This window comes from Podarcis muralis, chromosome 2 (assembly GCF_964188315.1).
Source record: "Podarcis muralis chromosome 2, rPodMur119.hap1.1, whole genome shotgun sequence".
Taxonomy (NCBI): Eukaryota; Metazoa; Chordata; class Lepidosauria; order Squamata; family Lacertidae; genus Podarcis; species Podarcis muralis.
The window spans coordinates 64643611-64710738 of record NC_135656.1 but is presented as its reverse complement, the minus strand read 5'-3'; the positions used below and the strand labels follow the sequence as shown (position 1 = coordinate 64710738).

Here is a 67128-nt window from a genome sequence, read left to right as displayed (position 1 = left end):
ACGGATAGCCTTATCATTCCTGAATTTCTTTCCTCCTCTTTTGAAACCACCTCGTGTAGTGTCCACAACTACATTTGGGCTTTCTACATCAGTACACAATTTACATTAGGGATGGGGAACCTGCGGCCCTCCAGGTGCTCTCAGACTACAATTCCCACAATCCCTATCACAGGGCATGGCAGCTGGGGCTGATGGGATCAAAACATTTCTAGCCTTAGGATTTAAGGTATCAACCTAAGAAGAGAGAAACGGGTAGAGGAAATAATAATAATGGGAAATACTTGAAAGGAGAAATGTGTGTGTGTGTTAGTTCTGTACTCTAAACCCAGTTGCTGGGTGTATGCCAGCATTCCACTGGAATTTCCCCCAGTGTGGATGGCACTCCTAGACCACACCTTCATGGATCTATGTGCATATAAATAATGAATAGTCACAACTGAACCAGAGAAGAAGAAAGAAAGAAAAAGTTGCACAGTTTGCACAAACATTACAGTCAGTTTATTTAAACTGTGGAAGACACCTTGGGCTGCTTTCTGGTACTGTACAAAATACTGAGCTGCGCCAGAAGCCCACCCCCCACCCTATGGCTAGGAAGAGGTGCTATTTCCTGACATTTCCCAGCTGTTTTTTCTCTGTGGTGGCAAGAGCTGGTGTGGCGTAAGTGACTGAGCTACAAAACAAAAAAGACCCCCGTGTCCTTAGTTAGCCCCAGCCCCCGCTCTGTAATACAGGAAAAAATAATACCGACATTCTGGGGCAGGGGAAGGTTGTAAAGATCCCCAAAAGATAATAACAGATTTGAAGTGCTTTGAACACTAGAAAGTGCTCTGCAAACGTTACGGATGATGATGAGAATGCATTGTTGGCAAATCTCTCTCCAGTCATGGTGGCAAAAAGTATCCAAACAGGAGCCAATGCTTCTTTCCAAACATGGTAAACGTACATAAGCGGCATAAGCTACAGATGCATCCTATAAGCCGAGTTCTTGTGAATGATTTCTGTTCCTTTGCTATTTGTCATTCAAAATGTGCCTGAATAGAAAGCATAAGCGCTGTGTGATCTGATAGAATATAAATGGTAACCCAGAACCACTGCTGGATTGGGAACACCCCTGAACTTTCTGCTTTAATTGAATGCAATGTTGGATTGAAGGTTTCAGATGTGCTGTTTAAAGTCCCAGTTAAAGTTTTTGCTGGACAGGAAAGAAAAATGACCTCCCTGTCTCCATTACGCAAGCCAGGAAAGGGGCATAGGAGTATTAGGTGTGCCTCTTTGATCCTAGAGGCTAACCCTTGCCTTATATCATGTCTACACTTATCCCTGTACAGCATTAGCTCTTGTCAAGGCATTTTTCAAAATCTTAGCTACCCTCTCCACCCCCTTGTTGCTTAATTATCCGTTGAGAAATCTGAGAGGGCTCCCCCTCCCCCCTCCATCCACCCAATCTCCTCTCTCTGTGGACTTGCCCCCCCCCCTTTTCTTGGTTTAGGTATTCCTTGCCAATTCAAAGATGGCAGGAGGGCAAAACGAATGAGCAAACAAAAGCAACGAAAAACATTGTCACACTACACCATATTCTGGATTTTTGTATCTCCCTGGACCGCATGCCACATCCTCCCCTTTCACTCTGCATGCACAGAGGCACAAAGAGAGCTTGAATAGTGTGATCACTAAAGGAAAACTGCTGGCCAGAAATCTTCCCCTTGGATAGAGGGCATTGATGCACATGCATGCAGCGTTTTATTATTCTACAACACGTTCCTGACCTAACAACAGTGTCTTGGTGGAAACATTTATCCACAATGTGAGTGTTGCTGCTATCCTGTGATACATATTATTTATATTTATGAGCTTCCCCATAAAATAAATTGTCTAGGTGGCAGTAGCAAAATAAAACTAAATAAAAGCACAAGAATAAGACATTACACCCCACCCCTTTTTTCTGGGGGGACACAGGGGTATGCGTACCCCTAACATTTTGTGAATCTTCGTACTTTTGTCCATTTACTGTATTTATTTTTCCCAATTTGAACAATAAAATGGTATTTTCTTGAGTCAAAATGAGAGTACCCATTTTTAAAGAAAAAAGCTCTCTCTCTCCATCCCACAATATGTTTAAGAGACAAAGCGTCATAAAAACCAAAGCAGCACAACAAAATACCATACACAGCACAAAACCAGAACAGAACCAAATTTATACACTAAAACCACCCACCAGCAACTTAAAAATAAAAATGTTAAAAGGAGAACAAAAAGGTCTTGACCTGATGCCAAAAATGCAGCAATGTGGGTGCCAGGCAAGTGTCCCAAGAAAAGCACCCCATGGCTTGACCACATGTAGGATCAATAGCTTTGTGCTCATTGATTCTTTTTCACATGCCTTCTGATTTTTAAGGTTTCAGAACATCCAATGCTGCTACCTTGTGTTTATACAGTGGTACCTTGGGTTACATACGCTTCAGGTTACATACGCTTCAGGTTACAGACTCCGCTAACCCAGAAATAGTGCTTCAGGTTAAGAACTTTGCTTCAGGATGAGAACAGAAATCGCGCTCCGGCGGTGCGGCAGCAGCAGGAGGCCCCATTAGCTAAAGTGGTGCTTCAGGTCAAGAACAGTTTCAGGTTAAGTACGGACCTCCGGAACGAATTAAGTACTTAACCCGAGGTACCACTGTATAGTTATCCCCATAATCCCTGAAATACTAGACATACATTGCCAGCAGTTCTGACCACCTAGCAAGGTAGGCCAGGACAATTACCCTCCTATTATAGATGGGTGAGCTGAACTGCAACATCTTCCTTAAGACCAGGCGGCTGAACCAAAATTTGACTTAGGAACTTCCAGTGCATTGACCCTGTGATGAAGGAACATCATCTTATTCCCTAAGATGGTGCACTACACCTGCCTCGGATGCGGGTGGCGCTGTGGTCTAAACCACTGAGCCTCTTGGGCTTGCCGATCAGAAGGTCGGTGGTTCGAATCCACATGACGGGGTGAGCTCCCGTTGCTCTGTCCCAGCTTCTGCCAACCTAGCAGTTTGAAAGCATGCCAGTGCAAGTAGATGAATAGGTACCACTGTGGTGGGAAGGTAAATGGTGTTTTCGTGCGCTCTGGCTTCAGTCATGGTGTTTCGTTGCACCAGAAGCGGTTTCGTCATGCTAGCCACATGACCCAGAAAGCTGTCTGTGGACAAACGCCAGCTCCCTCAGTCTGAAGGGAGATGAGCGCAGCACCCCATAGTCACCTTTGACTGGACTTAACTGTCCAAGGGTCCTTTACCTTTTTTACCACTACAACCGCCTATTGTCAAGCTTTTCTTTTCAACCCTGAAGGCTAGAAACTTCATCATTATTTTTGAACAGAAGCTGGGAATCTCCCATCTAGTGTGCCCAAAGCACGGCTAATCACTCACGGGTGCCGTACTGACAGCATGTACGGTGACAAGGTAAGCAGCTAGCCCTGCAGGGAATCGCCCACTCAATGACTCATCTCCGCACTTACGTGTTCGGCCTTTTGGCAAATTATCTCGTCTCTCCCCCCCCCCCTGCCCCCACCATCCCAAGCACACACAGTTTCCTTCAGAAAGCTGCAGTGTTGTTTCTTTCTTGGTATTTATGAGACTGTTTATCTGATTTCAAAGGAGCCAATTCTTATCTCGGAAGCGGCAAGGAAGGGGTTAAACGGGACAGCCCCGTAGACAGCATGGAGCCAAATAAAATACCAATCTGACAAAAGGGGGGTCGGCGGGCTGGGAAACTAGAAAGAAAAACAGGAGTGGGAAAGGCACATGGAAGCAAAACTGAAATGGAATGGGGAATGGCTTTTTGGGTGCCTGAGAAAGCGTATGCCCCTCTGTTGGGTGGCCAGGCCCTGGCTGAAGATGGTCGACTCTACACAGAGAGCCAGCCTTTGCTTCTTGCTGCTTTTTCTTCCCTGGCTTGGTTTGGAAGGATAGAGCGGCCATTGTCTCACCCAGACCAGAGGAAGAAAAATAAAACACGGTGCTGGGAGATTCAGCGCCGCCTGGCCTAGTCCAAGGGCTTTCCGCACAGAGGAGTCCACAACACAAGAGGCCTTCAGGAGACGTGTGAGGGCACCATTAACACTGAGACCCCTCGCTTGCGTCCTGCGGATCGCAGGCCCCGTTAAAGTTAATGAGAGGTACCTACAAACATTTCCACAAGCCGAGAAGCGGGAGTTCGGTGAAAGTCCAGGGGAAGTGCTTCAAAGGCAGCAAAGTATTATTGCTTCATTTCCCCCCTGGGTAAGTTTGTATGCATAGCTGTACAAAAATTGGAGGGGGGGTAGAAGAGGGAGGAGAAGAAAAGTTATAGCTGCTACTGTGCCTAACTTCGCTATATGGCCAGAAAGCGGGTAGCAAGGTCATGCCCACTGCAGTGCCATGGGGAAAAAGTTGCAGCCACCTATCTCTTGCATGAAGCTTTTGGGCATTGATTGGATGTCAGTATTCAGCTGCCTCATGGGAATCTACAGATCAGAACCAAAGGCTGACAGGTGGGTCTCCTGTGAAAGGTGGAAAGTGTGTAGAACTGTGTGGAGACCATCTGGGCTGTGAGTCCTGGAAGACTTGCTCCCTGCCTTGCAGGCCTTTCCCACCTGGCCTGGGAGGGCAGGACTGACTCCAGCTACAAAAGGCTGTTGAGGTGGCCAGAGACCATCTTGACTGTCTCTTAATGCAGACTCAGGTCATGGAGCCTGAGCTTCCACAACCACCACCCACCATGAACAACCATTGGCAGCAACAGCAGCAGATACGTTCTATGCTTATATTTTCTTTTCTTACTACTTGTGCTCTTTTAAATGTGCATTTAATATTAGACTTCCATTATTAATGTTTTCTCTTGAAATAAAAAAAAAATTCCTTCCAGTAGCACCTTAAAGACCAACTAAGTTAGTTCTTGGTATGAGCTTTCGTGTGCATGCACACTTCTTCAGAACTTCTTCATCTGAAGAAGTGTGCATGCACACAAAAGCTCATACCAAGAACTAACTTAGTTGGTCTTTAAGGTGCTACTGGAAGGAATTTTTTTTGTTTTGACTATGGCAGACCAACACGGCTACCCATCTGAAACTTCTCTTGAAATGTTTAAGACACTTTTTCGTTAATTTTGCTGCATTAAATGTGCATTCTGTAGTTGACCTTCTTTGTAATGTTTTATTTTTAAATCTTCTAAGGTAATATTTTAGTTTCTGGTTAATTATGCTCCTTTGAATATATACTTAATATTTGACTTCCTTCTGTAATGGCTTAGTCTGAATTGTTTTATTTGATGCTTTACTGTCGGTTGGCTTGTAATTTTTTTCTTTAAAATATGAAGCGGTACAGATATGAAATGGGAAAAAAACCCTGCATATTTATTTTTTTAAATGAAAAAAACTCTTTAAAAAAGACTCCAAGGAGATAGTAAAAGAGAGGAAAATTATCAGAAGACCACCCTTTTCATCAAATAAAGAGATCTATTGGCCTTGTTAAAAAAATACAGGAGAACCAGAACATGCTGTGGGGAACCTGAGGCTCTTCAGATGTTGGGCTCCCAATTCCCATCAGTCCCAGCCAACATGGCAAATGGACACGGGTGATGGCAGTTGGAGTCCAGGAAAATCTGGAGAGCCAAAGGACCCCCTTGCCCTGGCCTGGAGAATTGCACATCCAATCTCTAGCATGAATCTGAAAGTTGTGATCAGTAAACAATATTCCTTGATCTTGAAAATGAAAGTTACTCATTTTAATTGGGAAAAGGATACATAGGAGAACATAACGTAAGATTTCATCTTGGGTAACTGAAAATGTTGCAAGGATTGCTGCCCTGGACTCCTATGGAAGGAAGTGGGGAATAGATGATAATAACAACAGCAACTGTCCCCCTCAAGAAAAGCTTTTATTTAAGGTTCACTTTTATTGGTGCATGACTTCCAACCGTCAGAAACAAAATTATAATCTCAGGGATGGCAAATGCTGAGATGTCAGGCTCTAGGAACATGTATACATTTTTTTAAAACACACACACACACTGGAAATATTTTTTAAAACACATGTTATTCTCTTAGCTCCATGAGTACAACATACAGGTAATAACAGCTTGGATGGAGATCTTTAGATCAGAGAAACGGTGCATGTAACAAGATGGTAGTACTGATTCTCAGGTCTAGGAAACCGACCTTTCTGTTCTTCAAAGAGCCGGTGCCCATTCTGGGGATACTCCTTGATCCAGCTCTGTCACTGGAGCTATAGCCATAACCAACAATTGCTATGTTCTACCTCTGTAGCCAGAGGCATCATGCCTCTGAATACCAATGATTGCTGTTGTGCTTATGTTCAATTCGCAGGCTTCCCACAGGCATCTGGTTGGCTACTGTGGGAACAGGATGTTGGACTAGATGGGCCATTGGCCTGATCCAGCAGCTGCTTCTTATGTTCTTTAGGAGGCTGAAGTGGACTTGGCGGCATGGAATACCTTTTGCCCGTTTTATGCTTGCCCATCATCTGAATAAGGATAGCTTAGCAACATTGATCCATTCTCCGGTAACATTCCAGCTGGAGTACTATCATGCATTAGACATAGGTTTGCCTTTGAGGATCAAGACCTTGAGATGAGGCCCTTTCCCTAATATCATCAGTTCCTGAAGTATGCTATGCTCACACAAAGCTGAGGGCCTTTTCTGAGGTGGCACATCTTGACTTTGGGACATTCTCCCTATGCAGAAGATTGACTGGTGTCAACATCACAGGACTTCTCCACATCATCGTTTAGTGTGGATTAGAATCTGACTGTGCCTCCATTTATGTGGTGTTGTCCACACATCACTTTCTCAACTGCAATCTCGCTGTCCCCTCTCTCACACACACCCTGCCAAGACACTGATGTCTTGCTAACCTTGTGCACACTGCAGTATCACATGCATTAGAATCTGCCCATGTCCCCCTTTGTGTAGCTTTGTGTATACTTCCTGAAATGGAGCAGCTGTGGATACGTGTGTTTACTGTTAAACACTCAGATTTGTACATAAGCACACATTTGAGGCAAAACAGCAACACATATTCAATAAATTATCCTGGTAGTTTTTTGTTTTTGTTTTAAAGGGTGTGTGTGTGTGCCAATACCAGATTACATTAAGTGACTACTCCACTGCTTATTGAAACCTTAATTGATTTTGCTATCAACTTGTAAAAATATGCATTTGTTTTGTTTATTTGTTCCATTCACATTTATTTACTTACTTACTTACTTACTTAATTACTTACACACACACACACACACACACACACACACATTGTTATTTGCACTTTTTTGGTCTCTCTTTTAAATTCTTGTGTTTCTTTGCCACTGCCATTGGTGGCTGTGAACCTGTGATCCTCCAGCTGTTGGACTCAAACTCCCATTACCCCCAGTCAAATATGATGGTCCAGGAATATTTGGAAGCTGGCCACCTGTGGGCTACATTCCACATGCCTAATATCCACTTTTCTTTTATCAGATACAAAAGAAAGTTTAACACGAAGCATCACTATTATGACTTAACCATAAAGCAACCTTTCAGAATGCTGTTTTCAGGACACACTGCACTGCTCACTTTAATATCTAAGAATAGGCTTTTGAACTTTTGCTAGAAATATGGCTCTAAAATAATCTTTCCCCTCCCCTTCACAATAACATCCCTGCCTAAGGATATTTATTTGCACATTCATTTCTGTATATATATAAAACTCAGAAATGTGTGGATTACAACCAGTGGCAGACCTTGGCGTCTCAGATTTCAGTGGTGCCCTGTGCCATGCCAAAACCCATCACAGCCCCCTGCCTCTCACCTTCTGTTAGATGTCAGAGTTGCAGTGCCTGCTGTGGTTCTCAGGAAGTTCTGTGCCTGGTGTGATCGAAGCAGTCATGCTCCCCTGGATAAGTCTTTGCTTACAACATACTACAGTCTTTGTAACTGCTAGCACATAAACTGCTAGCACTGACACTTAATGACAGGAAGGATACTTCAGAGTAACAAAATCTTCCTTTATTCCTCTGCTACAGGAGATGGAAAATAAGACAGGAGGACACAGTAGTAATTACTCCCAAAGTCTCTATGAACATATTCCCAGAGACTAAGGGACTTCATGTTCAGTATCATGACATGGGAATAAGGCTTTGAGCTGGTTTATACATGTGTTCATCACTTGCTTACTATAGCATCAAGAGAAATTAGCCACCACGTGTTTATCATCACAGAAGAGAATTTTTCGCTCACACAGCATTTTTTTAAAAAAGTGATATTCTTTCACACATAGGAAGCTTACACTGAGCTCAACTATAGCTCAGCATTGTTACCTCCTCCCTACAACAAAAGGCAGCTCTCCTTGGTCTGCGGCAGAAGCCTTTTACATCACCTGCTACCTGAGCCTTTTAAATGAAAATGCCAGGGATCAGGAATTTTTGCATGCAAGGCATGTGCTCTGTCACGAAGGTCCTGTACAAACCCTCATTGAAACCAGTGAAGTGCATGCATGGGGAAAGCTGCCTTTAGGGTGACCACTTTGGGAAGGGTCCCCAGGCTCATTTTCTTTAGCCCACGGGGGATTGGCAGACAATGGGTTTCTCTATCAAGAAAGGGAAAGGTTTCAACCAATCATCATGCTTGAACTTCTAGATCAGTGGAATGAAGGCACTGGCCTTCTGGATTAGAGACATTAAGCCTGTGAGGCAGACAGCTTACCAAAAGGGAGATTTTGTACACGTAGATGGGCAATTGTGTGCCAAGGTGGTTTGAAGCTGTGGCATATTTTCCTCCCTGTAACTTTGCTTACATTTTCTTAAGGAAGCGCCTGACAGTTCTTGTCATTTAAGGTCCCCCCCCCCAAGCCCTTTAGATGGCTCCTTCAGGGAGGGTAATTGGGCCATAATTTGTTTTTTATGTCAAGATGGCGTCAAAGATAAGGTGGATGTTTCAGAGTTTGGGGACTAAAGAGACAGGAGAAATCCTGACCTGGGCCCGACCTCGAAATAATGGCCAAAAGCCCCAGTAAGTAACAGTTGCAGGTGAAAGATTTACAGCCAGTGAGGCCTTTGATCCTCACCCATCCTTCCAGTCTCTCAGGACCTTGGTCAGCTTTCAAATAAAATAACTGCAATGTCTTCTTAGCCTTGTCTGCCCCTAGCCTTTCCCACATATGAGTCTACTGGAATCTCCAACCTAGACAGCCCAATCAGATCAAGTCTTCTGTGCTAGAGAGTCTTGTAACTCCTCTCTCAGCAGCCAAAAATGCTGTGAATTGATGAACTGATGGGAAAACACCCAGTAGGGCAAATCCTTCCTAGATAAAACACAAGTGAGACACCACATTGTTCTTTATAAAGGCATTATTAAGTCAAACGTAAGTACTTTCCCAGGCAGCATAGATTGGTTGATTGCAAATGGTTTAGAAAATGGTTTAGGGTGTACCAGTGCTGTTTGCTGGGTTTTGATGCTACTGATGGAAGGATTTAATTGATGGATTTCCTATGCATACTCCTAAGGCTCTTCGTGCAAGTCAAGTGCTCTCGATTGAGCCCATGCTGACCAGTGCACCAATACATTTTTAGTTTCACTAAGGTCCATCTAACTCTGCTTAATGCTAACACAAACATGTCCCACAATACTGTAGGTAACCACAACAAATTGGCATTGAGCTTGGCTGAGCTCACAAATGGCAACAAGGAGCACAGAAAGCCGTATCACAAGTGGTCCATTCAAAATGTGTCATCACTGTGGAACCTTGGTTATTCTTCACAAAGTAATCAGTATTTGACAAAGCAGCTATATCAGAAATGATGGAAATCATTTAATGTTATCATTAAAACAGTAGCAGAAGGAATAGTTTGGGTTTAAACAGTGCTGCTTCTGTACAATATATAGGAGGCATCCAGCTCAAATCTATGGCTCTATGATTTTTGAAAGATTAAGGTTAAAAACTATTTTGTCCTTTGAAATAAGCTTCTTTCTGCCTCATTTGCAAGGCATTTTATAATTTCTTTATCCTTTTAGTGAGTACATGGTTGAGATCACCATATCCTTGCAGTAGGATGTGTTTCTTTTTCCATTAAAAAGATGTCTGCGGTGCTCTGTGGCCGTCCGTGCTGTTGCCCTGGTTTTTGACTAAGCTGCAGGCAACTGGGGATGTTGGCTACACAGCGCCCGAGATTGATGCCTTGCTGATTTTCTTGTTAATGGAAACTCAACCTTAGAGAAATCACACACAGACCTTTTTCTGCACTAATCTCACCTTTTTTTTTTTAAAAAAAATCAACTAATAAACAGCTGTTGGGAGTAGGGTAGGCAGCCTTCCTATCTTCCTGTGCTTATAGGAAAGCCTAGCTGGGGACATCTGTCTTGAGAGACAATGGCATGTGCCTCTTCTCTGGGGTGTACCTATATGGGTGATAATATTCCTCAAAGTTTAATCCATTTTCTATGTTCATTCCTCCTGTTCCTTTTAGTGCACCCTCATTTGTGCTGCTATAGAAACCGAATCTGTAGGAACATAATTAAAATACATGCTAGAAAGCAGCTTTAAAAACAAGTTTAAGAAAAGCTGGGAGGGGGAAGGGTGGTGGAAGACTTTCTAATAGCCTGGGAAGATCTAAACCTGTCTCCAAAAGCAATGGAGACGTAAACTCAACTCCAGCTCTTGAATTAGAAAAACTAATTAGTCATCCCTTCTTATGTACACTGGGTAAATATAAAATATAAGCCTCAGCTATTAGTATAAACTCAAGCCTGTTTGATAACAGATTGCCTATAAAATAAACCCTCAACCATTAAATCTCCATTCATGTTCTCCACTATCCTCCAATCTGCCCTTTATAACAGGGATGCTGAGAAAAATCAAAGCCTGGCTTTTATCAAACGTTATGGAAAGGGTGGAGAAACAACTCCTTCAGGGATCCAATCCAATGCGCATAGTGCCTCTCATTCTCAACCAGGCCATTTAAAAAAAGCCAGATTTTTTATGATATTCATATCCCTTAATACTGCATAATCCTACTTCCGGTATCTGACAAGCACTTCTATGGAAAGAGTCCTGTTTGTGACAGGAAAATGGCTGCAGTCCCTGTTAACAGCTGTGGAAAATGTTCCTTACCCAATCAGCAAAACACAGACCTGCGGCTGAGAGGGAAGGGGAGGGGCACAAACACTGCCCAAGGTTATAAGGCTGCAATACCAGCTGTGCTTGCTTAGATGATACTGCCCTCATATGGTCAAAAAGCATACAGGAGGGAAGTACACAGAATGATCACAGTCCAGTACTCAGATTATAATGCGCTAATCTAGAGCAATGATGCAGAAGTCACCCAGTTCAGAGATCGGTGGTTTGAAAGCTACATGCCTTTGCCCCAAGAATCCCAAGAACCAAGCTATGAGCATTATAATGTAAAGCTCTCAGAAAACAATCCATTTATATAGTGGAAGCACAACAGCACACACTTGAACTATCCTTGGTGTGCTTTGTCCTTGGCGCCCCTTCTGCCAGCTTTAAGTGGATTCTTGAAGGCTCTTCTTGGTAACAGTTTCCCAAAGGGTAGTTAAAATGGCTGATTACTAACATAACAACAGCAATAGCCCAAAGAGAATAGAAGTAGTTTGGAACACCAGTATAAATTTAAAAATGTGACAAGTTTACAAGGACAGGCATTTCACTTTACTTTATTTATCTATTTATTTTAAAAACAGAGCTCTGTGTTCTCTATAATGTTCAACTAATTCCTGCAACTGAAATGTGACCTATTCTGACTATATAGTTGTGACAAGATTTTCAAGCAGTGCTTCCTGTTCAAACTTGTCAACATAAACAAATTGCTATTTTGCCTATCATAAGACTAAACTCAAATTTCAACATAGATTTCAGATGATGCAGTGAAAATCTATAATATGTACTAAGACAGCTTTATCCTGGAATATATTAGTAGTCTATGCACAAACACAATTATGCTATTTAATTTATGTTTGCATACATCCTGCACTGCCTAAAAGCTGCTCGGGGCAGCTAAAATGGGCAGCTCTTGTTCTACGCCATACCTTTACCCATAGAACCATATAGGCTGAACCATATAGCGACTTATCCATATTCACAAAGTGAGCTTCTTGGCTGGCTGGGCCTTCAACACTGATCTCCTCAGTCTTAGTCACAACACTCTATCCACTACACCATTTGCTATTTGTCATTGAGGGAAGCCACCTTTCTTCCTTTGCACCACCAGACAACTGCTCTTCAGCCTGTCCAAGGTATTTGCTTGCACTCAAAATTGTAAGTCAGTTGGCAGACATCATGAGGTACATAATATGATTTGCTTCCAAGCTTTCAGTTTTCAAAATATGGAATACTGGTAAGCAACTGGGTATGACCAGGTCAAGTACAAAATGTCTGAAGTTGAGAAAAGGTTTTTTTGCTTTTTCTTCCCGCATGGGTGATGAAAGTGTCTTTGTATGCCCATCATTTGAGGATTTCAGCAAACATAGTATTAACACCTATAAATGAGTACATTTACAAGGAAAACTGCAACCAGCAAAACTGATCATTTATTAAAAATGCACCTCAGGCATTGACATCTTTGTCCAACAGCACAGAGTTTTAACTTACAGTGGAAGGAAGGATACACTATACATCTTAGAGAAAAGAACTCTACAGTTTCACTGTAAGTCACAAGGTTGCTTTAAGAGTACACAGTTATTATTTCACAATGAAAGCTTGCCTAAAACATTTGGCATAAAGATCAGAACAAGACATTGAAGGCCCACCAGAATGAATGAAGGGGAAGGGATGTTGTTTTCCTCCAGTAAGCCTGTTATATATCAAAGGGGTGTAAAACACAGATAAGCAGGTAAGTTGTCATGTTTTTCTAGTGTGTATCAGGACAAGAAAGGAGGGATGAAGGCAACGTAATAAAAGGCAAACTCCATAAGCTCATGTTTGAAAATTGTAAAAAAAACCCAAAACTACACCTCAAAAACAACCAGCAGGAAAAAACTATTGCTAAGCATTTCATTGAAATTCTGAGTTTAAGGCATGAGCCCCTTCCCCTCCAGAAACATTTGAAATTCAACATCTAAGGTATTAATAAATGAGAATAGGTAAATTCTACAGAAGAGCAAGAATTATCCTGCACCACTATCACACTTTTAAGAAACAAACAAATCCAAGCACACCCTTAGATTCACAACTGAGCATGTGGGATATTACAAGTGAGGGAACACTGATGTTCTGCTTCATTATAGCAGGGCCCTTTAATCAATTGTTCCAGTACAGAGATACTTCTTTTAGGATAGCTGTCCTGAAGATTCATCAGTCCCTCATCTCAACATACAGGGCGAAGTGACACTAGTGCACTGAATACAACAGTCTGCCTTTTAAGTCTTAGCAACTTTATCAAAATGCTTTTTTCTAATATGCCAAGGGGTTCCATCTTATTTACATTAGAATTTATCAACACGAGGTAAAGTGCAAGGCTCCCAAACCCACCCACCCCCCACAAAAATTGCATTTGGCTAATATATAGTTATCACAAAATTTAAAATACTGTTTTAGTAAGTTCTCTCTCAAGACAAGTCACCAATTGCTGCATTTCTGGGATATATCTTGCTCATGGCTTTTAAAGTCTGCTTTCGAAAATCTGAAAAAATATCCTAGCCATGAGCTACTTTGGCTTTGCTGACGTTTACACAGATACGTTTACTGATAAAATATTTCAGGTGGCGGGGGAAAAAGGGTTTGATTGAATTAGTCTATGAATCTAAGACTTAGGAGTTCTGCAAGAACAACTGCAGGACTTAACTTTTGAATCATATTTCATGATATGCCTTGCAAGACAAAATCTGAAATTTAGTGCAGGAGTTTGATATGCAACATTTATATTGCAGAAACACACTTGGACTTGCTTGATTTAGTTTCTGACTATTTAATCAACTGCACAATGTATTCATAAAAGTGTCATTCCAGTGCTATAATTGTCATTGCACATTCCCCATCACTTTGCTCTTTCCTTCATTCAATTCAAGGGATGAACAAAAATCCTTGCACTACTACAACTACAACAACTAATGCACCGAGGACCACCACATTTGATGGTTAACTTCGTTATAGAAGATGTGCCACATTAAGTTCTTTGGCTCTGATGCAAAGCCCATTAAAACAAAGATGGCCCTTCTGCTAGCTTTAAGTGGATTCTTGAATGAGTTTGAAGGTTTCAAACAGATCTTCTTGCTTGGAGTTAAGTTTCATTCAGTATAGCTGTGGTCAGCAATATAATCTCCCACACCTAATCTTAAACGTGTGAACTGTCACACCCAAGCCACAGTTTGTAGCTGACTAGCTTAAACCCCATGTAAACCATATAGTTGACAAGAATCAAGATAAAATGCAACCCACCAGTTTGTATGAACGAACATGTCAATGTGACTAAGTTCTCACATATTCTATTAATTTTAGAATATCCTTCACATCCTTTGAAGCTCAAAAATGCTGATGAAGGTTTTATTAAAACCACAAGGAATTGGATAATTTCCTTAAATGGCACGCAGCATAATCTGCCATTACATTAAACAACTGCATTATGGCGGTTTTGGTGATTCTACACTAGATGTTCAAGAATCACAGGCTTCTCCCTGAATATAGATATTGCTGTGAGCTGGATTCCTTTCTAGCATGACAAGCCATGAAAATGGCTTATTTTGTCTGCCATGACATTTGTTCAACCCTTGTTGGTCTAGCTGAAAATAAGGCATATAGAGATGTCTCTAAACTACAACAGGACTCAACAATTATGATATCAGCAATTGCTGATCTGCTTGTGTAATGAATAACAATTACATTTTACACCAATTAATTTATTTGGGGAAATGATTTCCTTGATTTGATTTCCAAAGCCATGCCTAAAGGGGTAGCACCTGCATTTTTCCATAGTCATTTTGAAGCTGGCTGCTGAAACCCTGCAGTTGTTTATTTACAAAAATTGAGACCTAACACTAAAAAATGTACATTTTTGGTCTAGAAGTGAGGCATACAGTGTGTGTCTCTTTGATGACCATGGCAAAATTCCTCTAACTGCAAACATGAATATTCTGGAGATAAATCAAAAACTATGTCCTCAAGCTTCTGCTTATAAAGATTAATTGTGTTCTGGTGGTCAGTTCGATTCACTTTTCCCAGTGAAAAGAGAAGTGGCACTTTGTGTATCTGTTGGAAGTGCATGGTAAATTGACATACCCTTTGCTGAAGCTGCCTGAAAATAACCACATTTAATGGTGGTATCCAATTAATTGAGAGAATATGTATTCATGACGCATATCCATTGTTTCTTGAGCATCTATTTGCAACAGAAACAAACCATTGCAAATGAGTGTTGCATCTTTGAGACCAATTTTAGTTTTTTCATGCGCTTTGTCAGATTGAAAAGTATTTAAAAAGATAAGGCTGCATTGAACAACAAATAAATGTAAGGCTGAATTAAGCAGTATCTTTCCACACAGTTAATCACCATAGCATAACATGAGTTTGGGGTAGGGGAGAGATCTACTATTAGGATGCCAAAATACTCTTGAATGCTTGCCTATCACCTTATCATCTGAGAAATTATCTTTGGAATAGATTTTCGGCATCTTGCACCGTACACTCACCTCTTACTTCGATACAAGACTGATGGATTTCAGAGGTGCTTAAATCTGTGCTTTTATAAAACAAATTCAAGGACTAGAGCAGCACAGGGCTGATATGATGCTCATAGTCTCCAAGTTGAATGTGGAAATTTTTTTGAAAACTACAAGAAACAGAGTGTTACAACTCTGACCTTCGGTAAAGTCTTACTTTAGACCAGGCAAGATGTAACTTACTAAGCAAAATACAGTTCACCATTCATGTTAAGCAGTCCATCAAGAGGTCAATAATCTGTATATGTTGTTGGCCAGGACATAAGACGTTAGGTACCTGCAAGCCAAAGGTAGCAGGCCACAAGTTGTTGACTTATTTTAGACCATAGTGTTGCCTCCTCCACTGAAGAAAATGAGGAAGCTGAACACATGTGCAGTGCATAAGGAATTCTGGATTGGATAAAAGGTGAAGAGCAACAGGAAATTTAAACAATGGTAACTTTGTCACTGCACATTTCAGGTGGCTGTATGTAGGAGAGAGAAGTGGATTGGCACTAATTCTCATTTCCAAAAATTAGAGTGAGCAGACATCATAACTGCTGACATCATAACTGATGTTTTGCATTTGTGTGCATTCAAATGTCAAAGCATCAGATAGGCTAATGGATATCTGCCTAACCAAGATCAGATTAGGTCTATAACTGAATATTTGGTTACAGATCTGGGCTGTACTCCTACACTCATTTTTCTGGAAGTAGACCAGTGGAACTCAATGGGGCTTACTTCTGAGTAGATATATATAAAATTGTGCTGTTAATCTGGTGCTTTAAATATTGATCAATGGCCCACAGTAACTTAAATAAAGCCATTTTTAGTATGGTGAAAAAACAGAATTAAATTTGTGCACTGCACTTTGCAAGAGCATTGGATAGCATGTCTAAATTCTAATAGCTCTCAATTAAATGATGCTTTTTAAAAAAACAACAACACCTGAACATTTAACATTTTAACTTTTGTGAATTCACAAAATAGAAGTTCCAGTAGCAAATAAGCAGAGTTGGACAGTTTTAGTATTCTATCAAGACCATATACATACAAAAAGGCGAGGTTTAAAAACTTCTAGCACCCATACATATTTTGTCTCAAAGCAAGTAATCCTGTATTAAATACAAGTGGTGACCACACTTAAAAACAGGAACCCCAGACCAAGATTTTTGAATCAAAATTCCAGTGTCATGCCTGACCTGGACCAAATAAGTCCTAGAGCCCTATATGGATATGGTATGATCCAGTTAAAGAATGATGAACTCATATCACATGTGACTTATAATCAAGAGATTAATTTTAATCCTGTGGACAGGCATTATATTTGACTTCTTGATTTTTCCTGTGATCTCCATCCCTTCAGTCAAGTATTAGGCTTTGAAAATTCTGGAATCATCACATATATTCATGTATTCTAATATTCTGGACCAAAAGTTTTCTGTATAATTTCTAGTTTGCACTTTAATTTACAAAAATGTTAACTCTTTTGTATTCATAATGCACCTGATGCTTCTTCAAATTCACATATGATTGTGTCCCAAACCTGCCTGATCTTCATTCAAGTTTGCTACTTTCTGACTTCTGATCCAACCTACTCTTGTTACTCTTTACCATGTATATGAAGTATGCAAGTGTCTCTTTCTCATTCACTGGGATGTTCCTGAAGTGACGGCTGACAGTCTGAAAGGACAAGAAAATTAGAAAGTTTTGTAATATGGAACTAGCACACGGTCTGTACCAGGGATAGAGAACATGCAGTCATCCAGAAGTTGTTCAACTCCCAACTCCCATCAGCCAGGACAATAGTCAGGGATCATGGAGTTGTAGTCCAACATCTGGACTGCATCTGGACCACAGGCTCCCTATCCCTTGGCAGTTGATATTTCCTATGACATGCAAAGCAGAAAATGAACCTATAGAACACATAACAACACCTTGCAGAAGCCCCTGAGAAACATAATGACCTACAGTATAAAACAGATATTGCCCACTTGAACAATTATAGATGTCAGTTGATAAATCATACAAAACTTCCAAGCCTGGTTGATAGCTTGGTGTTTGTGAGAGGAGGGTATTGGTTTGTACTTTGTATTTTGGGTTCTCATTTTGTATTTTGATGTTGAGAACTGCCCTATGATCTTCAGGTGTACAATTTTATTAATAATGATAATGATAATAATGTTTGGTGTTGGTAAAAAAAGCATGGCCTGGAAGAAAAGCATAATTTCCTTAAATGAACATGTGCTTTTGCCCACAGTTCCCTCAAGTTTCTTTTTAATGGACCTGTAATTTAGGTACTGGCCAACACTTTCAAGAACTGAATCAAATCCTCAGTTTGTTAACTGTCAATGCTCCTGTGCCAGGCAAAAGACACAGACACAGGCAAAAGTAAATTAAGAACAAACCTCAACTTACCATCATATTTTGTTAGTAAAACAAACCATAAACACTGGTTCATATGTCATGGCAGACCAGCCCTTTGTTCAGGAAAGCAAGGAGCAGTGGGGGAGCATCACAAGGACTTGAGCAATGTGCTGTGCACAGGCATGCTACTCTTTCATATGATACCATAGTTTAATTTAAACTATGGATTAATATGACATGTGACTGATGCAACATATGTAAACAAGAGAATGTTATTTGGTGGTGGTTTTTCCCTCTCAAAAAACTTGAACAATAAGAGAAGAAAATCAGCTTAATTTATTAGCTGAAGCATTTCAGGTCCTTTCACATTTTACCCTTTGAGAAGCGCTAAGTATACAACTGAAGGCAGTGGTGCCATACTGACAATGTGTAGCTACAATAAGTAGCTACAATTACAAGTCAGTATTATTATAATAAAAATAAATAAGTTTGGTTGTGGTGGGTAAGCACGGTTCATATAATGAAAGCACAGAAGCTTGCTATCCAACTTACTTCAGCCAGCTGAGCTTTATTCAGGCCAGGTCTGGTTTGCAACTTGTAATGCCTTTTATAACGACGCAGTGTGTTTACCTGAAGTTGAAACAAGTCGACCTGCAAAAAAGATGGCATGACTGACAATTAAAAGGTATAGTCTTTTTAAAAATATGCATCTACTCTAAGAAATCTGTAAGAAACATCACCTGTTTTAAGGCAAGGAATTCCTGTTCGATACACAAAACAGGTAACTAGCATATAAATAGTGGGACACCAACAACTCTGCAAGCACCTTACTTCCCTGTACTTTCAACAGAATGGTCTCTCCATTTTGTATGCGCTCTCTGGATTGTAGCCACCATATTGGTGAAGTGATGTGAATACACTATCCCAGTCATTTCTTTGGTGATACAGCAGGGTCACATTAGACTATTCTTATTTGCCCTCTTAAAAGATTAAGGCTTGGATCCAGAGTTCCTGTGAGAGGGCAAGCCAGAGGTCACTGGTAGAGCGCATGCTTTGCACACAGACAATCATGCATTTCATCTCCAGTATCACCAGATTGTTCTGGGAGCGATTTTTGTCTGAAACCCAGGAGAACCACTGTAAGTCAGAATGGACAATGCTAAGTCAGGTGAACCAATAGTCTCAGCGTAAGGCAGCTGCCATGGTTTCTAACTTGCTTATAGGCCGCTGGAGGGAGGGAGATAAATTTTCACCAGTTACCCTTCTCACCTGCAGGTCCCATGATTCAGAGTGTTGGGGGACCGTTCAGATAAATATGGGTGGTGGTAGTGTCAAATTGGTGAAAATCTCTTCCTCCTGCAGGAGCCTCTATTCCACAATAGTCTATTCCGCAAATGGAAGAAGTCCTTCAACTCACTGAGGGGAACTCTGGATGCAACCCTATATCCTTATTTAACTTTCATTCAAAGTTAATACAATGTGATGTTCAAACAATCCCTAGCACTTCTTTTATTGATATGCTGCTATGTACAGGTGAATGCCTTCTGTGCCAACTTTTAAATGCCTGTTGGAAACTTTTCTATTCCGTCAGGTTTATGCAGGCAATTAAGAGTGCACCCCCCAAGATGGGCCACTGATTTTTTAAAAATTCCTTTGCTTTTAACTTGCTTTTAACTTTATATTATTTATTGTCTGGTTTTATGTTTTTTATATTGCTGTAAAATGCTGTGGAATATTTTTATGATACAGGATAGAAATGTTTTATAACTAACTAACTAACTAACTAAATAAATAAAATATAGCCTGTTGAAGAAGTTGCATTTTTAATTACTTGTGTTTCAATCATAATTTGAGAAGTACAAAAACCATCATAACTTATGAAAGTCTATGTCACAAAGAGCAGGCTTTTCAAGCACTAAGTAAAAATCAGAAAGCATATCTCTTATCCAGATCTTTCCCTTCTGTAAACAAGTTTGTCACTTGCTTATTTATTATTTATTTAAGCCTTTTATACCCTACCTTATATCTTGCCCAAAAGGCTCTAAGAGTGACCTAAAAAAATCAGTACCAAGATGGTCCTTACCCTTAGGCTCATAGTCTAAAAATGCATGACACACAAGGGAAAGGGAAAAGCAAGCTCAAGCACAAGTTATAGTCCTTATAATGTAGTGGCTGTTCTGTCTATGCTGATTAGCACTGTATAAAAGAGTAGCCACTTTTGACCCATGTCAGTTCTGGCTGTCTTGCCCTACCCCCTCAGTTCTATTCTAGGAGCAGACCTGGTGACCTGGGGCCAGAACAACTCCTGGTCTTTCCTGAGATAGCTGATCAGATGAGTTAAAATCACCACAGTAGGGGATATGATAGTAAAATGTGATGGACAGTTTCTTTATAAAGTAGTACAAAAGTACACTAAATTTTGCAGGAAAGCAGGTTAGTTGTGTGTAGCCTACAAGAGCTCTGTTTTCTCTAAAAGCAACCTGTTATTACAAATTAAATTTCCAAAAATTAATTTTCCTAAACGATAAGAGGCTGTTGGAGGGTGAAGGCACAGGGATTATAACCTTACTTATTTACTATGTAACCTTCAGGCTGTAGATCAGAAGTGAGGACCCTCACATCTGGTGGTCAAATGCGGCCCTTCATGTCTTTTGGGATTATTTCCACACCACAACCCTTCTCACTCCATACTCTATCCCCAGGCTACATTGTGGCTCTGCCCCCTCATCAAATGCTTTTAACTGACTGGAATGTGTCCTTGAAGTGTACCTTTTGCTTGCCTGGATGGAAGATAGAGAGGTGTGGGGTGTGGCTGCAGAAACCTTGGAATTACACTTGTTGCACCACCCACCCACCGCTGGTATGTGGCCTGCAGAAGGTTGTTCATGAGAAACTTCAACCCTCAGGTTGGAGGTTGACCAAGATGAATGAAAATACAATCAGGGTCAAACAGAAATTGCAACAATCTCCAATTTAATTATGCTACGTACCTCTGGGACATCAATCTCATGCTCTGGAGAGTCTCCCCCATCATCACTGGTCTTCCTCTTTCTTTTGTTTCGAACACTCTGAATGAAGTTCTTGTGGAAATCACATATATACAGATGTCCTACCTAACAATTAAAATAAAAAAAATCATGCAGTGAAATAGTACAGTGGTCACAATATAGCAGAGTGGAAGATTACATTGTAGAAATTACATTTAATTAAGCTGCAAAATATCACTAGCACAGACTTGGACTTTTTTTGGGAGGGGGGCGGTTTGTTTATTTATTAACCTGCAGGCTGCTGAGAGGCAGAATACCAGCAACCCACTTAAATATCATGGGGCCTACTCCACCCTTTCTCCATCCCTGATATATTGAGGGGCAAAGGTAGTTCATTTAAAAATAAGTTATTTGTGGTTTATGGCAGGCTGCTGCAGCAGTGCTAACAGCAGTCCACACCAAGGAAACAGTTCTCCACTCATTCCTACCCACATGCCTTCCCATTGCCAGAAAGGGAAGCAGTTCCTCCAATAAGGACTTGCAGAGGTAAATAAGCTGAAGTCTGGGAAACTGAAGTTGTGGCTTAGAACTTGGAGTTGCACATGGAGCAGGTGAATTCATTCCTCCCTTCTATAGTTTCAGAATGGGACTTGGCATTCCAGAACCCCAAAAGATGAGCTGAGAAATTATTTGAAAGTATTTATTGAGCATTAGTTCCTAGTTTGGGACACTGCATAATTGTCTACAAATCAGCTTGCAAAAGAAAAAGATCCAAGTGTGTTGGAAGTTGGTAAGTTACATAACAGGGCACCAAGTATAGTGAGGGTTTATTATGATTTGAAATATAAAGGTAAATTTATACCAGACTTACTTCTGTATAACTTACTTATTTTTTAGTCTGACAGCATATCAGTTACCTATTAGGCCTATAGCTGCTCCATGCATGTACAGGGCAGGGACAAAGAGGCAGTAAATTTCATTAACCACAATTTGAGACTTGAGGACTATTTCATTGTCTCCAGAGCATTACAGTTATCATTCTAGTGAGTAGGCATCTGATAACATCCATGAAAGCTTACACTACAGTTCCACAGGACTCTTATGCGTTTGCTGTAACATATTAAAGTTTTTTGTTACTTCAGGGTTGGAGATTTAACAGGTTTTTAAAACCAGCCCTTTCAAGGCAACAGTCTGAAATCTGCAGAGGCACATCAGTCAATTAAAAATACTGTACATACAACAGCTCCCAGCAGTAATGCCACAGTGTCAATAACAAACAGTAATACTGTATGACAAAGAAGTGGATGTTTTATTGGTTCCTCAAACTGCCACTGATAAATGTCCTCTATATACCAGTGCTATATATTTACATAGCATTATAGACACCTCCACCCTTGCTCTTAAAAGCTCAGAACTGGTTATAACTTTTTACCTCGACCAGACATGATGCTGTTTTCCCTAATCTGCAATGTGTTGTGAACTTTGTGCAATTAATATCACTCTATCATGAGATTAAAGTGTATTTCCACTCTGAATTAAGTTGGCTAATTGTTGCTCCCATTTCTATTATTATATTTGTATGTATGATCTCTCTCTCTCTCTCTTTTACTCAGCATAACTTTATAAAGCTAGACTGGACAAAAATATAGTATGCAGTTAGAAACCACATAAGATGTTGTAGACTCTCTTCCTATAACAAAAAAGAAGCAAAATCTCTATCTACGTAGCTTTCCACGCTAGAAACATAAGACATAAGTACTGTAGAGGCAACATGCTCTCATTTCAACTATTTTTTAAAAACCAGTTATAGTTATTATAAGTTACAGTGAATGCAGTTTGTGTACTGCTAAAGCACAGCTCATCTCCAACGATGGGCGGCCTGAAAACTGCAACCAAAAGCCTCCACAAACCTTTCGCAGCTTATGCTGCAGCAGCTAGCTATTAGATCAACACCAACAACATCTGAGATTATTCTCAGGAAAGGGCAAACACAGAGAAATGCAGCACATCGAGGCAATCCCACCCCTCACCCCAGCACAACTCACGCTTTTGTCAGTATCCAGCTTCAGCTTTTTCTGGGAGATGCTCTTCTGGATCCTCTTGCTGAAGGAGGCATTGCCAGCCGGGCGGACGCAGCGGTCCCCGTCGTCGATAAGGCAGCAACTCTGTCCGTAGAAAGGGGTGGTGGGAGGCCCATCCCGACTGTCTTCCTCAGTGCTGAAACCATTCATCGCAGCCTTCCCCCAGCCCCGCGGAGAGAAAGCGAAGGCAGGCGGGCAGCGACCCTCCCCGCCTCTGGGCTACTTCGCCCGGGTTTTGTGAAGCCCCCCCCCCCCCGCCTCCTTCTGGCCTATCCGACCCTGGGCTTATCCACCTGCCTTAAAGGGACATTGCAAAGCAGGCTGTCAGCAGGACACTTCCTCCCCGCGCCCCTTTTACAGCCTTTCTCAGCTCCCCCCCCCCCCAGGAAACCTCCACCTTTTCCTCTCTCTCTCTCTCCCTCCCCCCACGTCGCGAGGGACCCACAAAAACCGTCTGTGGGGCAGCCGCCCCTCTCCCCGCTCTTTTACGAAACTCACTCTCTTTCCATCCTCGGACCACAAACGCCCTTTCCGACCACACCGCCCCCCCCAACCCCCCTTCGTCCTCCCCGGGACTCTGCCCCGCCGCCCCTGAGGGGGACACTCGCCTCCGCCCTGCCGCCCCCCCTCCTCCACCGGCCTCTTCCTCACGGCCTCTCAGAGAGCAACTCCTGACAGGCGACCCCCTCCCTCCCTTGGCAACAACAGAAGCGGGCGCCGCTCAAGCTCCCTTCACTCGGAGACACCCCCCCCCCCCCCGCTGTCGGCAGCCTCGTGAGGTGGAGGTGGCCGTTGCTGCCTGCCCTCCGCCGCCCGAGCAGGGAGAGCCGGACCTCCCCCGCCTTCCCGAGGGAGCCAGCGACTGACTGCTCTCTGCTCTCTTCGCCTTCTCTTTACTCTCTCTCTCACACACACACAAAAACCTGCACGCTCCGCCTCCTCCACCTTAGCCGGAAGTCCCGTCTCCCAGCAGCCATTGGTTGCTCGAGTGCGGAAGGCCGGGAACTGTGCCGCCGCACGGACGGTCTATTGGTCGGAGCGGCTGTCCGTCTGCGGCGATAGGCTGTTTCCTGCGATTGGGGCGGTTGCTAGGAGAGTGTTTGAAGTCCGCACATAGAATGAAAGCGGAGGGGAGGGGAGAGAGGCAGGGCGGAGGGAGGAAGTTTCGGATGCAGCTCCGAAGCCTGTTTTATATGCAGAGCGAGGGGGGGAAAACAACTTACATCAGAGTAAACACGCTTAAGGTTGCGCTGCTTAAGACCTAACCCGAAAAAGGAGCGCCTTGTAACAATTTAAAAAGCGGGTGGACTGCATTGGGTGGGTTTAATATTGTACATAAATACACTTGGTTGAATAGGACCCTGAAAGTCATCTAGTCCAGGCATAGGCAAACTCCGGCCCTCCAGATGTTTGGGACTACAATTCCCATCACCCCTGACAACTGGCCCTGTTAGCTAGGGATGATGGGAATTGTAGTCCCAGACATCTGGAGGGCCGGAGTTTGCCTATGCTTGATCTAGTCCAACCCTGGGCAGCGCAGGAGTCTGCGTTAAACCTGTCTCTGTCTTTCACAGGCACCACAGCAATCTTTGTCAATACTAAAACAAGCCACGGACTATTCCTATCCCCTCTTCTGGATGCTCGGATCTGCCGCAGCTGGCGAGAAAGGCAAGTAGGAAAAGGAAAGGAGTTGAGGCGGCGCGAGTGGGATGGATCCGAGAGACCCTGGTAAGGAAAGGAAGACGACTAGGGTATGTGGGTGGCTGGGAAGGGCGAAACTGGGAAAAGGGAAAGGTCATGGGCGTAGCCAGGGTGGTGGCAGCTGCCCTCCCCTCCTAAATCAAGTTAAATAAATAAAAATACTTAGTTCACTGTAACTGACCAATTGCGTCGCAGATAACTCGGTTCTGCTCCCCCCCCAAAATCCTGGCTACGTCCATGGCAAGGGTGTTAAAAGAACTGGCGGGGGCAAAGATTCTGGAGAATTTGGAGGAGACAAAACTCCGAGCCCCATGGGGACCCCAGGACAGGAAGAAGCAGGTTAGAGTCCGGGAAAGCAGGGAGCCCGAGGTCGGAGGCACGCTTGGAGCTGGAATCAGGAACAGGCAAACGTGACAAATCCGCCCGAAAAGTCTTAATTAAGAGCTGGTAGTTCTCCAAGAATGGCTTTATTCTTGGATTAGGATTGGCTAAATGATACAGAGAGCGGATTGGCCACATAACAGGATACTGATACAAGTGTTTGCAGAGCTCCTCTGAGTTTAAATAGAAGTATATAATGGGTATGTATGGGACCACGACAAGTGTGTGGGCTTTGAGATTTCGAAGGGGATTTAAAAATGAATAAATTGCTCAGCATTCTCCATGGACTGCATTTGACCTGCATAATCCAGCAGAGGGAGTCATCATTCCATATATAAGCAATATAATCTAGTATTATCATTAAACAGAAATCAGCAGGTAAGAAAAATGTATGTTTTCAGCCCTATGATCTTTGTACTATGGTGTACTATAGAATTATCTTGTCGCCAATGATGTTCAACATCTGTATGAATCCACTGGGACCTTTCATTTGGGGTTTGGGGGCAAAATGTCATGAGTACACCAATGAAACACAGTTCTATTTATAACATCTGAGTCAGGAGAGTCTCGCATGATCTGGACCATTGTATGGGTGAGTGGTGGACTGAATGAGGGCCAAAAAACTTGAGTTTTGGCTATAAATTGGTGGGGCGAGAAGAGCTTTAACTCCCTTCCCCAACTGCTAGTCTGGGTAGACCAGACATGCCAGAGGTTCTTAGCAGCTGCCACCACTCTCCCTTAGGTTACCTCTAATCCCAGACAGGAGGACTTTCCCGGGATCCAACGGGGAGCAGAGATACCTTTCTCTCACCCTAGACCAAAGTAGCCAGCTTTTTTCAGTCAAACACCACACATGTAGCATGAACCAAATGTCTATACACATGAGGGGCTGGAAACTTCATAAGGCTCCTAATATCTTGGGCCCAGGATACTTTGATTGCAATGCATTATATCCTTGCCTGATCACTGAGGTCGAGGAGAGTTGCTGTCAGCAGACCACCATGATTCAGATGCAGGGCTCTCATCTACTAGAGCTGCACATTCAGTATTGTGGAGCCAATGCTGTGGACCCCTCTTCCTCTTGAGTTCAAACCTATTGTACTTCAGGTACCTGGTGAATTTGTTCTTTTTTTTTGGAGCAGGGGTTTTAAAAACAAGCCTTTCTGATTTTATGGTGAATTTAAATGATTTTATCCATTGTATCTCTAACTTCATTGTTTAATGTTAGACACTGGTTTTAAGCGGAATAAAAGTGGAATAAAAAATAATGTATTGCATTTGTTAGTTGATAGATACAAAACAAGAGAAGTCTCAAAGCAACTTAAAACACAGATAACATCAATTAAAAGCCAAATTTTAAATGACATACAACATTTGTAAAATGCTCATCCAATAAGACAAGATAAAGTCCTGCCCCACTAAAATAGTACCAGAATAAAAGCTAATTTAACAATCAAAGCCTGGATAAATAAAAATGTCTTGGCCTGGAGCCTGAAAACCAACAATGATGGCACTAGACATGTTTTACTGGGGAGAACATTCCACAGATGGGGAGCCACTATTGAAAAACTTGTTCTTATGTAGTCACCTTCCATACTTCCCTTGGAGAAGGCCTTTGTTGAAGACCACAAGGTCTCAGATGGTTCAAGTGGGGAAAGGCAGTTCTTGCAACTCACTACACCCCAACTCTCTAAGTCTCATGTTTAAGTATAACAAATTTCAGAAAAAATACTTGATGTTTTTTAAAAAGTGATAATGTCTGCAGTAGTCTGGTCAATGTCTGCAGTAGTCTGGGATTTGAAGCTACTGGAGAGTACATTTTGGAAGGCAATATGATCTCAGGACACTTTTCAATCCAGAAGATATCCACATAAAATGCTTTGGTTAATGCAAAACAGAAGACTTCCAAAGATGTTCAGAAAAAGACACAATACAAATTTATTTTAAATATATTATAAAAGAAAGTCCATTCATCTCTTAGAAACACTATACCTTACACCCAAATGATTTCCAATTTATCAAAGATTCTAAATTAAAGTGCTAGACATCCTTTACCTCCCCCCAACACAATAGGACAGTGTCCTGAGATGCACAAAATAAATACACTGGTTTATGCTGCAACATCCAATTTCAAACAATCTGTTAAGCATGCATTACAATGTTGAAACAAAGAGTCCCTGTATAACATCATCTCAAAACATAGTTGGCCACTTGATACTATTGTTGGAAGAGAGATGGTGTTTTCCAACATAATCCTTACCATTTCTTCTCAGAAGTAAGGCTTACTGAAGTCAATGGGCTTACTCCCAGGTAAGTGGTGTTACGATTGCAACTTTAGCCAGTTAGCTTGATTATACAATGCAATGTCATTAACTTAGTTAATATAATTTTATTTAGGATAAAAAAATCCTACCTATTTGCAACAATGGAATGTGCTTGCATGGTGCTAGCCTAATCAAATTGAAACTGGAAATCTCTGGGTGACTACAGAAGCACTATTAGGATGGTCCTGAACAGAATGCAGGTCAAAAAGCCTTTTATGAATGGGCAATGAATTTTTATCTAAAATGTCATCTTGTTCCATATATGATTACATGTGACATCTTAGAAATCATATAGAGTTTATAACACTGAGACCCTAGAAAAATCTAAAGCCAGACTACATGTGAGCATTTGCAGCTACACTTCTCTACCTCCCACCACAAATAAAGCAATTTGTATCAGATATAATTTAAAAGGTTTATTTGGGAAGACGTGCTAAACCCCAACCACTCACCCTGTCTTCAGAGCATCTCCTTGGGAGCTGTCCCCCCATGTCACTTTTTGCTCATCTAGGCTCTGATATAGGAAATGAGCCTGGCTGGGAGTGGCAGGTGTGGGGAAGGTTCAGCGCTTTCTCTTTCTCTCTGCACACAAACTCTTTCCACAGGCTCTCACAGGTACACTCTTTTTGTTTTAAGACTCCCTTCCCCATTTGTTTGCTGCCATCACATCGAATTTTGGACATGGTTGTGAAGCAAATTCACAAAGTTGAGAAGACACCTCTATGCTGTTAGTATCTTTCAGACACTTTCCAGTGAAATAAAATTGGTGGAAAATGCCTCAATGTTTACAGCAAGTTAAGGAACCTTCTAGAACTCTTCTTCATATCTGATAGGGTGCCCAGAAGGACTCTGCAGCAAGGCCTTTGAGCATTTCTGTACACGCTAAGCAGCAAGTCCTGTTGAAATTAGTAGGAATTCAGCTAGTTTTGATATTACAGTATATTAAAAAGCTAATCAGACTGCTTACACTAGTTTAGACTGTCTTAAACCAGGGGTGGTTATATCCATGTTAGTACTGTGAGTAGTTCTATGAAACATAAAGCAAACTACTGTAAGTCTTCTGCTCTTTTCAGATGTGTTTTTTTTTTACATCACAGCTTAATCAAATTGTGGCATTGTTTTGATGATATTATTATTATTATTATTATTATTATTATTATTATTATTATTATTTCCCCAGCCACTCTGGGCGGCTTCCAACAGAATATTAAACACAATACAGCATCAAACATTAAAAACTTCCGTAAACAGGGCTGCCTTCAGTTGTCTCTTAAAAGTAAAATAGTTGCTTACTGCCTTGACATCTGCTGGGAGGGCGTTCCACGGGGCAGGCATCACTACCGAGAAGGCCGTCTGCCTGGTTCCCTGTAACCTCACTTCTCACAGCGAGGGAACTGCCAGCAGGCCTTCGGCGCTGGAACTGTGTCCGGGCTGGACAATGGGGTGGAGATGCTCCTTCAGGTACACAGTACCGAGGCCGTTTGATGGTGAAAATATGTCTTTTTATATATCCCACGAATCCTTGTAATGATAAAGCCACTTGTGTCACACCACTATGGCCTACTACAGGAACACTGTACTCACACATTGTCCTGATAGCTAACCTTTCAACTGCTTGGGATATGCTGTATAGAGGCTTTTGGGTCAAACTCTTCTAGGTGTTTGCTCCATTGAGTGAAACAGATACCATTGTGAAAAAGGTATTCAAGCATGTATGAGTGTGGAAACAAGTTGCTTTACTGCTTCTCTGTTATGACGCTGACTAGATCAGGCTTCCTCAATCTCGCCCCCCCCCCCCGATGTTTTTGGCCTACAACTCCCATGATCCCTAGCTAGCAGGACCAGTGGTCAGGGATAATGAGAATTATAGTCTCAAAACATCTGTAGGATTGAGGTTGAGGAAGCCTGGACTAGATATTGACAAATATTTCTAATGAATGACCCGTACATTTATGGAAGCTACCCTGTTGATTAATTTGATATTGCAGACTATTGGTGGAAGACACTGCATGGTGAACCTTGTATGTTTGTATGCCAACATTTGGGATCAGGAGCCACTTACGAAACTGTCAGAATCAGCCATCAGGGGTATATAGGGATGCTCATTCATCTTCTTTACACCATTTTTGTTTTGAGTAATGAAACTTAGCAACTGGTTTTCTAAACCAAGTCCATAAACTTTCCATTCTACAATAGGAACTTGAAATTGGATATTTAAACACAAAAATCTTCCTAAAACATCACTAATTGCACATTGTACTGTACTCTTGTACATCCAACATCCCACTCCAGTCCAAGGCACTAGGAAATTGTTCAAGTTTAGGTACTTGCTGAACATTTGCATTTAAAAAGGCACTTCTTTATTTTAATGATGCTGTTAAATTTGATTTTTGATAACATTACTTAAGACCACAAAAGGTGTATGTTTGAATGCAATTTTTTTTTAAACCAGATGGGGTTATTTCCTGCAGCCAAGATATTCAGATGGCTTTGAAGGATTCAGATAATATCACTGCTAGCAACAGACACATTTCAGTCCACACATTTCAACCAAACCATTGAAAACATTTAGATTTTTGAATTGAGATGCCATGCTGAAATCACTACAACCACGTAGGGAGCTATTTCACACAAACTGCTTGCTCAACCTACCCACCGCCCCCCCCCCCACTATACTCTCTTTGCTCCATCCTGTGGAGCTGCTTCTCAAGCTGCAATTATGCTGAAATCAAAAGTATAAATCAGGCCTGACTGAAACAAAACACGGGCACCCAATGTGCATGTTAATACTGTGCACACTGCTTTCCTCCAAAAGCCTCAGTGTCAGCACAACTGAACAGTTTTTTTGCTTAGCACAAGGAAGTTGAGGTCAAGTAACTGAAGTGTGACCAGGAATCTTAGCTACACATCCTAAAATATTCAAGAGCAAAGTCTTTTCAGTTTTGTTATCTGACACCCTTATCATGCATGCAAATGTGGTTTTATAGACTCATGCTTTAGTTATTATGAATATAAATAAAGCAGAAGATTAATTACAGATAAAAGTAGTAAAATGCATTTTCATTTCTCAACCAGCAGGTGGCCTGCTAACAATGCTTTCAAACCATTGCCTGGGGCTTTCCAGGATTGAATGCATTACTTATGTGCAGAGATCGCCACTCAGCCAGAGTTAAATATGTTTAAGATATTTTGTAACTTGACAAATATTTATATTGCTGCAGAGAGGAAGCTCTTAAGAATATTTTAACATCTGGCTTTTGGTGTTTGGTTTCAGCAGGTTAGTAACAATCACAGAAACTTTCCTAGAGCAACATAGTAAAGTGTCTGAGATTGCAAGATAAAAACTCCCTAAATTAAAGTCTCACCTCACTCATGAACTTGTAAGACAGCCTTGCACTAATACTGGTCTACTTTGCAGGACTGTTGTAAAGATTACTACTGCATGAACACCAAAACATTACAGTACTTCAAACTCAACCTATGTATTGACTATTCAGCATAATTATGTTTTCACCCTGCTTAGACAATGGCCTTCAGTTTTATTGCAGAGAAAACATTACAGGGAACAAAAAGATGATGGGAAGTTAAGTAGAGGGGTATGTGATTCTGCAGCGAAACGGGGAATATGAAATCTGAATTAATGGCCTTTTTAATTTTTAAATTCCAGTTACTTTGCCATCTGGTTAGTAGCCCACTGCAAACAGCACTAGTTCTTAGATGTATCATTAACTGAAGGTGTACTAGCTTGCTAAATTAGACACATATTACTTTTGATGGAAAAACATAAGGATGACTGGAACAAACTAGGAGCAGAAAATTCAGCTAGCATGGGATCAGAACTGAGGTGAAAGAAATTAGCATTGGAAGAAATAAAGGAAAGAGGTCATGACCAGCAGTCTATATATGCACAAGGAAGTCTTCACACCCAGAACAGCTCTTTCCTTTCATATTGGTGTCCTTAACAGGAAATCCCTGCATGTGGATTATTTCCCTTAACTGAACAAAATAAATAAATCTAAGTATGAATTGATCTTCTGAGTGTACCATGAGCCATTGTTTTGATAACCAGTGACAGACTAGTGAGGTAGAACTGGAAGAGGCAAATTAGCACCTGTTAACACATGGGAAGGCATTAAAAACAATCCTCTAAAAATCCCCACAGGAAATCATCTATCACTAGTGAAATTTTAAAACAGATCTCAGCCTGAGTTGAACAAAAATGCAGGTTTAACTACGTCAAGAAAAACTAATGATATCAAGGTCTAACTGAAGCCAAGAGAATTGTGCTGTAGAATATTTTGCCCAATTCACTAACCTAAAAATATTGGGCAATGGGAAATGCTGAGTAAAACTGCAGCTAACACAGAACTGGGGAGTTTGTAAATTCAAATTTGTGAATATAAAAAACTGACAGGAATCACACTCCAGTTATTTTCAATGAAGATTTTAAAGATGATCATTTAAGTCATTTGGAATGAGATGCAGGGAGGCCCAAGCTGTGAAAGATGCTGCACTGTATGAATCCTTTACTTTTGTAGAGCACTGCAGTTGTCATTTTATTGCAGGATATTGTTGTGCATGCAGTCCCAGGTGTGGCTGGATGTTATAAGTTGGTTTAACAGGTAGGATAACAAGTAAAGTTAAACACTAAGAATTTCACTGCAATCTTAAAACATACTTATTTGGAAGTCGGTCTCACCCATGTTACTGGGGAATTAAATTTCATGGAGTGATCTTAGAATTTTAGCCCTAGTTCTGTTTGTATAACTGGGTCTTTTGAGTTCAAGTCATATGTCCATGAACAGGTATATTAACCATGACTCAGCTGATTTGCCTAACTCAGGGGTCTGGAAGAGGATCTGTCTGGTGGGTGGGATCCTGAGTTCCCCTCCCCTCCCAGGTAGACTACTTTGACAGGTGGGTAGGGCCACCCACCTGCCAATAAGCTGGCATTGCCATGTCAGGCAGCCCAGCTTCAAATGAAAGAATTGGGAGTGTACTCCAAGAGCCTTTCTGACTCTCTTCTTCCTACGTTTGAACTCAAGCTGGGCTGCAAAGGAAGATGCCTGTTGAAAGGGGTTTGCATTTAGCTTTGGCAGGGGATGGGCTGCAGTTGGAAGTTCCTCATGCAGCTAATCCCCACGGGGTTTGTAGTCCACCAACTGCAAACCTCTCTCTTGGTAGGGAATGGCTCTATCCAAGAGCTCCAGTGCAATGAACGTCATGCCACCAAAACTAAGGGTCAGTGTAAAAAGCCAGTGCCAACACTGATCTTAAACCATCTGGACTGGAGATATGCATTATCTTAACACTAATCCTTGGCTGCTGTATGGATCTAAGGGTTTGGCTTTGAGACAATGTGGTGCAGAATTCATGACAGTTGCACATTACCCTTATGAAAAATACACAGGCTTAGATGTGACCTTAATAGCTGAAAAACTAGAAGATTATGAAAGGATACGGTCCTGCATTAGAGAACTAGGTTTCAATCTGTGGTGTAATTATAGCAATATAGATTTCTAGACATCTTGTTAATGGGATGCAGCATCATCAAAGTAAAGACTGGCCTGATAGTCACACCCTCTCCTGAGATTTTCCCTTTTATTGTTTTTAAAAAAGTATTCTTTTAAAAAATTTGTCATCTCCCCTGTAAAAATTATAGCTGTAATATATACATATAGATAGTCTTTAAAGATCAAGATTCTTGTTAAAGTTTTCCAAGACTGTTGAATTTGTGTGTTCAAATATCCACTGCTGTGTTGGAGAGGAAGGATTGCACGTGCTCATGAAGATTTTTCGGTCACTCTCACTACAGTCCATGCAGCTGCCACTTACTGGGTGGTAAAGAGTCTTGTCCTAAGGATGAAAATTAGAAATCAGTTTGCTGTACTTGAATACATGCCACAGACTTCAGAAAGCAGCTTAAAAGAAAAATGTATCTGTCATTTTATTACTTATCATCTAACAGCAGCTCTTCTTTAGAAGTAGCATTTCTCCACATTTATTGTACAATGCTTTAGCTAAGCAATTTCAAACTAATTAAATAAATATATCTATCTTCACAACTGAAATAAAAAAAATGAGTACTGATAAAGAAAATCACTCTTCCCTTATTCAAATCAAACAGGTTATCCACTAGACCTCACTTGGAATAGTGTTTCGCGCAAGCATATTGTTAACTTATTGTCCTTGTCTTCAACACTTGCTTGTATCCAAATCTTTCTGAAGCAGGCACTGGAATGTCTGGGCTACACCTCACTGAACTTCAACACTTCTTCATGTGGCTTAAGAATGCTAGAATTGGGTTCACTGATATTATGAAGCAGGGGTCAATGATGAGATCTGAACCCTGAGATTCCTTGCAAAGAAGTCTTGCCCTCATGACAACAGTTTACCCAAGCCTGCCTTACGATTCCTTATTTTGTATCGTGGAAATTTGTACTTTATAGATACTGCAATTATCATTGCTTTTGAGTATTTCTGCCATCCATGAATATAATCCCAGGTCTTTGTTCCTTTTTTAAAAAAGGATAAACTTTTCAAAGCCTATGGCCCATCAGTTGTTGTTGTTGGACTCCAATTCCCATCAGCCCCAGCTAGTTTGGCTAAGGGGAGTTTGGTGAGGGGAGTTTAAGTCCAATATCTGAAGCCCCCCTGCTCTCAAGTAGAAGAGTAATATATGAGTGGCATGATAGGAAAAGTTCCTACCATGGAACAGTTGAATACCACTTTATATGGTACACTTACAACAAGCAGGTTTATTTGCTATCTCTGGTAGAGATGTTACTATGCCCTATTGTTCTTTTAATAAAAAGGGGATTCCACTTAACATGTTGTCCCAAACATAGGGACAAAATATTACAATATGAATATTTTTCAAGATATTACAGGTAACCATAATGCAGAAGTAATGGTTTCCACATTCTGAGTAATAACACACTCACTTTCCTGTATTTCCATAGCTGATTCCCCTTCATTCCATGACAGTCATAGAGAGTCACTGGGCTGTTGTGGGAAACAGCATCAAAACAGAATTTCTTTGTGTGCTGGGGGTCTCCTGGACGGATGTCCTCTCGCCAGCTAAATGTGAACACCTGCTAGGACAAACATCAAACCCTCAGAACAAACGATGAGGACAAAAATCCAGACTTCTTTGTTTTATGCATCCCTGCACTTCAGTACTACTTAATGTGAAGAACAACTACCCTCTCCTTAGGACAGGGCAAGAAATACAGAAATAGAATTGTGGCATTGTTAAGAAACGCAAACACTGAAAAGGAGCTCTACAATGGCAGTTGTGTTTGAACTGGAAGCCTGCAAATGATGCCCCCCCCCCCGGCCATCTAATACCAGTTGCCCTGTGGAAAAGAACATCAGTTGCTCAAATGGAGCAGATTGATTTTGGTTTGGTTTAAGTGAGTGGCTCTTGAAGTATCTATTGTATGTTTATAAATATTGTGAGCCACTTTGAAGTTAAAAAACAGGATATAAATATACTAAAAAAATAAATAGATATAAGGGAAGAAAAGAAATGGAACTAATATAGGGCGCTTTTTAAATTTTATTCAGACCAAGTGAATAAAATGAACCTAACTTAATCAAGCTTATTAATTTCAATGAGTCTACTCTGGAGCAAAACCTAGCTGACCATAACCAACAATCTGCCACAGTAATTTCCCTTAGTTGAAACTGACTAGCACTGAAAGATTTAACAACAGGAAGAAAAACAAGAGACATCAAGATTCACTACAGCAAGAGCAGTTCTACAATGTGTGGTTATTGGAGCTCTATAGGCTTGTATTCTTTTGGAGGACAGCAGGAATATCTCTGGAGTTGGAAGTACCACCACACCAGTTCAGTAATGAGAGGACATGGAAGCAACTGCTTCATGTTGCTACTGTTAGTACTAATAAAAAACAAAGGAAATCTCTTTATGGAAGAATTAGACCAAAAATATATTTCAACATCCACATTAATTTTTACAACTCAACATAAAGTGGATATAAAACTCATGCAGGCCTTTTGGATTTACCATATTTTTCTGTGTATAACACGTCCCTGTGTATAACACGACTCCCTATTTTTGGGGACTCCAAATAAAGAAATCCCCCATATGCACTATCAGTGTATAGATGACCCCCCCCCCAATTTTAAACTTGAAAAAATAGGGAAAAAATATAGTCTTATACATGGAAAAATATGGTAGTTTCAAAGTCAGTTGGTTTAATTTTCCATTTCCAGGCAACTGAAATGGTAGTCAGCAACTTCTCATTTTACATATTATGTTAGAATAAAGCTGTCACTTCTAGCATCTTATACATTAGAAAATGAAAATATTCGGTGAAAATATTCCCTAACCAGTTTAATCTCTCATTAGCATCCACTGGAGTGCTAATTATACCTCCTGCAACACTAAGTGGTCATTGGATATAGTAGCAGATTCATTAATATGGTGTTTCAGAAGATACTTAGAAATGATAATGTCAGTGCATAGTACAGTTGCATGACTAGTGTCTTATTAACCTTTTCCTGTCTGCCTCCTCTCTATTCACTTCAGAATTTGGCTCCAGATAATACTGGTTTTCTGTCACAGCACTCATGCAAATAATTTAAAGTACTCATCTCCTGCACTCCAGGTGTGTTTACATACCAAGGCCTTCAGCTTGATAATCAGCATCTGTGTACTATCTAGACCAGCAGATTACATTCTACTCCCCTAGCAAACCCCCTCTTAGTCTTACATTAGTGAAGCTATTGTCGTATTTCAGTAATACATACTTTGCATGAAGTAGTTCTTTCTAAAACTGCCCGTGGAAACACTAAGAATGAGATATTTATAAAAAAGAATGTAAATACCTGCACACTGTTCCAGGCAGCTTCTCCTCTGCCTTTCACACAGGCTTCAACCCGTAGTGGGGAACCAAGGGCTCCATGTTTGGTATCTGCACAGAGGCCGGTTCCTACATTACGGACCTGAAAGATTAAGTTGCTGATTAGCTTTGCATCTAACTTCTTGACATAGTGGCAGTCAAGGAAACTGAAGTACAGGTAAAAGGTAAAGGACCCCTGGATGGTTAAGTCCAGTCAAAGGCAACTATGGGATGTGGCGCTCATCTCGCTTCAGGCTGAATGAGCTGATGTTTGTCCACAGACAGCTTTTCGAGTCATGTGGTCAGCATGACTAAACCACTTCTGGTGCAACGGAACACCGTGATGGAAGCCAGAGCGCACGGAAACACCGTTTACCTTCCCACAGCAACGGTACCTATTTATCTACTTGCACTGGTGTGCTTTTGAACTGCTGGATTGGTCCCCTGCTTACACAGGGGCTACATTCTGAGTCACCGCGCATGTCATTGAAATCGCGTATAATAGAAATGCACTGAAAAAGCCTGCAAACACCCCATTCTGCCCTTTTAGTGACATTTCAGTGATGTCTTTATGATGTTTCCAGGTCATTTCTGGGTTTGGTGCGATGTGCATATACATTGTCACACACATATTAAATGTGTGTAAACAGGGGGCTGAAATAGAGGCAGCCCCCATGCTATCCCATAGCAAACGCTGGCATAAATGCAAAGACACAAGACAATATGATTTCTATATATGTATGTGTGTGGATGTGACAAGAATTCTCAAGAACTGAGAAGCCAAGAAAAGGGATCTAGAACAATCTGCTCTGTGTTTCAAAGGAAAAGAAGCAGCATGTTGAATACACATCTGAGCTTGAGAGCCATTTAACAAGTGGCTTCAGTGGAGAATTGGGAAGGCAGTGATATTAAAAAAGAAATGATCAAAGCCTTGGATTTACTTAGGTCAGGGTTAAACCTGATAATGGGCTGTCAGAGTAAGTAAATCTTAAGCAGCAAACATACCTCAGAAGTTCAGTGTGTACTGTTTTCAATAGTTTTAGTAAAGTTAGTCTTTCTGCTAATGGATTCTGAAGTGTACAGTGGTGCCTCGCAAGACGAAATTAATTCGTTCCGCAAGTTTTTTCTTCTTGCGAGTTTTTTGTCTTGCGAAGCATGGTTTCCCATAGGAATGCATTGAAAATCAATCAATGCATTCCTATGGAAACCACCTTCAGACCAGGTCCGGGGAAAATCTGTCCCCCGACCTCTTCTGAAGGCTGGGGGGGGGGGGGACGACAAGGGCTTTTCTTCCCACCACCAGCCTTCAGAAGGCTGTTCTGAAGGCTGGCGGTGGGAAGAAAAGCCCTTCTGCCCACCTCCCGCCCCGCAAGCTCCGGGGACAGGAGGGCTTTGCTGCTGACCGCCAGCATTTTAAAAGCCCCCCGGGACAGCGGAGACTTCTCCGCTGTCCCGGGGCGATTTTAAAATGCTGGCAGGCAGCAGCGAAGCCTCCGCTGTCCCGGGGCGATTTTAAAATGCTGGCGGGCGGCAGCGAAGGCTTCTTGCGAAGCAAGCCCATAGGGAAATTCGTCTTGCGGAACGACTCAAAAACGGAAAACTCTTTCGTCTTGCGAGTTTTTCGTTTTGCGAGGCGTTCGTCTTGCGAGGCACCACTGTATTGAAAACAACTTTTTCTAGCCATATTCATATACATGAACTAAATTCCTGCATGACAGGAATATGGAAACTGGTGTTGTTAGATCACACCTCCCATCATACATGGCCATTGGCTCTGTTGGCTGGCACTTATGGGAGTTGGAAGTCCAGCAACTTTGGGAAGGCCTCAGGTTTCCCATCCCTTCTGTAAAGTTCTGCACCATCAAGTATGTACAGAAGTAAACATGCACAACAATTTCACTCAAAGACGGACTCAGCGGGTACTGGGAATCCTGTGGTTTGATCTGCAACCATACACCATGGCATGGCTGGGACTTCTTGATACAGCTGAATTTCTTGAATAAACCAACCTCTCCCCAGGCAGCTGCTGGAGGCTCCACTGGTGGATAGAACTTTTGCAAGTCCCAAGCAACTTCATTCATGAACCACTTGAAACTTTTGCAGTTGAGATTACTGCGAAGTTCTTTCTGAGCAGTCACATCTCCTGCAGACAGATGCCGATATTCAGGTCTCCTCTGGTAAATGTACTCTGCATATTCATCCATCCACACCTCAGCAACACGCTTCAGGTTCTACATAGTTGACAATATATTTGAAATGAAGAATTGAAAAAAAAGCATATCCATAAATTTGAATTATACAGGATCCACATATGAGAGATTAATTAGCTGCCTTACATGGAGGCATGCATAAAGGGCTTTATGGACTTCGAAATACTACATTAATAAGTCCAAACCCAATCAGATGGTACAGTAAGACGACTGCTCTTCCAAGGAGTCAGACAACCAGAACATTCTATAAAGGTTGAATTAAACTGGGCCGTGAGCATCTACTGTATTTCATCAAAAAGAACTTTAAAAGTAATTGTGTTCTTTAGGTAGTTAATTGTGACTGAGGGAGAGAGAAGCCTTTTCAGTCATGTTTCTTCTTCTTCTGTTACTGTCTTTTCCCACCAGAGGGAGTATCTACCCTTTAAAATACATAATTCTGAATACAAAATAAAAGCACTCATCTTTGCATATGAAAATTCACCAACGTGAGAGGACAAATTCACTCATGCGAGAGGACAAACTTTTAATTTCTGGGTAGTAACACTGAGGATCCTCATGTGTACATATTTTGAATTATCCTGAAGAATATATTAATGTGAATCAATCTGATTTCAGATGTCCTGCCAGTTTAAAGGAATCATCCTATCATTGACACATTTGCCCTTCACTGGGGGGGATGATGTTTGTCATGCTAATGGGTTTTTAATACAAAGAAAGCTAAAGATAAAGGATAATATCAAAATGCGGCAGTCAGCTCAACCAACAGCCATTGTTATACGTAGCCTTGTTCAGTTCTTAATCTAGTGCAGCAACCTAATCCAATGAGTATCTCACAACAGGAACAAAGTAAACTACCTTATACTGACTCAAAGTACTGATCTATCTAGCTCAGTATTGTCTACAATGACTGGCAACTGGTTACTAGGGTTTCAGACAGAGAGTTTTCCCCAGCTCTAGCTGGAGGTGCCATGGACCTTCTGTATGAAAAGCACATGCTCTACCAGAGAGCTGTGGCCCTTCCCCCAGAATATTTACCTATTTCTGTCTGGTTTTGAAATGGGACCTTCAGTGTATTAGGCAAATGTGACAACCTCTACACTACAGAAAGATGTAGCGCAGCCCTTAGAGCAACTATTTTTATGGTTTGTGAGAGTTCAGCTTGTGTGCTATCATTTGCTTGCAAAACAATGTCAACTCCCAAACTTCTTGCACTAATGTTAAAAAATGCATCTCACCCACTATCTTTTTAGAAGATTGCATCTTGACTGAATACAAGGAACAAAGGAAATTTAGCAAGACAGGCTCTTACTCTTGCCAAGCTGACTCCTGAAGGAACCTTGTAAGGAACATATTTTCTGTAGATATGACCAACACGGGAACAAGGAATATCTTCCATACGACCCCCACACATCCATACCTGTCAGATGCCAGAGAGAGTAAGCACAGATCAGAATTTTCTGAATATGATGGAAATCAAACCTTTTTCAAAGTCATATCAAGTAGTAAGTTTGTTACCTTAGTAAACTATTTTTAAAACATCATAAATGCATTCAGACCTCATGTTATTCAAGCTTTTAAAGTTGTGCATCTTTGAAACTATGTCACCATTGTGACATAAAAATACCACCAGATCCAACACCAAGAAATGAACCTAGCATGAATCAAAAGCAGTATGTAGCTTAGGTAGTTCAAAGAATTCTGAAAGTTAATGCACATGTAAACACATGACTACTAAAGTTGAATACTTTTGTAGATTCTTATGTAGTGTTATTATGAAACAATCTCAGAGTTATCTGGAGAAAGTTAAAGATTTTAGGTCACACATCAACACCTTACTTGCTATTTTGTAACTCTACTACAGTGCCAACATGCCCTTCCACTGCTGCTTTTGCAGAAATACATATGCTGATGTATTCCTGAAATTAGCAAAAGTGCATAACTATTTTTTAAAAATGGAGCATAAATTAACTACCGTAAATGCTACTTGCAGAATTATGGCTCTATTTATGTCCAAGTAAGGTCACGAAGCGTCGGACACAACTAATCGACTAAACAACAACAACAAAGGTCAACAAAATTATTTTCTCTTCAAGAAGCATTGAATCTGTGCCAACATTCTCTAGGAACTTTCCTTGATACCTAGATTAAATATGGATATAAGTTTTGCCAGTCTAGGTAATTGAAACAGATGCAGTGTTGAGTGCATGCATTCCAGTAGGCTTAATGAATTTAAGTTCTTTGACTAATAATGTACATAATCTGTATTAAAGTACCATGCCCATTTATTAACAGACTGGCTCTGAAATGTCTTAAAAAGGATTGTCTGGTTAGGTTTGCTAAGGTAAACATTTTAATGATCCAACAAAGGTTTCATTAAAACATTTTCCAGCTTTTATTCTGTAGAGGAAACTAAATGTTAAGCAGTCTTTGACTTGCCTGTCAAATATGAATTCAACAGTGGTGAGAATGTAGAGCTCACCATTGGTTTTGATAAGTGACAACCCTGAATCAATTCTTGAATTCAAAAAGAGCAGTTTCCAGATGGGCAGTTTCATTAATGGATACAAGGAATGGGGAAGAAATTGGTATTGTTAGCATTGTAATGTGAACCTATCTCATTCACATTTACTGAGCAAATATGCAGATTGAAATGCAGCTATCCTTCAAAATTTTTGAATTTTAGGATGCAGTTCCCAAACTTAAAGATATGTATAAAAATATGTGTATTAGGGGGAGGTGTACACATTAATGGAAATAAAGTTTAAAATGCATTATATTAGACAATTACTTATGTTAGACAAAATTGTATTAAAATGTTTATATTAGGAGAAATGCAAGTGAAAATTCTTGCCTATTTCCATGTAGGATTTTCCAAAATGTTTATGAAATAATGTGAAAATGGGACAAAAGAAGATTTAAGATAAGAAATATGAAGAACTGAGAGGAACTGAAACTGACAATTAGTCCATTCTTAATGGATACACTGGGTGGTAATCAATTAAATTTTACTCAGCATAAATCTACTGAAAATAATGAACATGGATAAGTTGTTCTAAATTGGTCTACTCAGAGTAAAAATTAGTTGAATATTATTATTTTAATTTATTACCACCCCTTCACCCTAAGGTTCCAGCGGGGATTGCAACAGTTACAACAATGCTTAGGGGCATGATTTTGGGTAGCTGAGGGCAATGTGAATATACTAGCTCCACCCAGGGTAGGAGTGTGTTTAGCTATGTTAGCTGAGAACATAATCAGCCAGAGATTGATGCTTTTCATCTGGGCCTAAACCTCCTTCTTGCAAGAAATGCTTGGATGGCAAAGGATCTTCAAAAGAGACTGGGGGAAAGCATTTCCCCCATGAACTTCACAGTGTGGCCATAATTGTCTCACAGCTACAAGAACACTTCCAAACAAAGAAATTAGATCAACAGCCGACAGGCTAAAATTAAAATACAACAGGTGATATACATCTAAGTTATACTCAGAATAGGCACACTGAAATCAATAGACAGTAACTTTAAATGGGCCTATTCTGATCCTGACTAAAACTGGATAGCTCCCAATATGTAAAGGCCCAAGATGGAACCAGTGTTGTCTGACTTACATAGCATTTCAGAAAACTATCTTCATTATGAATTAACACATTCATTATTAAAAATTACAACTTCTGATTACACAATCTACTTGTCCACTGGCTTATGAGTTCCTGTCAATGTGCTGCAGATATCCTTCTCTCACACTTACCCAGCTCAACTGCTTTTAAAAACACTCATGTTTTCAACTGATAATGTGCTACTCAAACACAAATCTAATTTCAAAAGCAGACATCCTATTCATTTTCATTGCTGCTTTGATTCATTTTATTAGCAATCCCTTTGTGTGATGACAGAATTCATTACAACCTGCATAAAGAAAACTATCATTCTCATCTGTAAAAAGAGAGATTGGTAGAAAGAGAGCCTTATACACTAGAAGGAAAAAGAAGGTAAGAATTAAAAAGGTAGCACTGAAATTAAAAATAGCAAGTGTCTATCAAGCAGCTGTTCTTGGTAGAAAACAGTAGCTACTAGCAGACAGATAAGATACTCCTGATTTTATGTATGTTAGGCAGCACACAGCTCATTGTTGCCTCTTAAACAATGCCAATATTTGCCCATCTGCATTCAATAACAGGATTGCACTGTTTATGCCTTGCAATCACCCTGTCGCTTGTCTTATTTTACAAGAAAGGAGATCAGACTGGCCATACCAAGACTATCTGCTATTATGAGGAAAGTCAATGTTGTGTAGTGGTTAGGGTGTAGGGTATAATAAAAAATTATAAACCAAAGCATATATATTATTGTGCCATAGATTACATACTTCTTAAACTTCCACCCTCCCAAACTAGTTAAAAGCTACCTAAATTCCTATTTGTGTAGCTACTGATCCCAAGCAGAGGCCTATATAAACAAAATCTATTCAACACTGTTCATAGTACAAAGCACAAAAAAGCTAGCTTTATATAAAAATCACAAGGAACAGCTCTGACAGGGGAGAAATAAAATATCATGAGAAGTAATAACTAGCATTAATCAGTGATATACAATAACTCTGTAGAAAACACAGCACTAAAAATGTAATCCAGTGCAAACATATTATAAGCAGCAAGAGAGAAATCTGAAAAACAAGGCTCTTCTGTTTCTAAGTCTTCCAGAGAACAGAAACTCTGTTTCTAAGTCTTCCAGAGAGCATAAACATGTAAAGAAGTTACATGTATACATGCATTTTAATCAGCATCATCATAATTTTATTTGTATTCTTCCTTTCCATATTTTAAAACCATGTCATGTCTAGTTTGTCCCTTGAAGACAGTGAATAGCTAAGAAGGAAGCAGGACTGCTGTAGAATCCCCTAAGACTTCACATCCAAAGACAAAATAGGGAAACCGTCAGAGAAGTTGGATAGAGATTCCATGTCATTATGTTACAACCAGCAATCTGATCAAGAATAAGCAGAGAATCAGAGATTCTGCATCAAATCTCAAAATATAGCTGTCATTCCAAGCTTGATGGGTATCCTCATTGAACTATGAGTCTGTCTATACTTAAATGCCTATTTTATTCAATGTAAACATTTGCTCTAGAGGACAGGCTATATTTACACTACCTACTAGTCCTTAAAAATAATATTGCAAAGAGAAATTTCTTTTGGGTGAAAATTAAACACTTGGAAACATTTTTATAGTAATTCAACTAATTCCCATCAAAAGCAATACAAATTGTACATTTCTAAAATCTACCTGAAGAAAACTGGCCTCACTTGCAACCAGCACAAGGTAAAAGCTCCTTAACCGCTGACTGCATAGGACTACTTCATCCTCATCCAGAGCAGGCTATCAAAAAACTTTCAAGATACAGGAATCTTTTTGGAGAAGCAGGTCCTTCCTATAAGCTACATAAGACAAGAGACAATTAGGTTCCCTAATGTCACGCAAACCGGCTCCAGTGAGTATATAAAGGAATTTCCCTACATTAAAAGAAATGAAATGATAAGTGCAGTAATTAACACTATCCTTTGTTATCTCCTAGAATTGCTGGGAACTGATAATTTCCCTTTTCTTACACAGTTCCCCAAGTAATAATTCCCTAGCAATAATCTGGAATAGATTAATGAAGGGAGGGGGGGGGGAAAGTTGGTTAAAAATGGGTTGAAAATTTGGTCTTTGAAACATAACATTTCCCATTTATTTTACTTCGAAGAAGTGATAGGTGGATTCTTTGTGCTCCTTCGGAGGCAGGATCTCAGCATCTTTTTATGTTTAAACAGATGCAGTTTTGAAATTGAATATGAAGTTTCATAGCTGTTAGGCCTCAAAAACCCTGTGTTCTTGTTGCTAATGAACAAATCTTTTATTCTTATTACTTTATCAGAATTTCTATCAGCCACAGATGAAAGCATCAATCTATCATAACTCCTGAAAACACACCATTTCAGTGAAACATCTTTTTCTGTCGAACAATACAAAGAAAGGAGGACTTCTGCTGGGATTTAATTAGAGTGAATTTAACCCACCATAAATTATCATCCTTGGCCTGAAATAAAACTCTGCAATACAGTGTGGAAGTAGGCAGATGAATGAAGTATTCTTATTTCCTGCAGATCAAATAGTGTCTGCTCCAGCATTTCAAAGACAAAGAGCTTGCAGAGTCACTGTCATCACTCTTGGAAACTACTGTTTTTGAAAATGTCCGAATTGGAAGAGATGAATGCTGCTTTTACCATCTCCTGCAGAGAATTACATTATTACACTATTTCTTTACACACACTAGTAAAAGGGATAAATGGAACCAACTGTAAAGAAATCTCACAGAGGAAATAAGAAACCTTCACTATGTCTTTATCACATAGCTTTTTGTAGTTAAACAATGAGATGAAAATGTTGTTTGCTGCATGTTAATTGTCAAATTAATGTAGTTTGATGGCTTTTTGCATCACAGTTCAGATTTGAAAAACTACTTGGGGTGAGCAGAAAAAAGGAATAATTATAATAATCAGGGAAGGGCTGTTGGCAAGTCAAAATTATCCCCTGTGTTCTTTGCAAGTTGGTTGGATTCATGTTGAGGCAGTGGGGCTTATTTACTTGGATGCAGGACCTACTAGAATGGCTATGTATTAAAAAAAATTCAGAAATAATTGCAAACACAAGGCAAAACTAAAGCTAAAACACAAAAGCATTGGAGAATAAATACATTAAAAATATTTGCTATCTACAGTAGCCAAGTTGTTTATTAACCAAGTTGTTTGCCTTTTAATCACCAGAAGTACTGCTGAAGACCTCAATTGTATTTATTCTACTTAACAAATTCTAGTAAGTAAACTCATAGCTCACACAGGTCAATGAACAAGCTGATCCATGAGTAGCTAGCTTCTTAATTTGATGCGGTGGCCACATGAATTTATTCATTTGTTCCAGCTTATGACAATAGAGTGTTCTACATACAGAAGACTATAGTAGCAAGCCATTTTGTTTCATGACACTTACAAAAATAATATTCTATTCATTCATTATGCTCCTGCTTCCTTGGCTTACTATTGGCTACATAACCAGCTTAGCAGAAACTGATTGCCCTTCAGTTTGTCTACGAAAAAAATCAATCACTCAAATATTCACTTCTCATATGAGGTATCATTTAGCAGTTAGCATGTTACCTCTCAGAGGCTTTCGATTCTTAGCCATATTTTTGGTTTATTACAGTAAAATGTTCTTTTCAAGAAATGTTGCAGAAATCCTTTCAACAGTTTTATTTTATAAACACACAGAAAAACAAAGACTGCAAACTGGTGCTTCATGTCTATAAACTACTTCATTATTCAGCATTTTTTTCAAATAAAAGTTTTCAGGGAACATAACTCACCTTAAATGATATTTCATACTGTTCTCCACCCCATATTTCCAGGCCTGCATCATATCCTCCCAGCTCCCAGAACCACTTTCTATCGACTGCAAACAGTCCTCCAGCCATTACAGGAGATCTTAAGGGAGAAAATATCCTTCACATTACAAAACCTATCATTATAGTTATGCCACCATTACATCCATATATCAATAAATTACATTCCTGAAATCACATTTCATACTTTAATATTTTTTCTACTGCTCCACCTTAATATTTTTAATCTATGTGATGTTGTTGCACAGTGTATCTTTAAACTATGAACCCAGGAGAACTTGGCAGTTTCCTTCAGAATAAATTAATGAGACCTCCAATAATGGAAGGTGTCAATCTGTGTGGGAATACAGCCCACATTATCTAACAAAGGCCCAATGTCGTACCTTTTAACATTCTTCCTCTCCTTAATTGGTGTAGGCGGCAAAACGACCTCGGTCCTGTATACCTGAAGGAGCGTCTCCACCCCCACTGAGATAGAGCACCGAGGGCCTTCTGGCAGTTCCCTCATTGCGAGAAGTGAGGTTACAGGGAACCAGACAGGCCTTCTCGGTAGTGGCACCCACCCTGTGGAACGCCCTCCCATCAGATGTCAAGGAAATAAGCAGCTATCCTATTTTTAAAAGACGCCTGAAGGCAGCCCTGTTTAGGGAAGTTTTTAATATTTAATGTTGTATTTTTTTAACACTAGATTGGGAGCCGCCCAGAGTGGCTGGGGAAACTCAGCCAGATGGGCGGGGTATTAATAATAATAATAATAATCTGAATCAAATCTTTAATTTAACAATGTTGCATTTTTACCCACACATAGCAACAAAGGTTAAGATAAAATAAAGTGTGTTGAGGTTACCAACCTGGTCAGGCTATTCTACCACTATATTAACTGAATTCATAATTATTAAGAAAATAAAGTTTACGTTTTGATTTAATTTGTACCAGCATGCGATATGTTCTATTAAATATCCACCATAATTATTTCAATTATGCAATTGAATTTATTTTTATACATCTGAAATGGACCTTATTATCTCTTTTCAAAAAGTTGTAGTAGACAGAGATAACACAAAAGAATTTTATCTTTTGAAATGAAACATTACTTGTGATGGCCAAGGATAGTTTCTATCTGTCTGAAAGCACCAGTGTCAAGAGCCTAGTTGGTTAAACACCTATTCACACTTTGTTTCATGAACTTACTCAAAAGGGTCACTCGGGTCAGGTTTCTGTAATTCAGGAGGAATGGGTATCCGCTTGTAATACATCTCCCAGTCAAATGCACCTCGCATTGCATCTCCAGCTTGTGTTTCATAGCCAAAGTGGTCATGGTCAATTACATCAATCATTGGACAAACAATAGTTTTGCGATTTCGAGCAATGCGGTCTGGGGCATAGATAGAAACATGTAACATTATTTTGCTACAGATGAAAGGAGTAGCAAACACAATTGTTTCTACAATACTCCATAAAGAATATATTCAGAAGTACAGCTACATGACTTTTGATTTTTCTCCTCTTCCACGAAACACACATGGGTAATCTAATTCAAATGTGAACTATCTACCAATCAGAAAAAAATTATAGAGTTGTCTTGCTGAATACAGGAGTTTCACATTCATTGGTGATTTTTCATGCTCTCCCAAAGACTACATAAAATAATAGTGTTGGAAAAGTAACATTTGGGAGCACATATACACTTGGAGTTGAATTTAGTCTACCTATTCAGATTTACACCTAATAACAAGTTGAGGTAGGGGAATGGCTGATAAGTCGGTTCAGTGCTATCTATACTGCACAATGCTTGTGAAGCTGAAGTCTCCAATGCCAGTTGGCAGAACTGGTGATGTTATTGAGCTCTGCAACTGCTTGAGGATCAGAGCTCTCAATGTCTGTGAGATCACCTTCCAAGAGGGAAGTCCATCAGTTTGGCACTATCCAGGTTCTAATGACAGCAGTAGCTGTGTGGGACAGGCAGACTACTGGGAAGAGGTGCCATGAAACCAGGAAACTATGGTGCAGAAGCAAGGTGACTGAAGGATAGGAACTGAGAGACAGACAAAGGACAGTGAACAGAGGCAATAGGCTAATCAAAGAGGAGTCTCTGAAGAAATTTCAGCACTAAGGTTATGAAACACTATGGGTGAACGAAGAAAGTGCAACAGAAGCTTAGTAAAATGGGACAATGGGGGAAGTTGTCTAAAAATTGTGGAGCTGTGGAGACACTGAGGAAAGAAGGGAAAAAGAAGTTTAGAGCAAAACCTCATGCAGTCCTGGGAGTAGCATTGGCTGCACTTTATTGGCATAAGGGAAGTAACAACCAGGGAAGGCCCAAAAAGTTTGTGATGGTTCTTAAAGATCTGAAGCACTGGCTGGGTAACTGTATTTTAACAGCTACATAGATAGGGAATGCACTTACTAGGGCTGCAGCACTGTGACTGTGCAGCCTTAAGAGGACAATTAGGGCCAAGCAGCAAGAGAAGGCCATTTTTCACATATTATATGTGAACTAAACAGGCCAGGTGCAGGCTTCTAATGTTGAATGTCTATACACACACATCTGAAAAGCCTGTTTACCTTGGTATTAGACAAAAATTAACAGATATCCAAATGCCTCACTATTTTGTCATCCAAATGTTATATTATTTTCTGTTTATCTGTCAACCAAAACAAAACAAAGCAAAAATAATAATTCAAAATGAGAGACTACTCTGCGTGGAGCAAGCAAACAATTACCAGCCAAGCCTTGTTTTAAACAATGGTATGTTAATGGCCCATTTTTTCTGTAAGTACAAAACTATTTCCACAAGCCAATATGCCAGTCAGCCACAGCGTGTTTAAGTTCTGTGTTAGATTCAGGCAGGAAATAATTCAGGCAAAACATCTTCACAAAACAAATAAAACTACTTTTTAACTTGAATTTACGAACACAGCTGGATTATATATTTCACTGGGCTTCAGTGGTTGCAGCCTGATCCATGGTGAGTCACAACAGGACCATCATCCAAGTATATGGTAAAATGCATGTTTTATATATTTTTGCCTAGACTATTAGACATGAAACATAGGTAAATGTGAACCAACTGCAGCTAAATAACTGAAATCAGAAAAACGTCTGAAATTAGAAACACTTTTTAAAGATCACTTTGCAAGCGTTGAAAGGAAGACATGATCAAGCAACACAGCCAGAACCATTAAAAATACAATCCTATTTTGAACCTTCATTTTATCCAAGTACCTTCTCACCCTTTCTCAAAGAGAATCACACTGAGGCATTATCTGAGTAACTGATGTCAGCAGTCTTTATATAAGCCAGATACTGACTTTTTGTAGAAAAAAGTTCTGAGAAGTCCCAGAACAATAAAATTAAATTATGGATGAAATTTTAGTTTTAAGTCAGATTGTAAGCCTCTGTATTTCATATAGCTAGAAAGTATAGCTAGAAATGCAATATCAGGACATGTGATTATGAGACTGAAATACATGTTGATATTGGGAATTTATTGCGAAATTGTAGTGTTACTTGTTATGCACTGTCTTGAGTGATGTAAATGCATTAGAAAGGTAGGATAAAAATCATATAAATAAACAATGAATGAGATAGTCTGCTTACCTAAAAGGGGTGGCAACCAGTTCACATTGGCCTCACAGTGAGAGTCCAAAAAAGTAATAACATCTCCTATAGCAACAGAAGCTCCCAGCATACGAGTTCTTATCAACCCTTCTCTCTTCTTAGTTCGGAGAATCCTCACTTTGGGAAACTGGGCCATATAGTCCTCCAAGCGCTTTTTTAAGTGTTCTGCATGGAAAATTAAATGATTTCTCATCCAGTCCTTTACTCTTTATTTCTCCCCAACTTTAAAACCCAATTTCTAGAATCTGGAACACCTTTAAGGTTTAATAGTTTTGTGTTTTTATAATTTTGCTATTTTATCATTTTTATATACTATCTTATATATTTATACATCTTATATACATCTTATATCTAGACTATTAGACATGAAACATATCTAAATGTGAAACAGCTGTAAATGAAGCAGCTAGAAAACTGAAATAAGAAAAACACCAGAAATTAGAAAAAACAACTTTTTTTAAAAAATCACTTTGCAAGCTTTGAAAGGAAGACATGATCAAACAGCACAGCTTGAACCATTAAAAATACAATCCCATTTTAGACCTTTCATGTTGGTCAGGTTAGGTACCTTGAGAAAAGCAACGTTTCATAACAGATCACTGCCATTGCTTTATTCTAGCTACAAACTTTAAGATAATAAGGTATTGGTAGTTGCACAGAACCTTCACCAGGCAATTAAAGTATTACATATAATTCAATAACATACATCAGGCTAATAAAACACAAATACGTGGACAGTAATGGTTTAATTTTGATAGGCATACAACAGGCAAGTAGCTAATACATACGCATACTATAATAATACAAACAATTTTCTTAACTTAATCAAATAATTTGCTTGACACTAGTGTAAGAATGTATATTACCAACATGGGCAGATATAAATTTCAAGTATGGGATATCATGTAAAGGGGTTGGGGTTTTTTTGGGGGGGGGGGCGGTTTACATCGCTAACTACAGTGTGGCTTAAGTTTACAGTTTTAGGAGCCCATACCACTTTGCCAAATCCAGATAACCACCCTGGGATCTTTGGAAGAAGGGAAGTATGCAAATGGAATAGAAGATACAAGCTCTCTCTCTCTCAAAACCAAAACTCTATTAAAAATTGCAATATGTGTGAGCTATATGATGTGAGAATATATTTGCAAGCTACTTCAAAACTGAATAAATGTTCATTTAACTGTCACATAGCTCTTTTTTTAACTGGCGAAAATAGCTATCAGGAGTAGTAATGAACCACTGTGGGACAGCTTTGCATAATATCACATCATTAGAAATGCATTATCTTAGCCAAAAGCCAAGAATAGGACCTGAAAAACTCACTCACTATTTAATATAAAAACTCACTCTCTATTAAATATTTCTAAAAATCTAATGATAATACAAACACATGTTCTCCATTTAAACAACTATAAATGATTTCCATGCTTGATAAAGCATTAGCTATTTGAGCCACTCTGAACACAAGAATGTAATTAGCATTCTGAAAGTCAGTATATGAAATAATTTAATTTAAATAAGATAAAGGAATAGTGGTTGAAATTAAAACACAAATCCACAAATCCACAAAAAGCTCCTATGACTTAACGTAAGAGATTCTGGAGTTTGCAATAAAGGAATTTTGATGGCAGTTCCTGTTCTGACAACCTTTGTGTATGTTTTAGTTAGCTATGGATATTTCCAGAATGGCAGTTCTTTGTGTACCCAAACATTGGTTATCCACTGTAAGCTGAATACAAAATTGCAAACAATCTTCCACACCTTGGAGAGGAGCATTTTGTGTATGAATATATCCCATTATATGCAACAACATTTGGAATACTGGGCAGGGTTCACTTAATGAATTTTGTCAGCAGAATATCTGCACAAGTAATCTGCTATATACCTTCTTTTTTTGTTCAGTCATATGTCTGTATAAATAAATATTATAATGAAAGTACCTCTGTCACTGAAATCATCCACCAGTACAATTTCAGCTATGAGTTCAGGAGGAGAGCGATTGAGAACACTGTGCACTGTTCTGAGAAGTGATGACCACCCTTCGTTGTGGAATGGGATTATTACACTGGTGTTGGGGAGGTTTTCCAGGTATAACTTGCTATTGCAGCTACAAGACAGATGAACACAGTAACTAGCTTGACCAGAATACAAAGAATGGTTACTACTATTCTTTGAGTTTTTTCGCTTATTGTAGCTAAATATTAAACATACAGTTGAATAATAGCCTGTATTAGGACAGATTCAGGAAGAACAAGATTCTAACTGGGTCCATAGGCCAGAGGTTCCCCATTGGTGCTATAGAAGATCGAAGACTTAAACAATGATACCTCTTAGTGGGATGGAGGAATGGAGGATATATTTTAAAAACTTTTTGGATGGAATGTCAAAGAGATGAGCGATCATATCAAACACCAAAAGAAGGATGACTGTCACGCAGCACTTTCTGAATGTAATTTGCTTACAAAATACGTATCATACAAGCTGTGAGTGATTGCTGAAGAGAATTTTAAGGGCATTTCATAGCCCTGGGTACATCCAAATCTCAAAGTGAGGATACATCCAAAGTAAACAGATGTTCCGTGACCCACAGGGTTCTTTTCTATTCCTCATTTATTCAGATAGTTTCAATGTTTTAATTGTGTGTTTATATGGTGTAACCTGCCATGGGATCTTCTGGTGAAGGATGGGCAAGAAAATAACAACAGCAACAACACTGACAATAAAACATATCCACTCTATTGCAAACCTATTAAAATAAATCACCAATAAGATAAAATACAGAGGAGAGTTTATTTGCAACTGTTGGAATCTCTGTACATAAATATTTATGCTTTATTTCTTGGCTCTGATGACAGAGTTAAGAGTTGCTGAACTATCAGGTTTCTTGTTTAATACATTAGATAATTCAACCTATCAAGATACTGCAGACGCATGTAACAAGCAAGGGCAATACAAATTGGAATGACACTCAAGTTAGGATACAGAAAAGCCAATTTTAGAAATAGAAACCTTCATACTTTCAGTAACAAGAAAAGTTTGTACTTACTTTGGGTGTCGTATATCTGGTAGGGATCGATTGAGAGAAACTTTGTCACTCACAAAAATATTAAAGCCATTTTCTCTGTATGCCTGGTCCACTTGCTCGGCATCTGTCATAGGATACGGTTTTCCCTGTTCTCCATATCCTACAGCAAAAGAAGTGGAGCCATTAATACTTCAATCTGGTCCCTCTAGATGTTATGGACTACAACTCCCACTAGTCTCAGCTAGCACGGCTGGCTAGGCAATACTCATTATGCCACATTCTATCAAGGACACAGTATGATGTCCAAACACCACACTTTACATCTGTTAAAACAATCGAGCAGTTGAGAAGCGGATGATAAAACTGAAAGAACTATAGGAACACTTAACGGTGTTTATAACAGATACCTTGTTAACTGTCATTTTGAAAAAAAGGTCAGATTTAGGACTAATTAGATTTATCTCAATTTATAGGTTGCAAAATATACGCAACCTAGGAAGGCCAATCGGTTTCTTAAAAATATGTGGGGAACTTTCCTGCCCTTGTTCTCTGTTGGCCTCACTATTTGGTTTTGGAGGACACAAACCAAGTCTGGCAAACGCTCAATTTCTATCTAGATCAATCTGATTAACTCTTATTACTCCCTCCTATTGCATAAAGTCTAGCAGGATGCTGCTGTCAACACAACCTTCCCTCTCTCCACCAACTGGTACTACTGTACCACACAGAAGGCTGCCAAAATCAGGGATGAAATCCCAAACAACCCCCAACTCCGTTCTAGGGCTGGTATGACAAATCTTCACCAGTTTCAGGCTTACATTTTTTGCCACTTCAACTGGAAAAGGGAGATTTTGCATGGCCTCCACACTCACATACCAATTTACATCATTCTGCTTCAAAATAGCAAGTTACGGCAGTCTCTGGTTTGCTTAACATCAGTCATCATTTTTCTCCCTTCCCTTTATGTCCCACTGATGCTTTTAAGGCCTTTGCAATGGAAACTTGGGCATTTAAGCCTTCCAGTGAAGATTTAAATGGGGTGGTGTGGCACATGCAGTTCTTCCTTCTTTCCTTCTTGTCCTGCCCTTTGTGATACATCAAATTGCACTCTCAAGTGGCTAGCTTGAAAGACCTTGAAAGACATCATGCTTGTAGAATGGTTGGGAGCAAGCAGCATACAAACATAGCTGCTGTTCCTTTCTAGTTTGAAGTCTGAGGTCCTGTTGCATTTTTCAGTTTCTTCCCCTGGAACAAACGAACACCCATATGATAATATAGCAAATTATCAGAACTGAAAAGAAAAACAGAAGTAGTAGACTTCTTTGCTCAACCACTGCCCGAAGCATGTTCCAGACACTTGCTAGCAAAGGCCTGCTGACTTTCTTGTAAACTCTGTTAACAGTAATCGATACTGCGTTACATATACCCCCCCCCCCAGTACTTTGTGCTCAGTTCCATTTTACTTATAGGTTACTGAATATGTAATTCAATATTACATGCCTTAAGGCTGAATGAGTTATCATACACACCTGTACGTTGCAAGTCTTTCTTTATAGCATCCCTGTCATGCCAGTCCTTTTTCCTTTGTCTGTTTTCAAGATAAGCTTCTTTCTTCTGCCTTGTGTGGAAACCCTTTTAAATAAACATTATCTATAAGTTTGGGAAAGCATTCAAGGCTAAACTGAATTACTGACAAGCCATATTTTCAAAACATAGACTCACAGAACTGTAGAGTTGGATGGGACCCCAACCGTCATCTATCCAACCCCCTTCAATGCATGACTCACAACTAGATCATACATGACAGATGACCATCCAACCTCTGCTTAAAAACCTCCAGGGAAGAGGAGTCCACCAGAATGGTGAATGCTGACCTACAGGATGACCCTGCCCTGGTGCGTCATCAAAGAACATTTCAAAACTGTGGGGTTTAACTTATGTGGCATTTTAAGAAAGGTCAAAGGAGTATTGCATCAATACCTTTGACAGTGATATTTGGTTTGTCATGTTTTGGATTTGCTTTCTGCTTAACAATCCATTGCATAGGGCTTTACTTAGCTGTTTTCTGTACCAAGTCAATGCATCTGAGTGAGGTACATTTCCCTCTAAAATGAAGAATTACAGACTTGAAGCTAATCTTTCCTTCATTGTTTTCATCCCTTGCTTTAATGAAAGTGAGGTCAGAGTAGAAAGAAATATTAAATAATACTCTAAAAATGGATTTAGATTAATAGTTGTAAACAGCCCTTTATGTTGCCTACCAAGCTTAAAAATCACCAAAGATATCTAGTAACGTTCAATAGCTAAACATACCAAAAAATGTAATTTTAATCTTTTGTTTAGTTGCTATTTGGTGTGCCTGGTTCCAGCTATGAATGGTTATTTAAGCCATGTAAATGCTATATAAAAATATAATAAAATCACCAATTAAGTGGCAGCATTATATAATGTTAGACAGAAATAGTAAAAAGCACTATTTTATTTCTAGTTGGATCAAATAACAAAACTTTTTTTATAATATATAAAGTGGTGAACAAAACAACAGATTCAGGTTTAGACCTTTTGTTAAAAAATTCTCATTAGTTAAAAGAAATCCAACTCACTCTTAAATTACAGTATAAGCTTTTTTGCAAAGTGCACCAATGGGATGGAGCAAATGACATACATAAAAATACAGAAATATAATAAAACTTTAAAATAAAAAAATATATAGAATGATTCTTAGCATATTTTCTTATACATTTTGTGGCATATCTCATATAATTGGATTGCTAGAATTATGTCCAATGCAGTACAAGATGAAATGCCTTTGTGTCAAGGTGTTGTTTGTTTGATATTTTGGGTGGGGGGTGGTAATCTGGAACTTCTCAACTTTGCACCTTGCACAAAAATCAAGATCATAAACTTAAACAGAGCCTAGCATGCAGCCTTAAGAAAAATCCTTGTTTAAGATGGGCCTGCATTTGTGGGTACAGTTCCTCCTGCGTCAGAGATTGCACAAAAATTGCAATAAACATGGTGCTCTTGTGCTATGTAATAGGAGGATGTTCCAAAGGTTAGTGCTGCAACACTAAATGCCAAATGGTAATACAGTACCTCCAGGAACAGAGGCAGTATGCCTCCGAATACAAGTTGATAGGGAACCAAAGTAGGAGAAGGATATTGCCATTGTGACTTGCTTTTGGTTGCAACGGTGGGAAACACAATGCTGGGCTAGATAGATCACTGATCTGATCCAACAGGACTCTTATGTTTTTATGGAGCAATATACTTCAACTATTGCAATAACAGACCATTTTTTGTGTTCTTTTGGAACAATATATTTTCACCATGGCAATACAGGCACCATTACCTTGAAGTAAGGTTACCAGATTTTTTTCAATGAATCCGGGGACACTTTCCAACTTCAGTGGGAATGATAGGATTTTGTCAGGGGACTGATTTGTAAATCCGGGGACTGTCCCTGGCAAACGGGGACATCTGGTAACCTTACCTTAAAGTAGGTGTCAATCTCCTTTTGACAATTAAAACAAACACACATTTTATTTCTTTTTTTTAAAAAAATACAAAACACCACACAGACACCCTTCAAAAACCATATCCTTTTGGCTGGACTGACATTTGCAAGGGGCTACAAGTTTAATCCAAAATCTGATCCATCATGGGTATGGAATGAAAACTCATTTTCCTTTTAAGAACAAACATTTGTCTGTGGCAAGACCATCCTGAGAGATTGCTCCATTCTATTTCCTACTAGTAAAACGATTTGCTCTGGTGCTATTTCCTCCTTGGAATACTGTTGCATTCTGAATTAGAAATTATGTATTAAAAACAGCATAATACAAATGCGCAAAATAGAGGTATGCAGCAGCCAGAAGGTAAATTAGCAACCCAAATGTTAAGGCTGAAGAGCATGCATGTATTTGTGGGAGAGAACCAGTTATGGTGCCAAGCTTCTTTTTAGACAAAGCAGTAGCTGGCCTCTAACTGCCATAACAAGGACAAAAAAGCAAAGCTGTGGCTGCTGGCACTGTTTTTACTCACATGTGCGTAAACTTTCTTTTAATTCTAACACAACCCCCCTTTTTTCAAATGGAGAAAGAGGAATTCAGAAGGCTGATTATTAGTAAGATTATTATTATGAATCCATCAGCACACTGAACTAGTGTAGCACAGTGGATAAGTTGTGAACCTAGAAATTTCTACTTCAAAGCTCACTACAGCTATTATCTTGTTAGACGGCTTTAGGCAAACTCTATCAGTCTCGGTTGCCTCATCGGCAATAAAGGGAAAGCAATGCTGACCTACTTTAATGGGTGGTTGTGGCAATTGCAATAAAATCATGTATGTGAAGTTCTTAGAATGTTCTAAATGTGCTATATAAACTCCAAATATTATTACTTCAAGGAAAAATGCAGTCCTTTTTGGAGATATTGTTTGAAACAGACATCTTTAATGAAGTAAAAATATCATGATATAAAGCTCCTTTATATCAACATTTTGGAGATAATGATTAAACATATTGGTGATAGATCATAACAAAGCACTCTTTGGTACATCATGTGTCTCAGCGCTGTTGACTCTGATCCAGAGGGACAAACATGTCCCTTCAAAGTGCTCTGCAAGCTCCAAATTTACAAAAAGATAGAGCACAATTAAGCAGAAAGAATTTTTAATGGGGAAAAATGAGGAAAGGTGTCTAGGCATGCACAGTATAATTTTCTCTTTTAAATCATTCTTGTGCAATGTTTGCCCAACCCACTTTTTTAACACAAAGGTTTAAAGGTCTGCGAATTCTGTGTAGGGATAGCTTTTGAGGACTCAAAATATGAATACACATGGATGGCTCTTTTTTGACTCATGAAAACAGAACTCTCACACTTCACTGAATAAATTAGTGCAGAACTATTTTGATGAAGTAATTTGTATGCAAACAGTGATTACTGTTTGTTTACATCTTGCCCCCCCCCCCCCCAGTTTTAGCGTTCTGATAAACATTGAACATTCACCAACAGTGATAGCAGTTGACTGAATGAATTAAGTACGTAACCAGAGGTACCACTGTATCTATATAGCATAACTTACGGTAGGCTGTGAAATGTCAGGGACTCAACACAAATTATGAGCACATCTTTAAACTGTATAAGGAAGTGCAGCAGTTTATCTTCCCTGTCAAAAAACTAGGACAGCATCAAGTCCTAAATAATTAATATGACTTTTCTGGATAATATATAAATATTTTCCATCACCTATTTTACAAGAAAAGAGAGTATTGAATACTTAACTCTCAAGTTTAGACTCCATGAAACCTGATTCACAGGGACTTATTTCTATCTCATATTCACAATTTGCCAAACAGCTGGCTTTTAGAAGGCACTGTCAAAGCCCATTAAGAAATGATGTCTAAAACATCTGTAGATGGTTATAATACAACAGAAAAATAGACCTGTCTTTTGTACCAGTTCTTGAAAAGGAAAATCAAAATCATGTGCTTTTTATCTCGGCTTATTCTGAAATTATCCATATTTTATGTATGTCAATACAAAGATGTGGATTTAATTAATTGCACCTCAGACTTTTTCTAGGATGAGCTAAAGGATCCCACACCAACCATATATTGCTACTTCACAAGAGCAGAAAGGAAATACAGCCTCTCCTACTTTTATGAATAGGCAGAAGTTTGGAAAGGTTACTTTGTAAAATGAATATACACATAGTGGTAATAGAAATAAATCAGGATTTTCTATTGGATAGGAACTGCTGATTGCAAAATGATAAATGTAAATTCAGCGGGAAGTTTTAGATTATTGTATTGCACTAATCATAGGCAATTGATGGCAGGATGTGTATGAAGTGTGCTGTGTGGAAGAGATATTGATTATATGGTTATAGTCACCCTAGCTGGTAGTTCATATAGACAGATAGATATGAATAATGTAGCAAAAGGTGAATAAAACTTTTTAATCCCTCTATTAAGGATTGACCACTTAAGTTTATGTGCAGCATGTTCAAAACAGCGAAAATAAAGTATTGCTAACAACAATTAATCATTAACTTATGAAATTCACTACTGCAAGATGTTGAAAAGATGCTAAAGGGCTATTACTCACTGAGCATCCATATACAAAATACTACATTTCTGAATTTAGGATGTTAACATAACCTTATGTCTTGTTTGTCATATTCCAGAAGCATCATGTTGTCTACTGTTTGAAATGCAATACTTCTTAATTCTTATTTTGTCTTTGTGTTCAATCTCTTTTTGGCTTTGTAGCAACATGTGTAATATACTATCATCAATTGTTCCCTGCAGATATATTGATTGAAATGTAGTGTCTTTTACACTGTAGACCAAAATTTGTTTTAAAGACATATCATATCATAAACATTAATCTTATCCAGGACAATAAAACAGCTACAACTAAAATACACTCCCTACAAAGTAAAACCAAGCTGTGGTTGAAAACAAAGCTAAAACCGCAATTAGCAGCAACAAAAAGACGAAACATATAAGGAAGTATTTTGCCTGGTACACAAAACTCACCAGGATGTTTGCCAGGTGAAAAGCCCTAAGAAAAGCATTCCACATAAAATGCCATTTCCTTAAATGGTAGTCAAGTTCATGTGGGTATCAAAACAGACAGAAAACTAAAAAATAAAATAAAATAAATTGTCCAGTAGCACCTTATAGACCAACTAAGTTTGGTCTTCAGGCATGCACACGAAAGCTTATACCAGAACGAACTTAGTTGGTCTATAAGGTACTACTGGACAATTTATTATTTATTATTATTTTTATTTTGACTGTGTCAGACCAACACAGCTTCCTACCTGAAGACAGAAAACTGTAATTCTGGAAACGGACAGGAATCCAATGGAGCTTGTTAATACTGGTGAAATGTATTACCACTGCTTAGTCCTGATCAGCAGTTCAACCACCATGTTTTAGTTTCCAAAAAGGTTACATATTTTGCAGCAAGTGAGGGGGAAATGCCCTGGAAAGTGTGGGGTAATACTTGCTTTAATGCAACATCATCTAACCTTCCAGCAAATGACAATGAATGCTCATTAAATAGCCAACACCATCTAATTTCCCTGAATACAAATCAGGATGAATGCTCAATAGATAAGAACATAAGAAGAGCTTGCTGGATCAGGCAAATGCCCCATGTAGTCCAGCATCCTGTTCTCACAGTGAGCCTGAATCCTGTTAAAATTAGTCTGAATCCTAGCAAAATGAAAGCTCTGTAGGTGAGTGTCCCTGATCATTAATTTGCGTGTCCTGGGTGAGGTCACACTCTCTCTGACACACATGTGCCCTACGTGGCCAGGAGTGCATTTCACCAACTCTGGTTGTTAAGACAGCTATAGCCATTCCTGGATCAGGGTAGCTTGTCCACAGTTGTCTGTGCATTGGTGACCATGCGACTGAATTACTGCAATGTGCTGTATGTGAGGCTATTCTTGGTATGGAGGTGGAGGCTGAAACTGGTGCAGAATGGTTGTTTGTCGGTGAAACTGCTGCCAGCATACAACACCTTGCTTGTGGGATTTTCACTGGTTGCCAATCTGCTACTAGGCCAAGTTCAAGGAGATGAGGACCAGTTTACTTGAAAGCCTGTCTTATCCCTTATATACCCAGTAGATCACTGTGGTCTGCAAGATAATTTCTTCTTTAAGTTCCAAAGATTTCAGAAGCTCATTCTGCAGTAACTCAAAGCAGGGCTTTCAATGTGACTGCCCCTGTTCTGTGCAATAACATTCCTATTGAGATATGACACTCTTCCTATAAGGCTCAACGCTTCCTACAACTGATTTTCCCCTCTGACATAGCCACATGCCACTCAACAGGTTTTGCAGAATATGTACGTTAACTTGTCTGAGCAGCAAGGTAGATGGAAATATGTAAACCTTCCAGAAATGTAGATCAGCTATAGAAAAATCTTGCTTATGGAAGCCATAAACCGAGGTCAGTTTGGCATATAGAAGTGGTCCCACAGCTATGGCACTTCCTCTCCTGGGATATAAGTTTTAAATTGTTTTAAATGATGTAAGCTGTCATGGGAAAATAATGTATTTTGAATGGCAACTAACAAATTACTTTAAATAAATAACTGTGGAACAGATTCCCCTTCCTTGCACTGCCCTGTTGTTCTGCGTTTGCGTATGTTGAGGGAGCCAGGGGATACAGAACTCTGTTAAAACTTGTGGGGAATGGGCCATACTTTGATGTAGTGCTGACATTGGGAATGATCTTATCATTAGTTTAAAATTATTTCTTTCAGTAAGCCTTTGCATCATGAATCCTGTTCTGTTTTATTCTCTGATGTTTTAATTCATGTTTTAAATTTTGTATTTTGTATGCTTTTACTTTTTGAAAGATGCTTTGAGACTCAGATGTTGTGAAAAGCAAGGCATGTCTTTAAAAAGAAATAGATAAAAATATACTTTCCACCTTACAGAAAACTCAGATTACAAAAAACAAAAAACTCTGGACTTTGGAAAGTTCTGTCACTTAAGTTTGAGTAGGCGATCTTGGTCAGCATCCTGACAGAGAAACAAATCCACAACTTCCCTTTCTATGTCTACACATCATAAACAATGAACTGAAAGCATGAGCAAAGGCCTAGGATTTCACCCTCAAATGTAGTACAGAAACTAGTTAGAATTTTGTTTAGAAATGTAGTTACAAAATGAGGAAGTTTAATTATTGAAATAAGCATTTTCTGGTTCATAGAACTGGAAGGAACCCTCATGGGTCATCATGTCCAACCCCCTGCAACGTGGGAATCTCAAATAATTGTGCTGTATTTGAAAATAGTGGGGGTGGGGAGACATTTGCTTCTAGGGTACCAATTTAGTTCCAGACTTAGCACTTTCTACTCAGTATCACACAACAGGCTCCCTTTCCTCAGCAGATGTTCTGGTGACTACAGTATTATCAAGAGTTTGTGATATGGACTACAATATATCATTCAAGATGCAAACATAGCCAGCACATGACACACTGGTTGGTACTGTTACAATACTTGAATAATTTGCCCTCCATGCCTACAGTACAGTCTTAAGACTGAGGATAAGATGACTGCATGGCAGATGACTTCTTTTGTATGCTTGCCAAATATACAAACAAGAGGATACTGCTTGACTTTACAACAGACAGTCCTCTGAGAGGTGTTAACACATCCAGAAAACTAAAATGCAAAAACTAGCTTGTGGATGTTACTGAGAATGCAGTTTTCATCCTCCATCACCAGGTGTTATTATGACAATGGTACTAATATTCCTATGCACTGTGCAGTTCATAGAGTCTTGTATTACAGTGAACAGCACTGCAAATCTATATTTTTTGTAATTGTAGGGCTAGATTTTTTTTAAATGACATGCTAACTAACAAAGAGGAGGCTTAGAAAATTAATCACAGCTTTGCAGGAGTAATCTAACAAATGTTTTCCTAATGAGGAGAAAGATGAAAATACATTATTAATTATAAGCTTTATGATCCAACTGTACTCAGCTTTGTGAGATCATTTTGTAATAAACTAATGCTGCAACAGAGAGCCACTAAATGTTGTAGTCTTTTTAGTAAACAAATACTTGCAGTTCTACCATTATTGGTTTCCACTTCACTGCTGAGTGAAAGAGCTATGATAGGTACATTAAATTTGGCATGACTTATAAGGACCAGAAACCAATATTAATTATTTTAAAAGTTTTACAGGTAATTATGAACCATGTTAAATGGCATCTGCAAAGCCACTGATTTCTCACAGCACTAATCTCCCTACAATTTAAATTAAACCAATACATTGAAGGCATTCATTCATTCATTACACGGACAAGCTGTAGCAACCCCCTGGCTCACATACTGACTCGAGCACAGCTGCAAAGACAATATCTGGCATGTCTCTTTCCATTTTAGATCAACCACAATTTAGTGTTACATCCCAGCACTAAACTGTGGTTAATCTTTACTATGGTAAGTGAAAAGCCAGCTTCATAAACCATTGCTGGAAGCTGGTTTCCTCTCCCCACCCTCATTGATGATAGTTAAGAATACTGCATTTTATCTAGGTTCAGATGTTATGGCATGTTATAATCTAACATAGAAGCAAAAGCTAACTCCTCCTCATGGCCTCAACAGAGGAGGTAGCCACTATTCCCAACTGCAAGCACAGCAGAAGGCTACACTTCATCAAAGCACACACCTCTTCCCCCAATCCCAGCCTATGGTATAGCAGCCGAGAGATTTGAAATGAGGCTCAACATAATTGAGAGGAAGATAACTTTCCACTTCTCTGCCTGCATCTCTGGTACATTTCCCTTCTTCCATAAAGCCAATAATCTATCCTGAATGCACCCTGCCCATGACTCTTCTCTCCAAGGCCTACCTGGTTCTTCTCACAACTCTGTTTAAACACTTGTTAAAGATTGGTCTGTTCCCTCTGTCAAACGCAAACATAACAAATTTCTCTGATAATATTTTCCACCTCAGACACTCTCCCCTTTCCTAGTGTGCCAAAAAAGGTTGTTAGGGCTGTGGATTAGGTCTGTGAACATAATTTATATATAATACCTAATTAGGCACCCCTAAGAATATTATTTTTTCTTGAAATCTGAATAGCAGCGAGGGCAATAAAGTGTGAAAATAGAAGAACAAACAAAAGTCCATGAAATGGCAACAGAAGGGATTCATGTTTAGGGCATTCAAGTGAAGACAGAACAAGTTTATAACTGACATACCAGCAGGAACTTTCAAAACTCATTGTACACATTGCTAAGAATTTATGTTCATTATTTTGGGAGACACTGCACATTTGTGTGTCACAGCATTTTGTCTTGAATGAAGCCGTTTTCATTAACACTAAAGAAATAAAGTTACCATAGCTGTACAATACAGAACTAAATGTATATATATTTAAATAAATGAAAAGAAATTACCTTAAGTAGCTGATTGAGGCCCTTTCTTTATAAGACTACAGATAAAATATAAAACTGATCACCTCAATGAGTCGTGTGTGCTTACTCAAAACTAAAACACATATACATCAATGAATTCCCAAGTTAAAACAAGTAGTCTTGCAGCAGTAACAGATTTACTCTGCCATAAGAGTCCACTTCTACCAGCATGACGAAACTGCTGCTCCCATTAGATATGCAGAGGATTGCAACCTTACACCCTTAACTCTGAGGTGACCTAAACAATGAGAGCCTTATAACAAAGAAGATTAGTTTACCAATGACAGCTCATGCTCTTCACCTTATTTTGCTCCTTAATGACAGGGTGCCAAAACAAGCATAACGCCAGCACTTTAATTTAAAAGGGAAACCCAGAAACTCTTAATACAAAAGATGCCCAATCAGGTTTTTTTTCCTTAAAAAAAAAAAAGAACAACAACCTGGTAATCTAGAGGTCTTCTGCGTGAGCACTTGCAAAATCAACCTATGATTCAGTCTGGTTCAAAATGGGAACTGCCTATTCCCCTCCAAAAAGAAAGAAAGGATGAAGAAAACTCTGCCTTACTTTCTCAACCTCCACCTGGTTCACTTATTAGTAGAACAGACAAGATCAGGTAAGCCAGCTAAGACTTACAAGTCTTGCAAAGGGTATTAGCCCAGGAGAAGAGGGTAATGGCCGAGGAGCGGAGCCTGCCAAAAGCCACAGAGCATTGGGGGGGGGGTCCACAAAGCCTCCCTCCACCCCACTCCATCCCAGACTTTATCCTCAGGCACCTCTTGGCCTGAAAGGAAGTGTGGCTTCCTTCCTCTGCCCCCCCTCACCCCTTCATACTAATGGGTCAATGCCCTGGATGTGTGTGTGTGTGAGAGAGAGAGAGAGAGAGTAAGAGAGAGAAACATCTGTGTAGCTCAGCCATCCTTTCCCTCATGTGTGTGTGTGTGTGTACACATATACACACTGGACGTGTGTGTGTCTGTGTGAGTGTGTGTGTAAGATAGAGAAACCTCTATGCGGCTCAGCTATCCTTTCCCTCTGTGTGTGTGTGTGTGTGTGTGTGTGTGTGTGTGTACACATACACATACATATGTGTATAGACATATACACACACATATATAATGTAAACGTATAGGCAATGCAGAGGCCCTTCACCCCATAGAGAGAGACCGCTTCCTCTTCCGTCACCACTGACTATAGAAATGAGGATGAAAGGCAGATTTTTTTTTTAAAAAAAATAATAGTCCGAGTCGTCCCCTCAGGAGGATCCTCGTCTCACGGCTACATCCGAAGTAGCAACCGCTCTTCCCCACAAGACCCCAGACGTGAGGCGAAGAGACAGAGAGAGAGGGAGGAGAAAAATATGCGGCTCCCTCCACTTCTCACCTGCGCTTCTCCTCGGGCTGCTGCCGCCGGTACCGCCCCAGCTGCCGCCGCCCCGCGGGCTCCCCCCGCGCCTCCGCCGCCTGCCGCTTCTCTGCCATCGCCGCCGCCGCCATCCAGCTGCCGCTCCCGGTAAAGCGACCAAAGCCCCACGTTGGGAAGGAAGACGAGGGCGGCCAGCGCCAGCCCCACCGCCTGCAGCAGCCGCTTCTGCTTCCGCCGCATCCGAGAAGCCGCCGGGAAGCCCCCACCCCAACTTTCCCCTCACGCAAGGGGCTGAGGCGGCGGTTACGGCGGTTACCGCGGCGGCGGCGGCAGCAGCAGCAGCACTCGAGCAGCGCGCGAGGCAAAGCCGACCCGCCAACTCCGCTCCGTCAGGCACTTCCGCTCCGGAGGGGTGGGCACTACCACTCCCACCGCGAGCGGGTGGGGGGGGGAGGAGAAGCTTGGCGTTGGAGCGCCGCCCAGAAACCTCGAGGCTAGGCCACGCCCACCGATAGTGCCCGGCACCGAGCGGGGGGGGGGACAGAAGCGTGGCAGCTCCGGCTCCTCTCGCCGCCAACCGCCCCCCCTCAAATGTTTTGTAAATGGTACTGGCCGTAGTCTTCCCCTGTGGGCTGGTGGTGGAGCTGACAGGGCCAGAAGCTTAAGTAGGAGTGAGTGCGAGGAAGAGGGTAGACCGGGTGGAACCTGCCTGCCAGCAAAGGCTGCCTTTCCTGAGCTGTGCCATAGGGCTGTAATTAGGCACCGCTTACATTACTGTATGTGAAGGGAAGAAGTTTGCAGCAGAGGAGCCCTTATGCTGGGGGGGTCGCGTGAATGTGCACGGGCAGGTTAGAAGGCGGGGAATGATAGTGCTAGCAGAGATCAAGCGGGACGGAGCAGCCCAAGGGTTGCTAAAAGAGGGCAGTACCCAGGGTTAGGAAATTGAAAAGGCTCAGCCTCAAAGCATTTAATTCCTTTACCGCCTTGAGCAATATGTTGGAGGAGACTTGTAGGGTTGGTTTGTTTTTTAATTAATGACTGAAGTAAAGCCTTCTAGGAGCGCCAGGGAAGTGATGGAGCAATGTGGAGGGACTTTCAATGCTCTTAAAATAATGCGATACGCTTGTATTAGGTTTGTCAAACGTCAGAGCCCTGCTGTGAATTTGGATCTTAGGTAAACAAAAGAAGCGAGCCCAGTATACATAGAGAAGTTCAAAAATTCCCCCAAGGTGCTGTTGTTCAATATCCTCTAACCACGGAGTGATCTGCAGCCTTTCCACCTTAGCACCTTGTTAAATTGTACATTTAACTATATTCTAATCTTGTAAATACCGCCTTTTGTTTGCCAACTGCAGCAGTTTTTTGTTCTTTTCAAACTCATTGCGCACTTGCTAGAATTCAATAGTTGAAGGTTTTATTTTGACTTTATATAATTGTCAGTAATTATAGTCATAACGGGGAATTAAAAAGGCTTCTTTTCACTGCCACTGCTAGGAGATGTAAATAACTTTGAATATCATAAAATGGTAATGCAAAATAAGCTAGTGTCTTTGAATTTAACTTTAATGTCACTTCCAAACCAGAGACAAAATAGCTTCATAGTACTGACAGCATATTGGTTAGGATCCTCAAAGCTAAAAAAATATTCATTTTAAGTGTGCACGTGCTTGCTTGTAAATCAGAATATTCAATACACATTGTAAAAGTTGATACTTCAGTCCTATATACTTCCAGTTTATGGCTGGTATCTGCTTTGAATCTTACATAGAACTGAGATACACCATCTGCAACTACTTGTTGGTCTGTGAACATGTGTAGCTTCAAATTATGCAGAAGAATAAGGCCTTTTCAGCAGTAAATCTTAAAAGTTGTTCCACAAACGATAACAGGACATTAGCATGCCTTTTCTTCCAGACCCAGGGAGAACTGTGTTCTTTCTTCTCACTTTTGGATCTTGAATGGGTGTGGCATGTAACCTACATAGCGAAATATACTGGATGAGATCCAGTTAAATCATACACAGCACTAGAGATGAAGCCACTTCAGTGTTTCAGATTTCCACTCTGAAATGCCATTGAAGAAAACCTCTGCATACTGCAAGTGAAACCGTTGCTTCCAAAGTTTCAAAGCTATTG

General features: G+C 40.0%; 2 protein-coding genes across 4 annotated transcripts; both read right to left on the bottom strand.

The window, feature by feature from the left end:
- Positions 1–12540: 12540 nt before the first annotated feature.
- Positions 12541–23698, bottom strand: SAP30L (SAP30 like). Of its 2 annotated transcripts, none has more exons than XM_028718339.2 (4): positions 23067–23698; positions 21025–21147; positions 18665–18685; positions 12541–17350 (listed from the first exon to the last, which is right to left on the bottom strand). In XM_028718339.2, exons 1-4 carry the CDS (start codon positions 23250–23252, stop codon positions 17225–17227), a joined length of 456 nt encoding a protein of 151 aa, XP_028574172.1. In that variant the 5' UTR covers positions 23253–23698; the 3' UTR covers positions 12541–17224. The 2 variants fall into 2 exon arrangements, with proteins under 2 accessions (XP_028574172.1, XP_028574171.1); XM_028718338.2 differs by having other exon boundaries at positions 18587–18685; positions 23067–23680.
- A 3400-nt stretch (positions 23699–27098) lies between these two features.
- GALNT10 (polypeptide N-acetylgalactosaminyltransferase 10) lies at positions 27099–65401 on the bottom strand. Of its 2 annotated transcripts, none has more exons than XM_028718336.2 (12): positions 65012–65401; positions 54201–54303; positions 52693–52831; positions 51587–51753; positions 49626–49811; positions 47216–47399; positions 45989–46106; positions 39898–40005; positions 38388–38609; positions 36365–36481; positions 34453–34605; positions 27099–33364 (listed from the first exon to the last, which is right to left on the bottom strand). In XM_028718336.2, the coding sequence occupies exons 1-12, from the start codon at positions 65231–65233 to the stop codon at positions 33197–33199; spliced, it is 1887 nt and encodes a 628-aa protein (XP_028574169.2). In that variant the 5' UTR covers positions 65234–65401; the 3' UTR covers positions 27099–33196. The 2 variants fall into 2 exon arrangements, with proteins under 2 accessions (XP_028574169.2, XP_028574170.2); XM_028718337.2 differs by having other exon boundaries at positions 34453–34602; positions 65012–65399.
- Between the last annotated feature and the right edge of the window lie 1727 nt (positions 65402–67128).

Bases quoted from the DNA above. Each gene is read 5' to 3' on its own strand.
- SAP30L (XM_028718338.2), bottom strand. From the start codon at position 23,252: ATGAATGGTTTCAGCACTGAGGAAGACAGTCGGGATGGGCCTCCCACC. The intron at 18,686-21,024 runs GTACGTAGCATA...TCTTTTTTGCAG, and splicing joins ATGAGATTGATGTCCCAGAG to GTCGACTTGTTTCAACTTCA. The intron at 17,351-18,586 runs GTAAGTTGGATA...TTGTCCTTTCAG, and splicing joins ATAAAGCTCAGCTGGCTGAA to ACTGTCAGCCGTCACTTCAG.
- GALNT10 (XM_028718336.2), bottom strand. From the start codon at position 65,233: ATGCGGCGGAAGCAGAAGCGGCTGCTGCAGGCGGTGGGGCTGGCGCTG. The intron at 52,832-54,200 runs GTGTGTATGATA...CTTTTGCTGTAG, and splicing joins GAAAGACTTGCAACGTACAG to GATATGGAGAACAGGGAAAA. The intron at 33,365-34,452 runs GTGAGTGTGTTA...TTTCATCCTTAG, and splicing joins AGCTATGGAAATACAGGAAA to GACAAGACTCTTTACCACCC.